Source organism: Cibotium barometz, chromosome 35 (assembly GCF_041138505.1).
Source record: "Cibotium barometz isolate CiBa-2024 chromosome 35, ASM4113850v1, whole genome shotgun sequence".
In the NCBI taxonomy this organism is placed as follows: Eukaryota; Viridiplantae; Streptophyta; class Polypodiopsida; order Cyatheales; family Cibotiaceae; genus Cibotium; species Cibotium barometz.
The window spans coordinates 35,433,654-35,505,742 of NC_141080.1; the positions used below are offsets into that span (position 1 = coordinate 35,433,654).

Genomic DNA, 72,089 nt, shown 5'->3' on the forward strand with positions numbered 1-72,089 from the left:
CAGATGCTGATTGGGCTGGTAGTATCTCAGACAGAAGATCTACCAGTGGCTTCATGTTTTCTTTGGGGAGTGCAGCTGTGACTTGGAGCAGCAAGAAGCAGCCTACGATTGCTCTATCCAGTACAGAGGCCGAGTACAGAGAGGAGCTGCTATGGCAGCATGTGAGGTAGCTTGGTTGAGAAAGCTACTTGCAGATTTGGGTCTATCAGTGGATAGACAAGTTGTCATTTTCTGTGACAACATTAGCAGTATACAGTTGGCCAGGAACCCAGTCTTTCATGCCCGTACTACGAAGCACATAGAGGTCCACTACCACTTCATCAGAGAGAAGGTCTTGGCAGGAGATCTTGACCTTGTTTATGTCACCATAGAGGATCAGGTAGCTGACATCTTCACCAAAGCATTGGGTACAGAGAAGCTCCGCAAATTCAGGGCTTCGCTTGGTTGGTGTACATGAGATGGAGTTGAGCTCGAGGGGGAGTGTTGAGATATTGAGCTCATCTAGTGAGGCGGTGGACACTAATGACCTGCCTGGGGAATAGGCCCCACTCTTACACCACTGGCATGGTTGGTGAGATCATGGGAGATATGCGGCCAGTGGGATGACAGGCTGTGTGACAGCCATTCTAGAGACTGGCATAGTTATAGCGCCAGCTCATTTAGTCGGGTTCACACTATAGAGAACCCGTGTATGTATTGGTTGAGTACCTTTCATATTATGTGTACTCTTATCTTGTATATGGTGTGTTGAGTGTTGAGTAGAGAAGAAGAAGATTTTCAGCCTCTCACCTTGTGTGTTCTCTATTAGGGTTTTGTGAGTGTGTGTGTGTGCTTGCAAGAGCTCAAGCTCTCTTCCCCCCTGCGTCTTTTCATTCTTGTATCTCCTTGGTTGCATGAGTATCTCATTGGCTTCATCCTTCTTCTTTGAACCCTCTACATCCACATCCCTTGGAGGCATGTTTGAAGTATCTTTAATCATGCTACTTAAACATTTTGGAGATGTTTGTGCAACAAGATTACTTTTGTGCTCTACCTCCACCATCTCCTCTTCATAATTCCTAGCATTGCTTGAACCATGAATCTTGGTCCCTCCTCCATCAAATAGCAACTATTGTTGTTCTTTTTGAGTTGTATTACTTTCATCTTCTCCTTTGTTGTCTTTGTATGTGAGATAGAAATAAAACCATTGTTACCTAACTTTGGAGTACTCTAGAAATTTCTAAACCATGAAATCCATTTCATTGTGACAACCATTCTAGGATTTGCATGCTAGATAGAATCTAACTTTAGAAAAATCCTCAATTGAGATAGCTTTTGTAAATGTGGCTTGAAATTTATTGGTAAGAAGTCATTCACAAGGATCCAACTATTGGATAGCATTGGAAAGATTGACTTGATCCTAAGCTCAACTTTCACTAACATGTTAACATGAAGCCCACTTAGCATCGTATTTAAAATGCATTTGAAGGTGAGTCTCAATTGAGACTAAGGGATTAAGACCTTAGTAGCTACAAGAAGTTTAGGACACTAGTATTAGATGGTAGCTACAAGAAGTTTAGAACACTAGTATTAGATGGTAGTGCTAACCAAAATATGGAGGTGAGGCTCAATTTGAGCATAAGGATTAAGTCTCAACCCCTTGAACTTAGGATCAAGTTAGTGAAACTTGATCCTAATATCAACTTTCACTAATGTGATAACATGAAGCTCGCCTAGCATCATACCTAAAATGCATTTGGAGGTGAGTCTACTACTTAATTTTGAGTCGGCGGGCTTGAGACTAAGCCCTTAGGTTAGCTAGAAGAAGTTCATGAGACTAGTATCACATGGTGGTTGGAGGTGAGGCTCAAAACTTAAGTTTGAGCCTAAAGATGAAGTCTCAACCCTTGCTAGCTACAAGGACCTCATGAGGCTACTAGTCTCACACATGGTAGTGCTACATTAGCATATGTAGCACTAAGTCCTTATTCTAACTAGAAATGTTTGATATCAAAAAATCTACATTTATCAATGTGTATCTAATGGAAGACTTTGACATTGCTACCAAAACTTATGCTTTGTGATCACTTTGCTCTATTTGTGAGGATCAAATCGATCTTTGATCCTCCAACAAGTTGATGATAATAATTTGCATAGATGCCACTTAATGGTAAAATAACTTATGCAAAAAAACCACTAAGCATTAGAGAATTAAATCCATCCACAAAGCTCTAAAAAAGACACATGATAATGTTACTTAGAAATTTTTTCAAAGATTTGTGATTGTTTCAAAGACCCCTAATTTACATTTAACCACATCAATGAGCTTTTTTACTTTTTTAGCTTGGGAGTTTGATGGTACATGAGAATGGCATGCATCATTGAACCCAGTACCCTCAACATTCTCGGGATGACCTTAGCAACAATCTCAACATTCCGAGCTTTTGGAGGCTCCATAGCTTCTATAGCCTCATCCCCATTTCGATCATTTTGAGTAGTTCCATCATGCTTCTCTACATCCTCATCATTTGCAGTATGATCCTCAGTAGCTCCAACATTGTCTTGTCCTCCCTCAACATCCACATCTTGACTAATGTCTCTAGTATCACCTCCAGTCCTTACAAGATCCACAACATTTGCAACATCTTTAGCTTCTCTATCATCATCTATGTTGTATTCATTATCATTATCTTCACTTTCATCATCCTCATCCTCTCCGCTTAGTTGCTCATCGATGTCAAGGTTATTGAGATCTTATTTTTCTTCATCATTCAACTCTACTGTTTGCTTTGTCAGGGCACCACTTGTACCACACCACTCTTGCAAGGCAAGGTCACCATCCAAAATAATAGAGCATCTTGATTATAATGCCATTGCTTCTTCAGAGACACCTTTACATAAAGCAGTAAACCTTATTCTTTTTAGCAAAAGCTCTGCTCCAACACAATTCCACCACAAAACATCTCTTGAACATAGTTATATTCAGGGAAAAATCTTGTAATGAAGCCATCAATGAATCTCCTATCAAAAATGAATTCTTGATTTTGACCACTAGAGCCTAAGATAGAGACCTTTTCTATAAGAATCTCATCAATGATCTTGCAACCAAGCACTCACACACACATGCTAGCAAAAAGCAGTAAATGCAAAACAAGCATGCAATTAACAAACTTAAAACAATTGATAAGATTGAGGGCCGGGATTCTTCAGGCCGACCCCCCCTCATCAAAAGGCTTTGTATTAATTCTTTGCTCTTGAACTCTTACAAAGAGAAAGCTTAAATTAATACATCTCTTGGACCATGCAGGCTAGGAACTCCATAACCCTTGAGCTTATGAGCTTGCTTGGGACCTTAAGCTACGTTGTCGTGTTCTGAAAGTCTCAATGGCTACTTGAGCCAAGATTTCTTACGGAAAAAAGGAGAGACATGATGAGGATTGGGCTAGGAACATGGGCTGGAAGTGCTCCATAGACTATGTACATAGCTACCAAGGGTATTACATAAACATAAGCTTATAGCTAGCGTAGGAGTGCTTGAGCTTAAAGAGCTTGTTGAGATATGCATCCTCAAGCAGAAACAATGAGGATAATGAAAGGTTGTTTGTTATGCAGCGTGTCGTGAATGCCATGTCTGAAAATGTTGAAGCAGCACAAAAGGATGATGTATGGTATGTGGATTCAGGTGCTTTGAACCACATGACAAGTCATGGGGAGTGGTTCAAGGAGATGAAAAACCTTGAAAGACCAGGTTTTGTGGAAACAGGGGATGACACTGCTCATCCAATTTCCCATGTTGAAGATGTGCCATTGTCTATGCAGGATGGCAAAGTGAAGTACCTTGCAGATGAACTTCACGTTCCGAACATAACAAAGAATCTGGTTTCAGTTGGCTAGATGATTGAGCAGGGTTTGCAGGTTCGGTTTAACCCTGATGGTTGTTATGTTGAAGATTTTAAAGACAAGTGCAGGTTGGTTGCAAAAGACAATAGAGTGTGGGCAGAATGTTTACGTTGAATGTAGACATGCCTGAAACGAGTGCTGCGATGTTTGCAAATGGTTCAAGAATTGTTGCAGACACAGACATTTGGCATAAAAGAATTGGACATGTGAATATGCAGAGAATGAAGTCTATGCAGACTAAAGGAATTGTGACAGGGCTGCCAAAGTTTAAAGTGGAAGGTATGCAGAGAATATGTGAAGCATGCCAATTTGGAAAGCAAACAAGGCATGTATTTCCACGTAACAGATATGTGAGCAAAAATGCACTAGATATTGTGCATTCAGATGTATGGGGTCCTACGAAGACCATGTCTATGGGAGGCTGTAACAGGTATTATGTGACATTCATTGATGATGACCACACAAGGAAAGTGTGGGTATATTTCATGAAGGAGAAGAGTGAGGTGTTCACTCACTTTCAGAATTTTAGAGTTTTGGTTGAAAAGCAAACAGAGAAATATGTAAAGTGCCTAAGGTCAGATGGAGGGGGAGAGTACTTCTCCAATGAGTTCTCTGAATTTTTGAAGAAGAATGGTATTCGGAGACAGTTTACATGCAGATACACTCCGCAGCAAAATGGAGTTGCTAAGCGGAAAAACAAGCACATTGCTGAGATTGCGCGAGCATTGATGGAAGAGACAAATATGCCACAGTGGCTATTGGGCTGAGGCTGTTTCTACAGCAGTATACATCATGAATAGGACTCCAACTGTAGCCATACATGATGTAACTCCAGAGGAGAGGTTTATTGGCAAAAAACTTGATTTGTCTCATCTGAAAGTCTTTGGATGCATTGCATATGTGCATGTGCCAGATGAGCTGAGAACTAATAAGCAGGATCCAAAAGCTGAAAAATGTGTGTTTATTGGATATTCCCTTGAGCAAAAGGGATACATGTGTTATAACCCTGCTACACGTGAGTTGAGGGTAAGCAGGGATATTGTTTTTGATGAGATGAGCAGCTGCTACACGTGAGTTGAGGGTAAGCAGGGATGTTGTCTTTGATGAGATGAGCAGCTGGTATGCTGCTGAAAAAGAAGCTGTTGGGGCTGATGTGAGTGGAAGTGTGGTTGCACAGAATGCAGGTCAGCAATCATAGTCTTTGAGTGAACCAAGAGAGTCCTCATCTAGTGGGTCTATTGATAGACCATGGAGTGGCAGGCTGCATCATAATACCAGTCCTACAAATGTGATTAGTACATCACGTAAAGGAAAAGAGAAAATGGTTGAGCCCCTTGGTATGCCTGACATTTCTGCAGGGCATTCTCATGTTGATGGAGAGTCTAGTGGCTCAGATATGAGCCTTGATGAGAGGAGCTTGGGATCCCAGCTATGAGAACACCTAGTGTAAAGAAGGCTATGGAAGCCATGAATGAAAAGCTGCAAAGATCCATTAGGACTTGTTTGGGGTCTTCTTGGGCCCTTTTATTTGGACACTTAGTGAAATGCTTAAAATGCTAATCAAGCTTTGTGGCCTAGGCCTGAAAATGCATTTTTCCTTTTCTACAAAAAAGAAAATAGGCCAAAAGGTGATCTAATCATTAGATCTTCTGTCCTTGGGAAGGAATATGGACCTAACTGCCTTTTTGTCTTGTAGTGAAGTACCTTTCACAAAGAATGTTTGAAAATTTTTGTCACTTTGTTCCCTCCCTTTTTGGAGGTGCTGCAGATCCCACTCTCTCTCTACACTCTCTCTCTCTAAAACACGTTTAGGGTGTTTTACTTAGGTAAGGGCTTCTTTTTCTCTCTCTAGGAGCCATGGCCTGCAGATCTGGACCTCCTACTCCATCATCCTCTCCACCAGCTCTCATGGAAGAGCTCACCATCCCCTCTTGTGAAGGTACAGATCTACACATCCTTGCAAGCTGAAGCTCTCCATCTCCATCACTAGCAAGCTCTCCATATCTATCATCCTCTCCACCAGCTCTCATGGAAGAGCTCACCATCCCCTCCTGTGAAGGTACAGATCTACACATCCTTGCAAGCTGAAGCTCTCCATCTCCATCACTAGCAAGCTCTCCATATCTATCTCCTCAAGGCCTCCATTTCCATCTCTGTATCCATCTGCATCTCCTCCACCTCCATCTCCATCACCATCTCCATCTTCATCTCCTCCATCACCATCCACATTTCCATCCTCCACCTCCATCCTCCATCTCCATCATCTCCATCACCATCCACATTTCCATCTCTGTATCCATCTACATCTCCATCTCCATTTGCTAGGTACAATGGCTCTACGGGACATCACCAACAAGCAATCAAAGTTTCGCTTGCACGTGGACTTAGACGAGGAGTATGCCACAATGCAAAGTAATCGAACGAAGGGATGTATTCTTGCTGAGGTGCTACGACTTCAAGGTGCAAAAGCCATTGATCTTTGGACTGATGGAAGCATTTATCCCCTTGATCCACGGACTGGTGCACCTCCCCCTTTTCGTAATATCACGTAGGTCGTACGCTTCTTGGGTGATGGTTATAATGGTTTCTTAGGGTACTGTCAGAGGCTCTATTCTTTGTACTTGCAGGAACTCTCAAATCAAAATCACCTCAGGAAGCTTCTAAAATTATGCAAGGTAGAAAAGGAAGAATGTGCGTGAACTTTCATGGCCACAAAGAAACATATGCTGGCTCGAGTCAAGGATCTAGAGAAGGAGGATGCAGAGCAGAAGATGAAGCTTGATGAAGGTGTGGAAAGCAGGGATCAAGCTATAGAGAACTATCTCCGTCTTCGAAACTCAACTCGGAACCTTCGTCGACGTGTCGACCATTTCACTCACCTCCCCGTGGGATATAATGCAAGGCAGCGAAAGCGCAAGCCTCTGAGTCTTCTTTCCAAAGATGGGGGGGCTCGCAAGCGACATGTGCGTCAAACAAGGTAATCACAGCTTCAAAACTAGCATTACATTCCTTTTTCATATAGTTATGTCATTGACTCTGAACTATGTGATGTCCAGGGAATGTGCTAAAGCAATATTAGGTTATTCCAATACTGAGGAGTCTATCCTTGAGCACATTATTCCAGAGTAGAAAGTAATCAATATGATAACCAATCCAGTAAATGGTGCATTGTGTGATAGGATTCAAAAGTATTTTCTCAAGGAATTCGAGCAGATTGTCAGTCCCGTTGACATGCTCACTGTGTGCGACACAGCAGGTATCAGTGATAAGGGATACAGGGCTTTGTATACTTGCATCACAGCACGTCTACGAGGCAAAGGAATGACACGATCTATACTTCCAACACCATACAGTATAGTTATGGCAAGGAAGTCAGCAAACAACAATATTGCCGACTTGCTAGGCGGCTACAGATGGGTGGATGGTAGCATGCCAATGTCAAATTCAAAAGATTTTGCTTACAACAAGTTTAACAATGTTTACGTTGAGGTGGAGGCGCTTCAATGAGCTATGATTCAGTTTTATGATATGACATTAGAGGAGACGGATGGAAAGGCTATATTTGTCCTCAAATTGGATGAATGTCAGGTTGTAAAGAGCCAAAGGGTGGAACGTACAAGTCTGACACTCATGAGCAGGGCATTGAAGCGAAAGAGCTTAGACGGTGAAGATGAAACAGGTGATGCGGAGAATAACTTGCACACAAAGCGACGCAAGCAAGATTACTTTGGAGTGTAGTCTAAGAAGAACATATGGTGGCAGGCGGCATGGACCCTTCCGCACGAGGACCATGACAGTCTGAGGTGGTACTTCACCCGTACAGGTATTCAAAGAGTGATACACAAGCAATCAAATGGTGAAGTCTTGCATGTGCCTGGCAACTGGTCACTTTGAAATAGAGTGGCACCTTGGTGGTGATCTCAAGACCCTCCAAATGCATGTTGGGAACTAAAAGCGGTGCTAACACTTTGTTTCCATGCATCTTTTGTTGTCATCCAAGGATGCCAAGTCTTGCATGTGCATGGTCACTTTGAAATAGAGTGGCACCTTGGTGGTGATCTCAAGACCCTCAAATGCATGTTGGGAACTAAAAGCGGTGCTAACACTTTGTTTCCATGCATCTTTTGTTGTCATCCAAGGATGCCAAGTGTCGTAGTGGGGAAGGCCAAACAAGCAACCAAGGTGAAAGGTCGTAAGCAGGCAAGTGCAAAGGGCTCAAATCAATTACAAAAAGGGAAGGGTATGCACGTCTGGCTCAATGGAATTATGAGCTGCAATCAAAGCAAGGCACCATCTCGCGCAGAGGAGGACGCTACTTGGAACCCTATTCTTTCAATTCCACTGTCGCGAGTACATGTGTGTACCTTGCACGCAAGACTTAGAATTATGGACAAATTGTTGATGCTCCACATCAATTATGCTTGGAACATGGAGCCAGAGTCACGGCGAGAATAGGGCATCCAAGAGCTTGAAGTTGTTTTATCATCCGTGGGGCTTCACGCAGGTGCTGTCACCCTCTCTAAGGATCGCAAAAACCCATCAAGTACCCAAGATAACCCTAATAAGATATGTATGGGTGGTGCAAAAGCAAGACACCTGCTCTCAAACTATGGTGAGGCTCAAAGCCATACACATTTTGAATTATGGAAGCAGATTTGTGATGTAACAACCTATCGAGGCAATGAGACGACACTAGGATTGAAGCGTGCACATGTGTGGGAAGCTTGTGATGAGATGATGAGGCTGCTTGAGCACCCGTATCTTGATGAAGCAGAGATAGCTACATTCAAGACTTCGATTGACAGATTCACAGAAGAAATGATCGATGCTTGGGGGGAAACTCATATAACACACTACATGCATATTCTCTATGCGCACAGTTCCTTCTTTCTAGATGAATATGGGTCTCTTGCACTCTGGAGCAACCAAGGCATGGAACGATCACATTACCAAGCCAAGGCGGCCTATTTTAAGAACACGGGTCATGGCGGTGGCAAGGTTCGCAGCAATGCGTTTCAGGAAATGTTCAATTGGTTTTACCATGCACTTACTGGGAGAAAGGCCCAAAAGCGAGCCGAAAATTTATCTTTGAGGCGCAAAATCATGAAGGTGGTAGGTGCAAGGCGAAAGAGAAGGGTGCAATGCGTCAATGGCACGTGAAAGAGCGAGGCAATGGCACAGTGGTCGACTAAGAAATGGCCGCGTGTGGTTACCCACCCAATAATTCTTGTTCGCCACTTTTTGGCACGTTCATTGTAAATTGACTTTTTTGTAATTTTGGCCCCCTATAAATATCAGTGAGTTTTATAGTCATTTTTAAAAGTCTTGACTTGTGAGCTCTCTCTCTTCCTCTCCCCTTGACTCTCTCGCACTCTCTCTCTCTCTCTCTCTCTCTCTCTCTCTCTCTCTCTCTCTCTCTCTCTCGCTCGTGCACTAATATCTCATGCACATGGAGCCCCCAAATGATCCTCCCTCCAATACGCAGGATGACATTTTCAAAGACCTTGGGCCCTTACCGGTGGCACATAGAACTGAAATCCCAAACATTTACCCACAAGCCCAAATGGATCTGGAAGCTGAAGCGTGTGAGGCTTAAGCGAGAGGCCCAAGAAGCCCAAGAATGCCAAGAAGCGGAGAGATTATAGAAAGAAGCAGAGGACATGGAGGCAGCTGAGAGAGCAAGAAAAGAAGCCGAAGAGACCGTCAGAACACAGGAGGAGGACGAGGCAGCAAAGAAAGCACAGGACGATGAGGCTGCCAAGAAGGCGGAAGAAGACGAGGCAGTTAGGAAGGCGGAGGCAGATAAGAAGGCTATAGAAGAAGCTCAGGCCGCCGCAAGCAACGAGAGAAGATTAGCATTCTTTGCTGCAGAGGAGGATTGGCTTAACAAAAAAGTTCACGGATTTGTTGCTGACCTGCGACGAATGGCCGGATACGAAGATGACACAATTTTGGAAGCGGCTATACAAAGTCTTCGAGCAGAATATACAAAGAGGAGAAATGAAGACACAGTAGAAAGCCGAGTAATAGGATTCTCAATGCAATGCTAGACAGAGTCTTGGCTCGTGCACTTGGTAAAGGAAAGAGAAGACTCTCAGCTGAGGAAGTAGAAAATAAGAGACAGAAGCTTGAACGAGAAGCCAGGGCAGCAAATACACGGAGGCTTCGTGAGGAAAAAGAAAGGAAAGATGAAGACGAGCGAGTAAGGAAGGAGGCAGAGCAGAGAGCAGCTCAGAAGACTCCATCTGCAAAGGCAAAGAAAACTCCAACACCTGCAAAGGCTAAGAAGGGGAAAACCATTCCTAAACGCACAGAACCCCCTTCTGATAACTTCCAAGAGCAGCGATAAAAGTTCAAAAATGACACGCCAGCTTGGACTCGCCACGCGCAAGCACCACCGCCCCCAACAACGCAGAAGAAGCAAAGGTGGAGACCAGGGACAGTTGCCCTTAGAGAAATTCGCAAATATCAGAAGACCTGCACACCAATTATTCTGAAGGCACCTTTTGGGCGTCTCATCAAAGAGATTATCCACGACCAGCGCCGAGATGTCAATCATGTGCAAGCGGTGGCACTAGGCGCTCTGCAACAAGGTGCCGAGGATATTTTGGTTTTGCTTTTCCAAGACGCGGTTTTGTGCATGGTGCATGCAAAACGTGTCACTTTGAAGCCATCTGATCTTCGTCTAGCTAGGCGTATCCGTGGAGAGGACGCTCTCTTTCACTAGATAGGGGAAGCCTTTGTAATGCAACAAATCCGTGTTTTGTAATCTCAATTTGATTAATGAAAAACCATGTCTATTTTCAAAAAAGTTATTTTCTATTGCAAGTGATTGTCATCTTGTCAAGGTAATTGTAGTCTTTTGCATGTAATTGTTGTCGCTACGTACATTCGACCTCATGTGAACGCTCGTCTGCCACCACCCGTCCGACTTTGGCTCGTCAACTCGACGGGCCGATTTCTCCTGCGTATGGCCCCAAAAGGGTAGATCAGATGTGCGGGGTGCGCCGGGGCTGACGGGGGGGGGGGGGGGGGGCCGATGGTCGCGCCGTGGAACCTGTGTGCCACGGAGCGACTTTTGAAACAGGCAAAAGTCGCTCCGTGGCACACAGGTTCCACGGCGCGACCACCGGCCCCCCTCGTCGGCCCCGGCGCACCCCGCACATCTGATCCAGGGTCAAACAGGCAAAAGTCGCTCCGTGGCACACAGGTTCCACGGCGCGACCACCGGCCCTCCCCCGTCGGCCCCGGCGCACCCCGCACATCTGATCTACCCTTTTGGGGCCATACGCAGGAGAAATCGGCCCCTCGAGTCGAGCCAAAGTCGGACGGGTGGTGGCAGACGAGCGTTCACAAAAATTGATTGAAACATCATGATAGGACACGACAACAACATATAAACACATCAAGAAGATAAAACTTAAAATCAGCTCGAAAAACATCTTGATGTCATTAATTGTTTGATTTTCACAAAAGGCAAATGAGTACATTGGATCTAGCCAACTCGCTTGATGAGCTTGGTGAAAGCCTCGTGGGTGAGAGTCTTTACTGATGGTTTGTCACCAATCCGTTCGTCTATCTCTTTGGCATCAGTGATGCCTTGTCCAAGGCTAAGGCCACAAAATCCTAGGAAAGACCCTGCACTTTTATCACCAAAGCTATAGATAGCTGCTTCCCTATTTACAAGAATACATTTATGGGCATTTTGGGCTATAGGGGCTTCAGACAGGATGGCGCTTAGGGCTTTGCACTTCAAAAATTCAGCTTGCGCATCATTTGAAAAGTCGTTGTGAATCACGCGAAGCATCTCGACATTGAAGCTCGGGATGTAGTGCCATAGCGCAGCATCTTTCCCCTCCACCTCCTTTCGTGCTCCACCCTTTCGGCTTGCGAACCAGTCCATTTCTCTTGCGGTCTACAAAGTAGATAGAAGAATGAGTTGACTTCAAAAAATTACAAATTAAGAAGGGAAGAAATTGGGTGTACTACCTCAGTGGCATCATCATGATCCGCAAGGTCTGCATCACTAATATTGATGCTCCCGAGGCTGACGGAATCCGAAATGGCAAGCGGCTTGTGAGGGGCAAAGCTAGTTTCTGGCACACTCTCGTAGAAATCCTTGCACTGGGATATTTGTACAAGTCTCTGCCACAAGGGACTCTATTGAGGTATGATTTTCCGGGAGTGCAAGCACCTTTGTGACATCTGCGGAACTGAAGTCGGATGTCATCATCTTTGGACGGCTGTTGTGTGTCTCGCATGCCCGCGTACATAGCAATGACTGAGAGAGTTTCATCCTGGTGCAGCCCAAGGACATGGGCGATGTCATCCAAAAATAAGAACTCTACACCTTCTACTATGATGGGGTGTAGAGTTCGCACTTCGAGCTCTGGAACTTCATCCATGACATAGTCCCCTTCGATGTCCCGTGTCACAGCCTCAGCTTGCGGCTCTTCCGCCAGAGTCACAAGTGCAAGAGATGCTTCTTGCACTGGGGTGACAATCTCCTCCTTTGGGTCAGCTTCCTTGATCAAGAGATAAGGTGTGGCTTTCTTTGGAGGAGTGGCCTTCCTCTTTCCCTTGCTTTTCTCTGTTCCCTCCAAGATCAGGAGGGCAAGAGTCATGTCCCACCTCAAAAAACTTGTGCCGATGTTGCCCATTCCAAGACCTACCAGGTTATCTTCTTCCTCCTCCCTTAGATATGTGCTACTAAGGCCTTTGAGGAATCTTGCAAGCCTAAACCTAAAATTTTTGTCCGCTTTGTAGATATGCTTGATAAGATCCACAGGCACCCAACTCCCCTCCTCGTCTTCAAAGTTGACACAATATTCAGCCATGTATGTGTCCATGTAGCTAGTGAACGCCCCAAACACGTCATTATGGAGTTCGGCGGTGCCTTCCATGTCAATAGATGTCTGAAAGATGGGTGCAAGCTTCTCGATCAAGTGACCGAGGTCAAGCTTGTGCAATTGAGATAGGAGAGCTTGGGCGGGGGTGGCCATGCTTGAGTAGCGAAGAAGGCGAGGGGACCGCAAAGATGCCGAGAGTGAGGAGATGAACTCAAAGTGGCCAAAAGTGACTTATAAAGAGGTCTTTAAAACTTTTTTTATGTTTAAAAATTCACTTAAAACCTCCAAAAAAAAAACACGCGACATAACTTAAAAGTGCACAAAATTGAACGCAAATTGCGAGTAGCCAAAATTGTTTTGAATTAATCTCTCAAAATCTGTTACATAGCTTGCTTGATATGGATACATCTAGGGAAGGGAATGCTTTTACAAAAGTAAGATGCCTCTTTCCTCTTACGTAGAGGTGTGTTATCAATTCTAAATGAAAAGTCACCTTTCAGTGCAAACCTAAGGCCTAAGTACTCCCTTAGGTTCGCCATATTCCAATCAGCATTTACTACGATATCCCACACATCAGCTTGCGTGCTAACATGTACATCAAGCTGTTCTACATCGTTGATGTCCGAATCAAGTGCTTGCCATTCGCCTCCAGTCAGCTTCCAACGTCTGTAAGGAAAGATAATAGAGAGTTGTTGCTTTCCAAGCTGGTACCGAACGACCATCTTCTCCGACACCACCATGCACTTTATCTTGTCACCGTGATGTTGAATAACCTTCAAATTTCACGAAGGTGGCAAAAAGACACTCATTACTGTGCCTTCCTTTGCAATCCACATTGTAGGAGTCCAGTGAACATCAGCCTCCTTGAACAAAAACACAAACAAATGTAAAGGCATGAAGAACGTGAGAGTCGCACAATGTGACCCATAGGTGCACTTCATTGCATTGCACACATCAATCTCAATCCGACGTCTGGTTAGTGCAACCAAAGTATTGTCGGGCTTTGGCCAATCATGGTCCGTGAGACTTGGTGTAGGGAGCCTCCGTAGAGTCCCAGAACCATCTCTTGACGTGGGTACAATTATACTCTGCATAAAAGAAGAAAACTGAGTGCTCTAAAAGCTCTGATGCCGAACAACCAGTATATAGTAGCTTGCCGATTTCAAAGTGGTGCACCTCAAAGGTTCCAGAAAGGGCCTCTAAAGGCTCCCATTCCACAAATGTCGACGGAAAGATGTCTGCACAGAACATTACAAGAACACACTTGAAAAAATCAAGCTTCCGTAGTAACATGAAATGATATTAGCATGTCTCAGTGCAGCCCATAAAACAAGAAGTACAAATAAAACTTACAATTTGCAGGAAAGCGTTTGTGATTGGCATTGTCAACACGGAGTTGCGATGCCTTGTACACGTGTTGGATCATCACCTGCTTGCTTCCGTCAGCCCCCTGCTTGAGATCCACTATGCGACCCTTCCAATGGTGTGACTTTAACCCTATGTATCTGCAAGAGACTTTGTGGGCTCCCCTTGTGCTTGGACGCATCGTCACCCACATTCCTTTTGCAAAGGTGCTTGTAACCCACAAGCCAGTGTCGTCTTGTTCGTTGCTGTTGCTAAAGGACTCCACCCTTGAATGAGGTCGGCGACTCATTGTGCTTGGCTAACCGATTAAGCTAAATGCTATGAAGTTGTAGGTGTGTGAGAAGATCTCTGCAACCTAATGCTAGCAGAGCATATAAGCTGGCAAGAGGAGTCAAGAATGTGTATAAGCTAGCAAGAGGAGAGTGAAGAATGTGTGCAAGCAAGAGAGGATGGACTTGATGGGAAAAAAAGTGGACTGTTTTCCAAGCTTTCCATAGCCAAGAAGATCTCTGCAACCTAATGCTAGCAGAGCATATAAGCTGGCAAGAGGAGTCAAGAATGTGTATAAGCTAGCAAGAGGAGAGTGAAGAATGTGTGCAAGCAAGAGAGGATGGACTTGATGGGGGGAAAAGTGGACTGTTTTCCAAGCTTTCCATAGCCAAGAGGAGAGTGAAGAATGGGGGAAAAGTGGACTGTTTTCCAAGCTTTCCATAGCCAAGAAGGCACAGAAAGATAGATCTAACTTTAGGAGGGAAGGGGAAGGCAGAATGGGGAGGGAGGAGGCCAAAAAAAGACTCTTTTAGTTAGAGAGAGACTCAAAACCGAATTGCTAGTTTTAGAGAGAGGAAGAGGGAGTGGGGAGAGGGAAAAGTAGCTTTAAATGAGGGATAATGATGGGGGGGCGTTTTTGGCCCTAGCCCACTTTTTGAGGTGGGGTCATTTATGCCAGTTTGAGCTGTCTTTATTAAAAAAAGGTGGGAAATTTGATTTTATTGAAAGATTTTGCATTTTTCAGCCCAATTTCTTTAAAAACAATGGTATGATTCAAGTTTGACCCCTACATATTAGGGGCAGGGAAACCCAACATTTTTCTCCACATGGCCTTCTCCCATTGCACCACTCCTTAATGACTGTCATTAGGCTTGGGGCAAAGTAAAGGGCCCAAGAAGACCCCAAACAAGTCCTAATGTGGAAGAGTGAAAAACCCTGTGTAGAGGTTTACCTAATGATGGTTATGTGGCACATCATTATGCATATATGGCAAAGGTTGTGTAGGTTGTCGAGCCCACATGCATTGATGAGGCTATTGGAAATGTGTGTTGGGAGAAATCTATGGATGAGGAGATGGATGCACTAATGGAAATGAGACTTGGAATTTAGTACAATTGCCTGAAGGCAAGAAAACCATTGGATGCAAGTGGGTGTACAAAGTAAAACATAACAGTGATGGAAGCATAAACAGGTATAAGGCTAGATTGGTAGCCAAAGGGTATGCACAGACATATGGCATTGATTATGAGGAAACTTTCAGCCCAGTTGCCAAGATGGCAACAGTGAGAGTTGTGATAGCAGTGGCTACGTCAAAGCAATGTTCTTTACATCAGATGGATGTAAAGAATGCATTCTTGCATGGGGATTTGCAAGAAGAGGTGTATATGTTGCAACCACCTGGTTATGAGGATGTGAGTCACCCCGAGCATATTTGCAGGTTGAAGAAAGCCTTGTATGGCTAATTAAAACAAGCACCAAGAGCATGGTCTGACAAGATTTCTGAATATCTTGTCACTATTGGCTTTCATGTAGCCAATGCAGATTTCTCGCTGTATGTGACATGGTGATAGAGGGGTTGTGCTTGTTGTCATCTATGTAGATGACTTGATCATTACGGGGGATCATGATGCAGAGATCTTTGATGTAAAGATCTTGCTTAGACAGAAGTTTGAGATGAAGGATCTGGGTGAGCTCAGATATTTCTTGGGCATTGAGGTGATTAGGTCACCACATGGTATTGGATTACTGCAGAGACAATATGGCTTGGACATGTTGTCCAAGTATGGTATGACAGGCTGTAAGCCTATTTCCGTGCCATTGGATCAGAATGGCAAGTTGAGTGCAGATTCAGGAGATATCTTGGAGGATCCTACTATGTATAGGCGCATAGTAGGAAGCTTGATCTTCACCAGACCAGATTTGAGCTATGCTGTTGGGTTGGTGAGTCACTTTATGCAGGTTCCACGAAAATCGCATTTGGATGCATTGAGATGCATACTCAGGTATGTGAGGTCTACTTTGCATTGTGGACTATTCTATGAGACTGGGACAGAGATATGTGTACATGGGTACACAGATGCTGATTGGGCTGGTAGTATCTCAGATAGAAGATCTACTAGTGGCTTCATGTTTTCTTTGGGGAGTGCTGCTGTGACTTGGAGCAGCAAGAAGCAGCCTATGGTTGCTCTATCCAGTACAAAGGACGAGTACAGAGGAGCTGCTATGGCAACATGTGAGAGGTAGCTTGGTTGAGAAAGCTACTTGCAGATTTGGGTCTATCAGTGTGGATAGACAAGTTATTATTTTCTGTGATAACATTAGCAGTATACAGTTGGCCAGGAACCCAGTTTTTCATGCTCGCACGAAGCATATAGAGGTCCACTACCATTTTGTCAGCACACAAGATCAAGTAGCTGACATCTTCACCAAAGCATTGGGTACAGAGAAGCTCCGCAGATTCAGAGCTTCACTTGGTGTACATGAGATGGAGTTGAGCTCGAGGGGGAGTGTTGAGATATCGAGCTCGTCTAGTGAGGCAGTGGACACTGATGACCCGCCTAGGGGATAGGCCCCACACTTACACCACTGGCATGGTTGGTGAGATCTTGGGTGATATGCGGCCAGTGGGATGACAGGATGTGTGACAGCCATTCTAGAGACTGGCATAGTTATAGCGCTAGCTCATTTAGTTGGGTTCACAATATAGAGAACCCTAGTATGTATTTGGTTGAGTACCTTTCATATTGTGAGTTCTCTATTAGGGTTTTGTGAGTGTGTGTGTGCTTGCAAGAGCTCAAGCTCTCTTCCCCCCTGCATCTTTTAACCCATTTCCAGCCTTCTGATTGGTAGAAATGAGTCCTAATTGGACTAATTGAAGCCCTCTTTCCCCTTTTATCATTTCCTTGCCCATGCGCCCACTCTGGACACCTCCTGGTGGTAAGCCGTAATTTAGCCGTTTTAGGTCCTTCGAAGCCTCGTTTTTGCTCCGTAAAATTCTAGCGAGATCCTAGGAAAATCTTCCATGCACTTTTGAAGTGGAATTCCCCTTTTGGCACACACTTCTCTTGCCTTGAATCCACTTTAATACATGCCTCTTTGTCCTTTCATATGTGCTTTCATGTGCTTTTTCCTATCTCAAATGGCCACTTCTAGAGAGACAAAAGCCTTAATAAAGCACGACATTCATCAAAATTTAATTTTGATGACATTACCTCTCCCTTGAAATCATAGTCATCCTTGACTATGCTTGTATTAGGTGAAAGGTAGCCCATTTATACTCTGGATCCACATTTGAGTATAACTCGCTTTCCTGCACTAGATGGCTAGTCTAGCAGGTGCTTAGGAGATGAAGTCATCGCTAAGCTGAAATTTTAGTTACACTCTGCATGCACATTTGAGTGATATTAACATTCCTGAACTAGATGGTAAGTCTAGCAGGTGTTTAGGAGATAAGTCTCACTAAACCATTTCTTAAAAACATTAGTGTACACTCATTAAGACATTTTAATGCATATTTAGAAAGAAAAAGAATCTTTGCATTAAACCTTTGTCCCTTTTTATACATCGATGTCTTGACTATCATCCAAAGTGTGAAGGAGCTTATAGTCTTGCAATAAGGCATGAGAATTCTTCAGTTGGGGTTCCTGCATCCATCTCGGGGGGGTCACTTAGTATAAAAAATGAATATCACGTGCGTTCAACAGAAGGAATTTAAAAAAAATTGACTTACAGATATTTATTCACAGAAGGATTTATTTCAGAGCATATGTATGTATTTACAGAAGGTACTTTTTTATTGATAAATTTGACCAAAGGTTGTAAAGATAAGAAAGGTATAGGTGTAGTGGTTTAAGCTGCAAGAGCATAATTTTCCACACAATGGATCCAGGTTCAAATCTTGGGAAGATTTTTTCCTGGATATAAAATTTGATTTTTATTTGGGTTGCAACGTGATGATTCTGAAATAAAAAGACATTTGATAATATTTGAATTTGCTTTTACTACACACGATTTATAGGTGCGCATTCAAAATAGGCGGGTAGTGTTGGCAGACGGGTCCCAAACTCAGGTACGCAGCTCTCTCTCTCTCTCTCTCTCTCTCTCTTCTCTCTCTCTCAAGCACAAGAAAACTCAGGTACGTAGCTCTCTCTCTCTCTCTCTCTCTCTCTCTCTCTCTCTCAAGCACAAGTAAACTCAGGTTTGATTTTAACGATCAAACCTTCTCTTTTTCTTTAAAAAAATGGCCAGGCACGTAGGTGATGCGGCCCACCATGAGCACCGCGTAGTTTGATGGTCGGGTGAGGTGCTTGAGGCTGTTGCGTGGTTGATTAGGAGCTACCGACAGGGTCACAACAGGCCAAATAAGGCGGCCGTTGGCAGGCATCGCAGAACTACACACTAGCTGAGGAGCCAGCGAGGAGCAGCAGGTCTGTAAGTACGGCTTATGCTCTCTCTCTCTCTCTCTCTCTCTCTCTCTCTCTTGGCACATAGCCTAGCTATGTATCAATCAGACATATGCCTTATTGCAACTTCCCAGTTCACCTTCTATTTCTTTGGTGTTATACCTCTTGGGAAGAACTCAATGCATCTCCTACTATAAATTGTGCAACATTGTAGTTTCTTGGTCTCATGAGTCATTTTGGCCTCAAGTAGACGTTAAATGTAACAGGCGGAAGCTTACAAACAGGATTATACTTTGATAATGAATATTCAGTGCCTTAGTTCCTGACGATTGCACAATGTAGCGGAGATAAGAGTGCGAGAGAGAGAGAGAGAGAGAGAGAGAGAGAGAGAGAGAGAGAGAGAGAGAGAGAGAGAGAGAGAGAGAGAAGAGAAGAACAATAAAGACAAGATACACCCGATGGGGTCCCAAATACCCCCTAAATGGCCCCCACCAAGGATTGGTGTATTTGCTTTATTGAATGATGAGAAAAAGACCGACTTCTTGATGATCTTTCTTGGCTATAAACATGCAGCCTAGCCTGAAGATGATCTGGTTCTGACCTTCAAGTTCCCTTGACTGGAGTTTTCCCTCTGGCTGTCCTGGCCCTTGGATCTCAGCACTATGTGAAATATGAGATGAGTCAGGCCTTTTGCCAATCTATGCTTTTATAGGCACAAAAGGGCTGGTTGGTTTGCTCATATAACCCTGTCAGCTTGTTTATTTATCCTCCACGACCTGTTTTTCTCGGCGCTTTAATAGGCACCTTTTCCAATATGCTGGCCGCCTATGTGCTGGCCCTCCATGGCCTGGCTAACTGGCTGTGAGGGCCTCATCAGCTGGCCAACTGGCCGCCCAGGCCGACCGCCAGTCCATGCCTACTAGGGGCTGGCCGACTGGGCCCTTGCCTGAGGCTGGCCATCAAGGCCTACGCCCTCTAAGGGATGGCCACAATGCTTAGAGCTTCTTGTGGGCCAATGTCATGGCCCATGGGCTGTCCTAGGTAGCCCAAGTGTGGGGCAGAATGGGTAACCCTTGCCCCCACGCTCTATGCAATTCTACATGCAACTACATATCAATGCCCATAACACCTGTCATCATTCCAGAGGGTGACTCACAATACAGATTGGCACTGCTTCATGTGCGGGACTTGCATAACTAACCCTGGACTAGCAGTACAGACTGGCATTGCTATTTCTGCCAATCTTCCGAGGTGTTTTGACCTTTCCAAGGTGCCTTTGCAGAACCACACATTGATGCTTGCCAAATCCAACTTGGCATTCCAACCTTATGAAGCTGAGGAAGATATCTTGCACTGCATTTTGAATGAAGCAAGCAGGTTGGATAAGCTCTTCTAATATGAGAGAGAGAGAGAGAGAGAGAGAGAGAGAGAGAGAGAGAGAGAGAGAGAGAAATGAAATGAAATGAAATGTTGTATTAAATGTCTTTAGAAGGCCAAAATGACCTATGAGACCAAAAAGATTACATCCCAATAGAATCTGATTCTCTGTCTGGAAAATAAATGAAATGAACAATATAAATTCTAAAATCTAGGCCTGCCATACATCAAGACCGGACCTTGATGAGGGTAAGAAGTTGCATGATGAGGCCCGGAGGAAAGGCTTCACTACCAACGTCTTTGTCTGTACTGCCCTTGTGAGCATGTATGGCAAATGCGGGGTGATTGTGGAAGCAGAGAATGCATTCAGTGAGCTGTCACACAGCACAACATGGATGCCATCCCATGGAACGCAATGCTGTCAGCATATGTTGAGCAGGGTGAAGGAGAGAAGGCTTTACAGGCTTATCGACAAATGCAAGAGGAAGGTGTAAGTGCAAACCAACAGACATTTGTGGCTGCCCTTCAAGCATGTGGTATACTCGCAGAGGAAGAAAGCACTGTGGAGGGCGAATTAACCATAGTAATGGCCTTGGAAATTGGCCAGGCATTACATGCTGAGGCCCAAAGGAAGGGCTTCAGTTCAAATGTCTTTGTTGGTACCACCCTTGTGAGTATGTATGGCAAGTGTGGGACCATTGTGGAAGCAGAGCATGTGTTCAATGGGCTATCACAGAGCAATATTGTGTCGTGGAATGCACTGCTCTCAGCATATGTTGAGCACGATCAAGGAAAGAAAGCTCTTCTTTCCTATATACAAATGCAAGAGGCAGGCATGAACCCGAATCAAAAGACATTCGTGGTTGCCCTTCAAGCATGTGGCAGTCTTGTAGAGGACTGTATTGTCATGGAGAGGCAATGCTCCAAACTCATGCTTCTGGAAATTGTTCAAGCCGTACATTCTGAGGTTCTGAGGAAGGGCTTCACTTTAGATACCTTTGTTGGTACCACTCTTGTGAGTATATATGGGAAGTATGGAACCATTGTGGAAGCAGAGACGGTGTTTATTGGGTTGTCCCAGCGGGACACTGTATCATGGAATGCAATGCTTGCAGCATATGTTGAGCAGGGTCATGGACAGAGGGCTTTGAAATTGTACAGACAAATGCAAGAGGAAGGTGTGACTTCTGACCGGCAAACACTTATAACTACCCTGCAAGCATGTGGCTCTCTTTCAGAGATGAAAGACACTACTGTAGTGCTGGGACCAGAGGGATTTGAAGCTCTTCAGAGGGCTTCAGAGCCCTTCAAAAAGCCTCTTACAACATAGGGTTGCAACCACAGAAAGCTTGAAAATTTCTCTAAACTTTAGACATAAACACATATTTTTTTCAAGATCAACCTAGTTTTAATGGCCTTCAAATTGAAGGTTAGGGTTGGGTTAGGGTAGCCCTCCTAGTACATTGTCAATGAAGACTTGTATGTTCTTGAGAGAGGAGCCCTCCTTGTGGGATGCGGCCCTTACAGCAGCCTCCCTCCACTCCCTAGCTCTAGCTTTGAGGGCTTTCCCCTTTTGACCTTGCATCAGCTCGATCACCTTCTTTTCAACCTCCTTTTGGTGAACGAACCCTTCAGCTCCTCTCTCCAGGCTCAGCCCCACCTTCCAACTCTCCACTGCACATCTGCAATTCATAGCCTGGTCAGACATGGACGACCAGCCAAGCAATGGCACACCTGCGCTGATGCCTTCCAAGGTCGAGTTCCAGCCACAGTGCGTGAAGAAACCACCCACGGCTTCATGGAGGAGGACTTTGAGCTGGGGCGCCCATGGGATGATCAGGCCGCGTGCTTTTGTTCTCTCTAGCCGGCAGCTCTGCTGATTTACCTCCTGTCATCAGCCCCAAGCGGACAACCCACAAGAAGGGCTGTTGGCTGGCCTCCAAGCCAAGGGCGATCTCTGCAATCTGCTCTGCAGTCATCATAGCGAGGCTACCGAAAGAAACATAGATCACAGACCCCGCCTCCTGCTTGTCCAGCCAGCCCAAGCAGCTCTCATCCTCGGCCACCCACACCGCAGTCGCCACATTGCTCTCCGTCTCCTTGAAAAACGAAGCGGGCAGCAACGGGCCGACTGCCAACACGCGATGCTCCTTCTTCAAAGCAGCCATGGTCTCTTCCTCCAGCTCGTCGAAGGTGTTCATCAGTATGCAGTCCGCCTCTCCTATGCTCTCAAAAGGGCGTATAAATAGCTTAAACATGAAATCCTCAGGGTCATAGCACTGCACAAAACCATTCATCTCTTCGAACTTCAAGGGCGGCACACCAGGCAGGCTGCAAGTAATCACGTCGGAAGGCTGAGAACCTAAGTGACACCTTAATCAGATAAGTATCACACCTCAATTAGATCTAAAAATTGAGCTACGCGTAATAATTAACCCTATCCATACCTTTTGGGGGCCTGTACCCTTTGGCCACCATCAACAATGAGGCATAGCTCGCTGCAGATTGTGTCCAAAACGACACAAACGGCAACCCAAGCTTCTTCGTAGTCTTGTGCACATTGCTTAAAAACGTGTTGGCGATGATGCACGTGACGGGAGGGTCTTGGAGCAGGAGGCCTTGCATCAACTCCTCAAAGGAGCGTGCATAGCCAGAATCGAGAGCAACCAGCAGGTCAACCACGTCAGTGGTGCGGCCATGCTTGGGGGGCAAACCATCGGGAATGTAAACGAAGCTTATGTTGTTAATCTGATCACTCATGCGGGATCTATTGTACTCAGTGGATTTGAAGCCTCTGTTATATAAAACAGTACAAGGAGTAGTAGGTGGTCTGCACACCCATAAATCTCAAAAAGAAAATAAAACTATGCCCTAGCTAGTCTTGGGTTGTGGAGCTGCAAGGAACTCACGCTTCACATCCATCTCCAGCATTCTGTATGAAGCAAACAATGACATGAAGTTATCCAATTGACATGAAGCAAACAATGATGTCTCCCACAGCATACATGCTTCACTGTAGCAGCAACCACAAGGATGTAAAGAGGTTTTGTAACAATATAGTAGAAGCCCATAGACTAGGTAAGTTTGGTGGAAAACCTGCTCTATGGGACTTCTTACAGGATGTGGCTACAAACATGTCGAGGCCAAAGGCAGGCAAGAGATATAGTGCAAATACTAAGGCTTTGTTTGAGGTTGCAAGGATGTGGGGTGGACCAAGGTTGCATGATTTTCTTGCTGCCAACCTCAATGGCCCTTCACTCTCAACGACAAAAAGAGGCCAAAGACTTGCCACACAATTTTTACCGGGCATACATGGCTATATCTTTGATGCCATTGCTGAAATATATCAAAACAAGAAAGAAAAACATGGAATCAAATCACAAATTCCTTTCATCTTGGTGGAGGATGAGACCGCCATAAAGAAACGGATAAGGTAAACATAGTATAATGCAAAAGTAGTTCTGATGAGACATGTTGAATCGTAGTGGCTCTTACGTATTTTATGTTTTCAATCTTAATATTGTAGGTGGAACCCAAAAGATGACACGCTTGTTGGATTTGATGGATACAAGGTGGAGAGCCATGAGTGTGGAACGTCAAGCTTAATCAAAGTTGGAGCGGGAAAAATAGGCTATGACATAATTGTTAAAGCATTTGAGAATCATGTGATTGGTGGTTATGCAAGAGTTTTTGTGGCAAACCCACTTCATGAAGCACTTCCACGCTTAGTTTTGGTTGCTCATTGCACTTGTAATCGATTTGATGCATGTTTTGTTCGAAGACAATGGGCTGAGATTTTGAGCTTATGGGATGAGAAGCTCAAGTCTAAAGTAGGTCCGATTATTGGACACGCCTCAGATGGAGATAGTCGCCGAAGAATGTTGATGCTGGCTGATTATGTTGATAAACATGCTACTAGATTCAAAGATTGGATGGGATGGATGGCCTCTTTCCGCCAAATTGTCAAACGGAGATGTTTTAGGCATGCATGATCAGGACTTTGTACACAATGGAAAGAAGCTCGTCAATGTTCTTGATAAACCAAAGCGTCAGTTGGCTCTTGGTGATGTATGGGTTACCTTGAACCATGTTACCATTGTATATGATTCCTTTGTTGTTGACAAGCATATGCTCAGGGAAGGCGATATGAGGCGAGACGATCGTCAAAATTGGGCAGTAGCTCAAAGGATATGTAGCAGACAAGTGCAATGGTGTTTGGGAGAGTTGGCAAACAATGGGCAGCACAGAAAAGAGCGGAGTATGGTAGGGACACAAGCCTACCTTGAAATTTGTGGAGACTATATTGACATTTTCTTGTCTCCACACTTGAGCTTGGCAGGGAGAGTTCATTTAGCAGCCAAAGTGACTTTTTTCTTTCAGATTTGGAGATCTTGGATATTACAACATCCAACATATACACTATCAGCAAACTTCATTAGCAAGGAGACATTCTTGGATGTGCAAATCTCTTGCCATTTTGTGGTGTTGCTAATAAAGTATTTCAGAGACTTTCACCCAAGCTTGAAGTGCCCTCTATATCTCACCAGCACAGATGCGGCTGAAATCTTCTTCAGCAAAGTCGGAAGTATGGTTGGGCAAGAGCGTACTTATGACTTGATGGACATGCTTCACAGCATAGGCATTTTGAATAGGCTTGCCCATTTTGAATGCAAGGAGGATGGTGTGGCATTCATAAGAGCTCACAAGAAGCAGGAACATATATGGAGAGAGTTAAATCTTAACGAGGACTTGCAAGAAGCCAATTTAGGTGACTATGATTGTGTTTCAACTGATGAGAAGGTCATTGCTACCTTGCAAAAAGGATTGCAAAGTGCCCAAGAATTATGTGAACGCTTACACATGAGACCAAAAGGTAAAGAGGACAAGAAATGGTGGGTGCAGCCTTGGTCCATTAGAGTGTTTGACACATATGCAAATTCAAATCTACAAGACTCTGATACAGATGAGGAATATCCTACTGAGGTGGGCCATGCATTAGATTCAGATGAGGATGCTTCTACAAGTGAAATAAGGCATGTAGTAGATTCCATTTTGGATGAGAAAGAAGAGGTGAACCCGGTTGTTGAAGTTGAAGACAATAAGTTTCTCTTCAAGTCTACATTGGTCAGCCAACTCAATGGCAATCCAACTTTGTCAAAGGATAGACTTACCAAGGTCCGACAAGGTGTGTACTATGCCAAAGAAGAAAAAAAGTATATGGAGACAAACGAGAATTTATTTGGCATTGGTTCAGATTGTGCTGTGTTCTTTCATGAACAAATAGTACAAGGGAAGATCACAAGGTCATGTAAGCCAAGCTCTTCAGGAGGCAAGAAGAAAGCCAAAAGTGTATGGTATCTGGGACGAGTTCAAAAGATGAGAAGAATGGTTAGTGGTGCATGTGTGGAATATAAGCGAGGATTTAGCCTTTCAGATAGGCCATCAGGGGTGGAGGTTCAACTTGGTTGGTATCAAAAAGCAAAAGGAACTAGGTGCTTTACGTATGACCTAACCGACCTTGATATGATAAGCATTGATAGCGTCATCGCTCTCGCAAACCTTACATATGATTGTGGCAGCAACAAGTATGAACTTGATGAGAATGATTGGAAGGTCTTTAATGATTTTGTGAGGGATCACTAGGTACGCAGAAAGGATGCATTTGTTTTTTTTTTCTTTGTTTGATGAGACATACTTTGTATGAGTTTGAAAAATAATTCAAAATATGAAAATCTCATTGACTCAACATCTTCTTTGTCTCATGCAGGAATTTGAATTGGAGAATGAAATCTTCAGATTTTGAGAAGGTGACCATCGACAATGTGTATTTATCTTTTTGTACATCTATAAAAATCGGTACAGATTATACAAAATGTATAGCTATTAGATGTATTAGTTTTGCTAGATGTGTCCACAAGATTCTATCTTATTTTTTGCAAAAATAATTCTAGAGTGTATGAGATGTATAGGTCCCATATGTATGATTTGAGCAAGGATTTGAGCAAGATGTATCGACATGGTAATTTTGTTATAACCATGCTGCAAGTGGATGTTTCAGATAATATTTAAGAAAGTATTGTGGTTGTTTCAATGGATTTAGCATGAGGCTAACGGAGTCACTTTTGTTTGCATCTCGAAAGCTTATGAGTTGTTTGTCTCGAGATCTCTCCCTATACTTGATCAGAGGCTTTGAGTTTGCACAAGGGCTTTTTAGTGGCCAAGGATTTTCATGCCTTGATGTGGGACATTGCAGCCAGCAATGAGCAGCAAATCAGCCCCACACTTTCTGGCCAAGGATTTTCATGCCTTGATGTGGGACATTGCAGCCAGCAATGAGCAGCAAATCAGCCCCACACTTTCTGACACATTTTACGAAGGCAACAGTTGGGTCATTTCATCTCTAGCTTGTGGTTGCCATTCAAGCCACTTTTGGGCTGCATTTGGACATGGGCTGGGGTCATTTTGATGTGGCCATTAGTGTTGGTCTTGAGAAGTTGGAATGAAAGTGTACATTTGATAATTTTCAGCCATTTACAGGTCATGAACATCATGGTTTCTCAACCAATTTGTTGTCCACAATTTATGTTTGATGCATGTTGACGCAATGTGCTCTGTAATCACTGTGATTTGTTAGTAGTAAATGGTTGATGTTGGAGTGGGAGATTGGTATAATCTCAGCTTGGAAATCTCAAGTCATTGTTGTCTTGGACCAGTGTTTGAGCAGTGTTGATACTTAATGTTTGAGCAGGTGTTGATGCTGAGTGTTGGAGCATTGTGAATGTATTTTTGGTTGCATCTTATATGGGACTTGCATGGTCTCATTGAGTAGTGGACATTGGGGCTATGTATTGTAAATGCTTATGGCCCTTGATGACTCCTAAATGTTTGGCAAGCTGTGCTTATTGATTAGGAGTGATACTTCTTTGGTCATCTGTATGTAACATTTTGGATTCAAATGCTTTGAGGATCGTGTTGGTCATGTATGTTATGGTATGCTCCATGGATTGAGTAATCTTTTGGAGTTTTGAGACTTCAATTGGAGCTATAGTCAAAAGTTTTTGTCTTGAGCTTATGCATTGTTTATGCTTGGCATTGTTTGCCAAGCATAAACAATGCATAAGAGTAATAGTAGTTTATGCTTATGCATTGTTTACTCTTAGCATTTGTTTTGCCTAGAGCTTGCTTGAGCTTTTGTTTTGGACATTGGGAAAGTACTTGGTGGATACTTTTGGATCCACTGGGGAGAGCTCTAGATTGAGCTAGTTGATTGAGAATATGCATTGAGAGTTTATGCAAGACAGGTCATGGGATTTGACTTGTGGTTCTAAACAACTCATGGTTAGTTGATCTATTGATATGCATAGAGCTACTCTCTTGCTATGCAATTTGGTATCATGGAGCTAGATACTGTGGGTTGTACTCTCATTCGTGGACATTAGAGCTATGACTTATACTCTTAGTAGCTTGTTCAAAATATCACAAATGAAGAGCTTACAATGTAGCGACTTTCATAGTTCAAAACAGTTGCATTTGTCACTTTCAAAACCCCCCAATACTTCTAGAGTGACTTAAAATGAATTACATATCTCTTACACAAGGGATTTTAAAATTATTCTATAAAAAAAATTTTATTGACAGAAAGGGAATTATATATTTTATCAAAAGTTACAGAAAGGGTTAAAAAAATGGCCAGTGTAGGTTACATAGGGATTTATAAAATAGGCCATGAACGCACGTGATATAGGCAATTTTGCTAAGTGACCCCCCCCCGAGGCATCCATTTAGCATCTTCTAGAGGATAATTCTTAAATTTAATTAAATACTTATGTATTACCTTACCACTTCAAAGAATATTGTCCTCGTGCTGACCTGAGGTTGTAGGATCTCCTCTTGGTCCTCAATTTCAAGAGGATCCTCTTCTATTGGGTCCATTGAAGGTGTGCCTTTAAACGGCTTTAATAGACTCACATGGAAGGCATTATGTATATGCCAATGCTCTGGTAGCTTGAGTCTAAAAGACGTTTCATTGATTCTCTCAAAGAATCTCAAATGGACCATAATACCTCTTGGAGAGCTTAGGATATATCTTTTGATGACCTGTGGGTTTTCCTTGCTAATCCTTGCCTGTCTTTTGACATAAACGGGCCTTGGGGAACTTGAGCAAAACCCATTCATCCTCTTTTAGCTCTAAAGGTTTTCGATGCTTATCCACAGCTCTTTTTTGCTTTTCTTGTGACACTTGAATAGCTTCTTTTATCTTTTGAAAAGCTATCTTGATGTCATGCACATATTCATTAGCTGCAAATATGTTTGAATGCATTCTTAAGATTGGTGGAAGCTTTGGACGACCTTCCACAATCTCAAATGGAGACTTCCCTGTAGAAGAACGCACCATGTTATTGTATGCAAATTCTACTAGGGGCAAGTATTTCTCCGATAGTTTGCTTTGATCTCTCTCTCCAACATAGCTTTTGAGAAGATCAAGAATGATAGAGTTCACAATTTTTGTTTGCCCATCCGTTTGAGGGTGATAGGCTGAAGAGAAATTCAGCTTGGTACCTAGATTTTCAAATAGTCCTCTCCAAAAGAGACTTGTCATTCGTGGGTCTCTATCGGAGACTATTGAACTTGGCATTCCATGGTACTTGAAAATTTGGGATATAAATATGGTAGCCATGTGGTGTGACCTAATAGACTTTTTAACAGGTATAAAATGAGCCTGTTTACTAAATCGGTCTACCACAATCCATAACCCATATTTCCATGTATGGACTTTGGTAATCCAAAGATGAAGTCCATTGAAATACTCTCCCATGGAGCTTCTGGGAATTGGCAATGGTTGCAACAATCCATGGGTTTTTCCTCTATCATATTTGGTCTTTTGACATACCATGCATTGCTCCACATAGTCATGGATGTCCTTGCGCATGGAGGGCCAATAGAAATAAGTTTCTATTGCTTGGGTAGTGGCTTGAATACCACGGTGCCCTGCATATGGAGGAGCATGAGATTCATACATTAATTTCACGAAGTTCCTTGGTTACGCATAATCTTGAACCATACAAAAGGAATCCTTCCTTTAGTGAGAAAGGTTCATGGACTTTATCACTCTCTAAATTCGCCATAATAAAGGTATAGTCTTCATCTTGTGCATACTTGTTAATCATGCTTTCAAGGTCATGATTATATGCTATGGAGACTGCATTTACTCTAGGCCTTCGCGAGAGTGCATCTGCAACCACATTTTGCTTTCCAGGAACATGGGTTATGTGAAAATGGAATTGTGAGAGAAAATCAGCCCATCCCATTTGCTTATCAAAAAGCTTGGTTTGCGTAAGGAAATACTTAATGCTTTGGTGATCTGTATGGATTATGAAGGGTGTTCCTAACAAGTAATGCTTCCAAGAATCTAGAGCTTGGATAACTGCTGCAAGCAGTTCTTTCTCATAGATTCCTAGTACTTGTTCTTGTGGATTCAACCTTCTACTTTCATAAGCAATGGGATGTCCTTCTTGAGATAGAACAGTGCCAATACTATCACCACAAGCATCACGATGAACTTTGAAAGGCTTATTAAAATCAGGAAGTATCAAAAGGGTTTTCTTCATAAGCCTTTCCTTGAGCTCTTTAAAGGCATTGTCTTCTTTTATGGTCCATTGGAATTTAACCTTTTTCTTTTAAATCATGGAGTGGACCCGCTATTATAGAGAACTTTGATATAAAGTGTCTATAATAGGAACACACTAGAAATTGATTTTTAATTGTGTTCTTATTTAGTGCACGGTAGTCCACACACATGCGATAGGACTTATCTTTCTTTTGCACTAATAACACAGGTGAGCAAAAGGGAGACGAACTTGGCCATACCATCCCCTCCTCAACAAGAAGCTCATTGACTTGAGAAAGTATCTCTTCTTGCTGAGCATGAGAGACACGATATGGAGGCCTATTAGGAGGTGCACTACCAGGCACTAACTCAATCCTATGGTCATCTCCTCACCTCTTGAAGGTGGTAACTCATTAGGGATAGAATCTAAAAAACAATCACTATATGCTTGAAGAAAAGACATATAGTGCATTTCCTCACTTGAATTCACATTATTATTAGCTTCTTGAGAAAGTGTATTAAAGAGTATTTAACAAAAATCATGTACACAAAAAGAGAAGACTTTATTGATTTTTGTATAGCATCACTAGATACAAGTGGTATGGTGCTTCCCTTTTTCTCAGTTCTAATGCTAACAACTTTACCCTTAGATTAAAGGTAATATCCCTACTAGGATAGGTGAGTTGGATAGCCATGCGATGAAGCCATGGTGCCCCCAAAATGACATCTTCATGCAGTAAAGGAGAGACATAAAACTCCTCTTGGTCCGCATATCCTTGGACACGTATCTTGAGCTTCCCAATCAACGGCGTGACAGGGACTTGTAGCCCTTTGAAGGCTCTGTCAGCATCAAGTGCAGGTCCCATCTCTTCAATCTTGATGCCCAGCTTTTGGGCTAACTCAACTGAAATCAAATTATGGGATGAGCCAGGATCAAACAATATAAAAGCATCTTAATCCTTAACTTTTCCCCACGCATAGCATAATTGATTAGCATCTTTTTGCGTATTAGATGGGAAACTTACTTGTGTGGCTTGAGGAGGACCCTTCTTGATGACTTTTGTGGGGCAAGCGCGGTAGGAGTGCCCTTGTTCCCCACACTTGAAGCATCAATTCTCCTTCTTGTACCTTTCAACCTCCTCGGAGAGCTTGTTTTGTCCCTTGTACACTCCCTTCTCCTTCTTCTTCATTTGACTTTTGAAGTCTTGAGAAGGCCGCTCATTGTGGGTAGTCTTTTCTCCCTTATCATATAACTTAATCGTCATCTTGTTGAAAGGGAAGATCTTGCTGTCCACCAAAGAGTGATGGATGACTTCAAAAATGCTTGCAGGCTTTTGTGCATGGATGTATCCACCACGCACATCTTCATAGAGTCTAGCCAGAAACTGCTGCTTTTGCTCCAAAAAATTGATCTTTTTAAAGACAATAGCTTTGAGATGTAGATCCCAAAACTTGTCTATGTAGTGTTGCATATTCTCTCCCCTTTCGAGCTTGAGAGCATGCCAAGATGTAAGCACATCATCTTGAGCTTGGTCACTTAGAAATTGCTTTATAATAGCATTTCTACATTCCCACTAGGTTTTGGGCCGTAGACCTTGAGCTCGTAGGCTCGCCCACCATTGACGAGCAGATCTCTACATATACATGGCAATATGACAAAGCTTAGACTGTTCGGTGAAGTGCTCTCCACCAAAAGCCGCATCAAATTGTTGGATAAAGTTAAGGACTTTATCCGTGTTGCCATATGTGCCGTCAAACATGACAAAAGTCACATTCTTTCCCCCCTCCTTAAATGTGTAAGCTTGCGAGCTCTCTTGCTAACATAATGAGTCCTTTTGCGCCTTTTTGGTATGCGAGTGCATGCGCTTGACCATTCTTGAAGAGAGCTTCCTTCATCACCTTTTGAGAGTGAAGGACTTGATAAGGGTGAAGGGAACCTTCTCCTCCTTTGATGAAAGCGGCTTCTCTTACTTCTTCCACTTTTGGATGAGGAAGACCCATCACTTGAAGAAGACCTTTGCCGCTTACGTCATTCTTGAGGAGCACTTGATGGAGATTGCCCCTCCCTTTCCATGGGCGCTCTTACATGCTCAGTCCCTTGTAGAGAATTGGCTTCTCTCGGAGGAGACTTGGTAGTAAGAACCATGTCATGTGCAAACATTAAGGCTTGAACCGTGGGGCTAAAGAAAGGATTATGCTGTGCATCATGCAAACTTCGAACTAGATTCCTTAATGCATGAGTTCCTTGAGCTGAAGCTTCATCTTCTTTGAAATTTACTTGGTGCCAATTAGGCTCATTGTGTGGGTTGAAAGACATGATTCCTTCACAATTCTTACTACCTTTTTGTGAAAGTGCTTGGATCGTAGCTTAATTAGAAATGCTAGTTTCAATTAAGCAATACCTACAATGCTCTGATACTGATGTAACTAGTCTTACTAAAGCTTCTTATTAGCAAATATTAAATATTTACTCAAGATCTTTTAGTAGTGATGTTCCTTTTAATTTCCACCCTTAGAAAATATGGCGTGTGAAAGAAACAACTTAGTAGCTAATGCATTCACTCATTTATCTCACATATGCATTCATTTAGCTACTCACACACACATGCTAGCAAGTAGTAAATGCAAAACAAGCATGCAATTAACAAACTTAAAACAATTGACAAGATTGAGGGCTGGAATTCTTGAGGCCGACCCCCCCTCAAAAGGCTTTTGTACTAATTCTTTGCTCTTGAACTCTTACAAAGAGAAAGCTTAAATTAATACATCTCTTGGACCATGGAGGCTAGGAACTCCATAACCCTTGAGCTTGTGAGCTTGCTTGGGACCTTAAGCTACGTTGTCCTCTTCTCAAAGCCTCAATGGCTACTTGAGCCAAGAGTGCTTATGGAGAAAAGGAGAGACATGATGAGGATTGGGCTTGGAACATGAGCTAGAAGTGCTCCATAGACTATGTACTTAGCTACCAAGGGTATTACATAAACATAAGCTTATAGCTAGCATAGGAGTGCTTGAGCTTGAAGAGCTTGTTGAGAGCTTTCACTTGTGCTTTTCCACACTCAATTAGCCTTTAAAATGAGCAAGATAGCCCCCTTTAAAGAACGCGAGTTGAGGAGGTTAATCAATTAGCCTTTTCCACACTCAATTAGCCTTTTCCACACTCAATTAGCCTTTAAAATGAGCAAGATAGCCCCCTTTAAAGAACACGAGTTGAGGAGGTTAATCTGGGATGCCAAATATAGCATCCACATGGCCTAGAGGGAGGTGGAGGCTGGGTAGCATGTGAGGAAGGTTGGGCACCCATTTCCAGCCTTCTGATTGGTGGAAATGAGTCCTAATTGGACTAATTGAAGCCCTCTTTCCCCTTTTATCATTTCCTTGCCCATGCGCCCACTCTAGACACCTCCCGCAAGCCGTAATTTAGTCGTTTTAGGTCCTTCGAAGCCCCGTTTTTGCTCTGTAAAATTTCTGGCGAGTTCCTAGGAAAATCTTCCATGCATTTTTGAAGTGGAATTCACCTTTTGGCACTGCCCTTGCCTTGAATCCACTTTAATACATGCCTCTTTGTCCTTTCATACGTGCTTTCATGTGCTTTTTCCTATCTCAAATGGCCACTTCTAGAGAGAGAAAAGCTTTAATAAATCACGACGTTCATCAAACTTTAATTTTGATGATAGCTGCTCTTTGGCACCATGAACATCCAAGACTGCCGATTGAAATGGTACATGCTCTTCATTGCAAAATTATTTGATCTTTTCCATATCAAAGTCCACCCCCTTGATCTTCCAAACAAATAAACTCATGTCGAGACATTATGCCCATAGTAGCTCTATATAGGTGATTAAGAAGAGTGACAACACTTTTTGGAAGTGAGGGAGTCTTCTTTGATCTGTTTAGGGAGTCCTTGACATAGCACTGAGTATAGGTTCTCATTTGATTATACTCATAAGATCCTATCTTGTATTTTTCACAAACTTGTTCCCAAGTTAGCTTTTCCCTTGTCAGATCAAAGAAGAATGAGAGTATTGCTTCTTTTAGCACTCATTTTATCTTTAGATTCCAAGTCATCTATTCCAAGTCATCTCTTCCATGTCCATTCTATGTGAGAGGTATGCTTGCCCTTCTTTAGCAAGATGGTTTTGGTTAGGATTCCTTTTTGTAGTTCAAGAACTTCACTTCTCTAAAGGCTTGAAATGCACCTAAATAATGTGGGCCCTGCAAAATTGCAAAGACCAACATTAGTTAGAACAAGGTATGCATTATCAAATGCTAAGCTTAAGATTCAAACATTATTTTCCTAAGGGGAAACTTCTTAGTGCTATGTTATCTTATGGGCATGATGTAAACAAACTTGTTCAAATTTGACTTGATACTATGACAGTATGCTCACATGCATCTATGCAAATTCCAAAATACAATGGCCTATGTAGGTGAGGCTTAATTTTTCGAGCTTGGCTTGGGGATCACTAGAATAATCTTAAGTTTGAGCCTCACTTGCACATGCTAAATGAAGTGATGGAGGTGAGGATCAATGTTAGAGTCCTATTTGTTGCAAGTATAGATGAGTTGATATAAAAGGTTCACATTCATACTTGAAAAGAATTAGATGAGTACATTCCAAGAATCGAATTCCCTCTTTGTCTGATGCTTGGAGGGAGGACCATTTGCATTCCATTGTCCTCATACTTGCATTGATCAAGAAAGGGATCCTTCTGCATTGACTTTTCAATAGACAAACTTGCATCTTTGGAGATCTCACGAGAGATCTTTGGAGGGAAATTGAGAATTATCTTTGATCTTCTATATTTGAACTACTGACACAATTGAGGGGTCACCTTTCAAACTTTTACACCTTGCAAACTTTTTGCAACACTAATGGAGTGTGACCAGAGATGATCCAGTAGTCAACATTATGCATATCCTCTTTGGTCACAAGAGACAATTTGGTAGCAGGATCAAAGGGTATCAAAATTGACAAAATCTCTTCTTGCTTTGGTTCCTCACAATGAATTCTATAGTTAGATTCCTTATCCAATCTACATTCAATCTTCTGTACACATAGTTTGATGGAGCAAGAAAACACCTCATCACATCAATGTAAGACTTCATTTATTCCAAAAGGATAGTATATCTTCTTAATTTCTAAGGAGGTCATTGCCATGTTATCTTCATTTGGAGCCTCAATTGGTAGTGGCTCCTCTTCAAACACCTCCACATCTTTTAAATCGCTTGCACTCTTTGCCCTTTGTCTTTTCGCTAATTTTTGTTGATCTTCTTTGATAGTAGAAACATCCTTTGATTTTCTTTTCCTTGCAAATTCTTGTGCCTATTGCTCTTGGGAATGTTTTCTCGTGCATTTATATCGGGGACATCTGATAAGCTAGTGGTGGCTAATATCTTCTCCCCATGCCTTGAAGAGCTTGCACAAATGCTTTTTGATGCTGCAAGTGCACTCTTCACTATGGCTTTCCCTGTCTTCTCCAAAACTTTCTTAGTTGTTGGATCCACTATTGTGACTTCTTTGTAGGTAGGACCTTCTTTTGTAAATTCAAGGCATGCTTTGCATTTTGCACTGCCTTCACTAGGTCTTCCACACAATCCACCCTTGACTCTTCTTGATTATCAAAGTTAGAGATCTTCAGTACTAACTTACTGATAGAATTCTCCTTTCCTTGTTTACTACCATTCGTCTATTGGTGGATGAAAATTATCCAAAGATAGATAAAATTTGTTTACCTTTGTGGTTTCTCCTATTTGGTAGTACATTACATGCAAAGCATATGGTTGTTGTTGCATCCACATCATCCTTGATAGCCACAACAATCCCCATATCTCCATATTTCATATCACCTTCTTGAGAGAGATACAGATGAACATCACCGTTGAAGTTTGCATATCGATATCATAGCTATCCAAAAACCACCTCACTCCTTCTTTTCTTGTTAACTCAAAGGTTTTATCCACCTTAATTCTAGGAGTAGCACCTTTAGCTTGGGTAATTGTTCCAAGAGCATCCAATGTGAAGACTTGTGAATGTTGTTCCGATGTAGTTGGTGTAATGGAAGAGTCCATTCTTATAAAAGAAAAAAAATTATTTATAGAATCTTATCAAGAATATCCATTCCTATAAGGAACAAAAAATGTTTATAAAATCTTAACAAGAAACACAAGTTTTAGGTCTTACAACACATTTTAAAGAAAAAAATATCGTTGCAACCCACACTTGCATGTGCTCAAGTCTTCAAAATGAAACCAAATGGATTTTCTTATAGGCTAGAGTGCAATGCTAGGATAGGGAGGTGAGGCTTGAACAGTTGAGCCTAGCTTACATGTGCACAAGTATCCATATTGAGCATAGGAATGTTCTGCTGAATACGGATCATGTACAAATATGGCACACTTGATAAAGGTGTACAAGAGAGCTTGGGAGTGACATTATAGCAGTTATGGCAAGGTGAAATGGGTCATATAATTTTTGGTAAATGTCGGCATTGTAAATGTCTTTCCATATGTAAATTAATGCTATTGGAAGTGCTAAACTGGCTTGTATGAGTTCTAATTTGTAATTACTTGAGCCAACTAGAGTATAGATTTACCTCTCCTTAGGAGCTGGCTGCCCAAGTGTGGGATGGACCATAACTTAGGGCACCCTAGTCATTTCTCTATAAAAGAAGCCCTTCCTAAAGAGAGGATGCCTTTTTGGCTATTCATGAGAATACACAAGAGAGCTCTCTAGTGAGAGTGCTTACCTTCTCTACTCAAGCTATGGAAGCTTCAAGCACTCTTGCTTAAGCTCCATTCTTGTAATCATCTTGATTAACTAAATGAGCTTATGCTTCTTCTTCTCTTTCTCTTGACTCTATCTAATCTAAGCTCTTAATCTTACTATCGGTGATTAGTAGTGATTAAGAAGAGCTTGCTTGCTTAACGAGTTGAGTTGCACTTGTTGCTTGAGTTATGTTGATCCTTGATTAATTAAGTGGTTAACTAATGAATGCATGAGTGTTATCTCTTTGTGGTGGCTTGATTAGAGTCATGTGAGTGAGATAAGATGCTTGGAATGCTTTAAATTGTTTCTCATATTGATTAGAGTGAGTCTTAGTGTGTCTTGATTAGTCAAAGGTCACCCAAAAATTAAGCTAGAGACATGCATTTCCTTGACACGGCATGTATCCTCCGTGAGCTAGTCGGGTTAAGGTTCCCCAAATCAACCACTTCATGAGAACAAGTGAAATTTGGAGCCACTACGCAATAGTGATGCTTCCAATGGCATCGTTTCTAGGGACAAAACCTTCAATTGAAAAAAAAAACAAAAGAAAAAGACGAAGGAAAAAAAATTTAAATTAGAAAAGAGGGAGGGGGCGGGAGAACCCCGGCCCCGGCCTCGATCTCGGTCTTGTGATATAGTATATAGAGAGGAGCATAGCTCCTCCATTATTTCCCCCTTGTGAGCTTATGAGGCCGGGGCGGGAGAACCCCGGCCCCGGCCTCGATCTCGGTCTTGTGATATAGTATATAGAGAGGGGGAAATAATAGAGGAGCATAGCTCCTCCATTATTTCCCCCTTGTGAGCTTATGAGTGCAATGGGGTGCTATATATACCCCTGAATCCTCAAGGGTGGAAAAAGCATATGGGATAAGAGAAGTGCTTTTCCCTCCACTAGTTCTTAAGCATTCAACTTTCACTTTGAAAGTGTAGGCCAAAGAAATAATCTTTTGACATAACACTCACATTGGGCACATGAAGGGTGAGAAGGGGGCATTGTCTTGACACTTGACTCGAGACAAGACCTAAGACCAAGGGTATCTCAAAAAAAAAAAACAAAACAAAACAAAGTGCCCTAGTTTACCCAGGCACACACATGACTACGTTAGTGCAAAGATCAAGGGCTCTTGCCCATTATAGGTGAAAAATAAAGGGCCAGAAACACACGTGATCGAGTTATTGTGCTTACTTAAGCCTTTGCTATAAACACCCAAGAGCTCATGCCACACAAGCACAAGCTCTATAGTGCTAGTGCACTAATACCCAGGAACCCACGTTGCATATCATGCGAGTGCACACTAGCATTACACACTCTCTTACTTGCACTCTTATGCAATACACATCAAGTACACTTCAGTTTTGCCAATAGATTAGATACACTGTCCATATCTCACCATGCAAGTGAAGAAATCCCTTCATGCACTTGAGATCGGGCACCACAATCTTGTCAGGCTCTAGTGTGGCTTCTAGGGTATCAACTCAAGATAGTAATACATAACCTACTAGACCTTTAAGTGTCATTAGTGAAACCTACTCTTCAGAGTGGGAGTCTTCATCAATGGAAACAAGCGGAAGTGAAGTCCCTAACTTAATGGATGCTCCAATCACTTCGGGTATGCTCACCAATAGTCTTAATGAAGATGTGGGCCGCTAGAGTGCACATCTCTTCAATATAAGACTTGTCTTTGTTGTGCGAGAAAAATCTCAAGGTGCAAAATTCTATTGCGATCCACAAAACCAATTGGTAGTGATGCTTGAGGAGTTTCTAACACCCATCAAGCAGCCTGAAATTTGGGTCACCTACCAAGGCAACTGCTATATAAGTAGGATGGGCATTTGTTATAAGTAGGATGGGCATTTGTTATCTCTTGGAATGAACATTGTCTTATACACACTGCCCTCAACTCTTGTGTAGTAAAGGGATAAACTCTTCGAATGACCCAACTGCTATATAACGAGCCTTTCTTGATGCTCACGTATCTGCAATAGGAAGATCCACTCCAATCACTCTAGCTACCACTGCAAGACCTGTAGACATATCTTATCAATTTCCCACACCAAGATGCGAGAAACCTATGCAAAGTGCTTTTAACCAAATGTATGTGAGTAGTATGGTACAACAGAACAACCCACCGTACCTGAGATAAGGCTCAAAACTAGCCCGGATACATGACTAGAGGTGGGAGCAGCTGTTGTTGGACTAGTGTGATTAGTCCAACAACTACAGCAGAACAACCCACCATACCTGAGATAAGGCTCAAAACTAGCCTGGATACATGACTAGAGGTGGGAGCAGCTGAATTTTCTTTTATAAACTTTGGAAGACCGCACCTGGGAGAGATAGGCAGCTATCCAATTGCCAAAGGAGGGCCAATACCGCCTCATGCCTTGAGGATGCCAGCAACTCCTCTAGAACCATGAGCTAGGGTAGAAGAAAGAATTTGTGGTAGGCAAATAGAGGACTTTGCACCAAAGCAAATCCGACCTATGACTCTCCAAAAATTTTGCAAGAAGTTTGATGGAATAGGAAACCCCTATGAGCATGTAGCTCAATTCAATCAACTATGCTACGCCGAGGAAATTGTAGATGTGCACATCAAAGTGCAAGGGTTTAGATTGAATCTCTCCAGAACTGTCCTATCTTGGTTTCAAACACTGAAGCCCGATATCCTCTATGATTTTGAAATGGTCATAAAGAAGCTCATAGAGGCACACACAAAGATAGGAATCAAACATAACACAATCACTCAAATCTTGAATTTTAAGCAGTCCCGAGGGTAAGCCAATCAAGTGATGTATTGATAGAATGAAGCAATATATTGCTCATTGCCCTGATGCAAAGTTGCAAAGGAAGAGCGGTTGATTTCGTGCTTTCTTGAAGGATTACTTGATGATGATCTTTATCAAACGATATTTGTAGTGAATCATTACACTGATTTTGAGGTTTGAGGCTTTGAGGCTCAACACCTAGATGATATAACTATAAGAACAGGAACTCAAATGATGGGCATGGATCCACAACAACGAGTGACACAACACAAGGAGAGGATGTTGTGATTCAATCTGCAGTAGATAGGATAGTGCGCCTATTGAGGCAAGATGGAAGAGTTGGCCAACCATCAAGGATGTACAAACCAATAATACCTTTGAGGGAGTCTCCAAGAGAACCTCTCAAATGGTGTGAGCTATGCCATAGATGGGGAAAACATAGCACCAATGAATGCTATAGTAAAACAAGATACTTGAGAGAGATTGGAGGAGCCATGATAGGTGAGCACATGTCCTCTACAACACATCAAGGTGTAGTAATGAGTGAAAGAGCAAGACTGGTCTTAGGAACCCAACCCACCAATGAATGCTATAGTAAAACAAGATACTTGAGAGAGATTGGAGGAGCCATGTCCTCTACAACACATCAAGGTGTAGTAATGAGTGAAAGAGCAAGACTGGTCTTAGGAACCCAACCCACCCCACCAGGAACAACACCATTGAGGTATATTGAGATGGAGGAGGGAAGACCATCAGTGGGAAATTCATCCACTATCTTCCAATTTGAGGATGATCCTTCTTTACTTCAAATGGCACTTAATCAATTGACTGACTTTGATTCATTCAACCTGATGGTACAAGTGCCTGCATAGACTTTATACATATTTGTTGCAAATGGTGGCTCTCGATCTTCAGGAGGATACCCCAAGAGGTCAACAAGCCCGAGACTAGCAAGACCTTATTTTGAGTGTGGTGATAATCATAGGGTGAGAGATTGTCCAAGGAGAAAAGGGACAGCAGGATCAAGTGGGGGAGTAGCCTGGCCTAGAGTGCCAAGATATTGCACGGATGTGGCATTGAACATGTTTCCAAAGTCTGTCCCTACGCTCCAAATAAAACAGAAGAGCCAAACCTAAAGGGAAAAACCACTCTTGGATTGATAGAACTCATTCCATCCCCATCCCCCTGAGAAAACAAGGCTGAACTTGAGAGTGAGATTAGATCGCTGAGGATAGTGACTCAAACTAAAGGTGAAAAAAACCATTCAACAAAACAAGGAAGTGCGGTAATTAAGCATGTTAAACCCAAAGGATGGCATAAAAGCCGATTGAAACAAGACAAACTGAGAAGAAGCGAGGATCATTATTCTTCCAACAATTTTGATATTCAGGATCATGAGAGTCCATAATTCTTGAGCTACCGGATGGGGTTAGGACAGAATTCATTGTAAAACATCCTAAGACAACATCCTAAGACAATGGAAATTAAATAGATAGAAACAAACACACAAGGGATACCCAAAAGCAAGCTAATTTGGGTAGTCACTCGTACTCACATCAACCCCTCTAGACCAAAACGAAAGGAAAATCACATAGGGGAAGTGTTAAAACCTATAAAACAAAAAAAGAAATGAGGTAGACCACCTAAGAAATCAACTACAAGTGCACCTGAACTACTCCAGAGAGCAAGGAAATGGGAACAAAGGTAGAGACTCAAAGTTCTCAAACTGGAGCACTCGTGGGAGATGAGATTATATGGGAAACAACACAAACTTCTGTGAGTGAGAAACCACGAGCCCTTCCGGATCCAACCAATGCCCAATTAAGTAGTTCGGAGATAGGCTCTGGTGGTTCTGTTTTGGTTGACAAAGTAAATGAGGCCCTGGATAGTTTGCTGAATGTATATGAGGCATGTCTCAAGGGTGACACTGTAATACCACCAAAACTAAAAGAGTATCCAGATCCGATTCAGGAGAAGGTGAGTTTGGTCAAGCACCATGCCTTGATTCGAGACACTCAAACCATGTTTGAGAGTCATTCAATCACCTTACATGCGAAGGAAAATGACAATGCAAGTTCTATTAGAGACAATCCATGAAGCCTCTGAGGAAGGGCAATCAAGCATGAGGTGAGTAGGACCAAAACCAACACATGTGAGCCCTATTCCCATTACAGCCCTCCAACAGAAATAGTAGATTAACTATGGGATGATGTTAGAATCTTCAAGGGGAGGGAGGTCATGTATGAAGCATCAACATCTTTCTCTATTATTCAGCTCTCAGACTCTGGAAGAGACTTGATGGTGGAGACCCATGCTATAGACTTTGTGGTTGCTCATGAAGATGCTCAAAGCCAAGTACACACACTAGCAATGCTACCCTCTTATCTAGGTAAGATGGAGATAGGCACTGAAATCCTGCCTTCTCCTTCCTCTTAGCAAATGGAACCAGATACAAAAGATATGCTAAGCTTACAAGCCAGTCTTTTGTGCTTGTGACCATGACCTTTCCCCTGATGGATTTCTTGAAACTTAAACCAAAGATGTGGGGTCAAGTGTCTAGGGTGCTAAATAAGGAGTGAAGGCTACACAGTTGATGAGGATGTGAGGCTAGCTACACAGTTGATGAGGACTTGAGGCTAGCTACACACCTTTCATCAACCTCAAGCTCGAGCATAGTGCAGAAAGTTCCCTTGAATAAGGTGAACAAGTATTAAAGCAAAGTAAGGACAAGGGGAATGCCATGCTATTCGTAAAGATGAATGGTGTGATAACCTATGCAATTCTCAACACGAGAGTGAGCATTAGTATTGCAACAAAAGAAATGTGGATCAAGTGGGGTAAAAGAGCTTTAGGAAAACCACGAATGGAACTACAGCTCATTGATGGAAATCTTGAGAATCCACTTGGCCCGGTTACTTGAAGATGTGGTTGTGGAATCCTGCAGTGTAAAGTATGAGCATACTTTTGTTGTAGTAGATTTTGTCAAGACCCCAGCTACGAAATTATACTAGGAAGGCCCTTCATGTGGCAATTGAAGGTTATTCAAGATTGGGGATATGATTTTCTATATCTTCACCACATAAGGATGTTACAAAGGTCAACCTCATTGACTTCACTTATCGGGATGTGGCAAGGACCCTAGTTGACTAGTTTGACTCATTTTCATCTAGATTGTCCTCACCTTTAACCTCAATTAGTGGTTTCATTCATGAGAAGGCCTGGCTCTTACAGAAACACAACGATGAAGCTCTTGAGTCAGATGCTAGGGCAACAGATAGAGCAGCGATCGATGAGGCGTATACTCCAGCTCCATTCCCCAGAGCATGTAATTGATGACCATGAGTGGATGTAGATTCTCACAACCATTGACACTTGTACCCTCCCTCAAGGAATTTAGTTTCTTGATGAGGATGGAAATGACATAATCTCTCTACAAATGATCAATTTGAGGCACCATAAGCTATACATTAAGGATATGTGTCTTATCACAAAAATGTTGTGACAATCAGCGATGTGAGTTCCACTAACAAAAGCTATCTCATGTATGAGCAAGGTGAGCTCAGTTACTCAAATGAAAATTGTACAGATTTAGAGGATGATGACATTGTCTCTAAATCTGATTTAAAAAAAGTTCGCCTTTTGCTTAAAGCAAGAGCACCAGTAGGGCTTGGAATCACGAAGAGGGACCTGGAGCATTTACGTAGAACACAGCATGCAGATAGGAAGAAAAAGCAAGCTTGGTCCAAAGGGAGAAAAAGACAACTAGAAATCAAGGGCACAATAGAATATCTACTCCATGTGGGAGCGACGGACTATCTCAAAGTGCATAAGAAATGGACAGTCTCCTTACAATCCATTAATACCCAAGAATAGGTAAGTGCAAATTGAACAAGTCTTGGAGAGGGAAAATATAGTCAGCTACATCCATAGCTGAGTCTATCACCTCAAGAGAGTCTTCAAAAACCAAGGAGGAAACTCCAATCAAAGTTAAAATGTCCAAAATAGAGAGAAAAGCAACGTACAAAAGTTGCAAGCGCATGCTCAAACAAAAAAAAATGTCATGGAGTGAGTCAAGTGGAGAGAGCAGTGAGGTGGAAGGAGAGGCACTTATTAGTGTCCCATCTCATTTTAAACATTTCACGGTGGAGGATAGAAAAATTGTGTTGCACAGCAACCACAACGGTTGAAATCCCCAAATGCCCAAACGATGGCCCCGAAGATGCAAAAAAAGTGGATTCGGCGAGCCAGGTGAAGACCCTCACGTGGTGTATATTGCAATCGATTTAACCCTAGAAGAAGAAGAAATTCTCATTGCTACTCTTAAAAAGTACAGGGATGTCTTTGCCTCGAGATCTAAAAGGGGTAGATCCTAAAATTTGTCAACACACTATTCCAATGAAAGATGATGTAAAACGTAGAATGCAGAGACCTTACACGTATAATGACATATTTGGGAAGAAAATTAAGGAAGAGATTGACAAGCTATTGGAAGCTGAGTTCATATATGAAATCAAACACACTGAACGGGTTTCCCCCATTGTGGTTGTTCCTAAGAAAAATGGGAAGCTTCGAGTATGTGTTAATTTGAAGCAAGTGAATGCTGCTGCCATCACGGACAACTTTCCTTTGCCAATAATGGATCATGTACTTGAGAAAGTAGAAGGGAAAACAACATATAGCTTCCTTGATGGTTTCTTTGGATATAATCAAGTGGCAATAACAATGAGAATGATAAACATAAGATAGTTTTTGCAATGGAATGGGGAATTTTTGCCTACAGAGTCATGCCATTTGGGCTAACTAATGCACCAGCCACATTCCAGCGATTGATGGCTCATGCTTTCAAGGCTTATTTTATGAGATTTTTTAGAAATCTTCATGGATGACTTATGTGTGCATTCCATAAAACGAGACGATCATATAGCACACCTTGAGAAAGTGTTCATAGCTTTATCGGATCTGTTTGAATCCGGAGAAGTGCAAATTCATGGTACGACAGGAAAAAATTCTAGGGCATATAGTATCCAGGAATGGTATCTTGACAGATTTGGAAAAGATCCACATAATCATGGATTTACCAAGACCTGTGAATGCTAAGGGAGTGCAGGTTTTCATGGGCCATTGTGGCTACTATAGGCACTTCATTTACATGTACGCTCTAGTTGCACATCCCTTATATGCTTTGTTAGTGGATTTTGAATGGAAACCAGAATGTGATAAGGCCTTTGAAAGGCTAAAGAGAGCTTTAGTCCATCAGTGCCCCAATTTTGAAAGCGTAACCATGGATTTACCACCCAAGACCTGTGAATGCTAAGGGAGTGCAGGTTTTCATGGGCCATTGTGGCTACTACATGCGCTTCATTTACATGTACGCTCTAGTTGCACGTCCCTTATATGCTTTGTTAGTGGATTTTGAATGGACACCAGAATGTGATGAGGCCTTTGAAAGGCTAAACAGAGCTTTAGTCAGTGCCCCAATTTCGAAAGCATCAAATTGAGCTAAACTGTTTCATGTACACATTGATGCTTCAAACTATGTGATAGGGTGTATACTTGCCCAGCCTAGTGAGCTCAGAATGGACTTCCCTATCTCATATGCTAGTAGACAATTGAACTCAGTTGAGAAGAATTATACCACGATGGAGCAAGAGGGATTGACTATGATTTATGCAGTAAAAAAGTTTTGCCATTAGCTTTTGGGAAACCATTTTATCTTTGTTGATCATCAAGCTCTCCTCTACTTGGTGAACAAGCCCTGCACAACAGGAAGGATTGTACACGGTGGTTTGTAATTTTACTAGAATTTGACTTCATTTCACCATAAGGAAAGGCTCAACACATCAAAGAGTAGATCACATGAGCCGACTAACAAATGGAGAGGATCCTATAGGAGTGGATGATGAGCTTCTAGATGCGAGTCTCTCTTCAAGATAGAGAGATTTCCAAAATGGAGTGAAGCCATCTCAAGATTTTTGTCCATGGCTTCATTTTCCAATCCTATTGAGGGACTACATGGCAAAACCAATATCTTGGAGGCCTGTCATTGATTTTAGCTTATCTTTGGAAGATTGTACCACATAGGAGATGATAGTATCCTCATAATAGTGCCCAATCCCCACCAAGAATATCAGATTATTTTGCATAACGTACACAAAAGCTTAACAGGCCAACACTTCTCAAAGAAGGAACAATTCAACGAGTGCTATGCGAGGGTTATTGGTGGCCAACCTTACACCATGATGTGGCAATTTTCATTTATGAGTCATTGCACCAAGTGTAGCGCACACACCCCAATTATTCACACTCCACTCTCTACCAAATCACATTTTCATTATGAGTCATTGCACCAAGTGTAGCGCACACCCCAATTATTCACACTCCACTCTCTACCAAATCACATCTTTTCCTAAGTGGAGTGAGGACATTGTTAAATTTATCACCACATGAAAAATGAGCAAAGACATTCCGCTACACAGGAAGCAAATTCTAGAGTTGGAAGCTCAAGATTATACCATCATTGGTGAATAGCTCTATCATAAGGGCCCAAACCACCAGCTGCATTTGTGCATCAAGGAGAATGAATACATCCCAATCCTTCACCAAGCACACTCGAGACTCGGGAGTGAGCATTTGAGTGCTAAAACAACAATGAAAAACATTATATGGTCAGGCCTGTGTGGTGGCCAACTTTACACCTTGACTCTGAACAATTTGTCAAGCATTGTGATCAATGTCAAAGATCAAAGTCTCCTACCATGTATGATCTCATGCACCTTTTTCCTCTCATGAGTACAAGAGCTTTTGCAAAGTGGGGGATAGACTTTGTTGGACCAATCAAGCCACTGACAAGAGCTACTCATGCTAAATACATTCTTGTAGCAACCGACTACTTGACCAAATGGGTAGAAGCAAAACAATTAAATACGATACACAGACCACTACAAAGTTCTTATATGAGTATATCTTCATAAGATATGGTTTTCCTATTGAACTCGTGAGTGATCAAGGCTCACATTTCTTAAATGAAGTCATTGAACATCTGCTTAGAGAATTCATGGTTATCCATCGCAAATCTGTGCCTTATCATGCTCAAGCAAATGGATAGGCTGAAAGCACAAATAAGGTGCTATGTACTGCATTGGCATGCAGTGATTGGGACTAGAAGCTTCATAGTGTTATTTGGGTATTGCATACCATGTACAAGACATCAATTGGAACCGCTCCATATGATCCGGTCTTCGGACAAAATGCAATTCTTGATTTCTTGATTCCCACCTTGCAGGTCACTTCAAGCCTAGAGTGGATAGGGCATGAGTTTTCTGAATGCATTGATGAATTAGAAGCCCTAGATGAACAAATAAGACTTGCAGTCATCGGGATGTATGTAGAAATGTGCCAACAAAAACAATGGTACGACAATAACATGCGCACAAAAGAGTTCAAAAAAGGAGACCTAGTTCTAGTGTTCACACTCAAGAAGCAAAAGAGGAAACTAAAAATGCGGGGTTTAGGCCCATTTGTCATTCATGACATCACCACTGGAGGAGCGGTAAAACTTGAGATGCTAGATGGTGAACCAATGGAAAACTTTATCAATAAGAGTTTCTTGAAGCGCTTTCATGAACTGCTCACTCTTGAAATGTTGGAGAGAATGCATGTATCTAGAACAAGGAGGGAGGCTTAGCTGCAATTGAAAGAACAAGCACAAGTGGAAGCAAGGGAACGTACTGCAAAAGCAAAAGCAAGAAAGAGGCAAATCTCTGTACTATCAGTAAAATAAGCAAAATGTCCATCGATGATGACTATGTGAAACCGATACTACTTTCAGTAGGATTAGCATCATCATAGGCCACCTGCATAGCTATTTTAGATTCAGGAGCCAACATGAATGTCATGGCGGATGAAGTGTACCAATGTTTGATTTCAACTCCATTAGTTGACACTACAATCACCTTCAACAGCTTTAGCAACCAAGAAACACAATGCAAAGGAATGGTGACCATCATGCTACATGTGGATGAGCACGCAGAACTTTGTACATTTTATGTAGCTGATGCCAAGGAATGTGCTCATGACCTCATTTTAGGATGCCTGGATGCACCACCATAAGTTCTCATTTGATTGGGATGAATGCATAATCATGTCACATTAGAGAACACAACCCCATCCCTAGCTTCAACAAGATGCTCCACAAGTATGCACTATATGCACCTTTCAAAGAAAGTAGCAGCCACAGCAACAGGGCATCCAAAGGAGGCACTAATTAGCCAAGACAACATCCTAAGCACCTTCCCTATCAACCCAAGTGCAAACTTGTGCACCAACGATGGATACCAAAGTTGACACTTCAAGCTCAAGCCTTCTATGAGGGGGAAAAGTAGATTTGGTTACCAAACAAACCCCAACTACATCCTTGAATGGTACGCTCTACACATCTTTCCTGCCTCCCTACCTGATCAAATATTGATTCTTCCATGCACTTCAATGCTATTTCTCCAGGGCGAGTAGTGGCTTCCAAAGTCACCAGAGCCATAGGGGAGCAAGTAGCCTACCATGACAACAAGACACATGGTATTACCTTTACCAAGCAGGCCACTCCGCAACAACAACTGAAAAGATCACCAAAGGGAAAGTGGATTCCAAAAATTTCCACCACACACGAGCAGGAGCCATCCATATGGCAAGCCTCCACCTCAACCACCATCATTGGTAGCACACCTTCATCCATGGTTGCATCTGCAACTCTTAAAGAAGATAACACTCTGATACGTAGATTCAATGGGATGATCGAGAAAAAGTACCTTTACCTAGGCCAAGCAATTGGCAAAAACTTAGAAAAGGCTTATCAGTATCGAAAGTAGAAAACGATACTAAAAGTGGATGCGATAAGATGTGAATGTGATGTGATAAGATGTGAATGTGATGTGATGAGATGTGAGCGGATGTGATGAGATGTGGTGAGATGTGATGTGATGTAAATGGATGTGGATGTGGTGTGATGTGATGTAAATGGATGTGGATGTGAATGTGAGGAGATGTGAAGGGATGTGGATGTGAATGTGATGAGATGTGATGATATGTGAAAGGATGTGATGTGATGTAAATGGATGTGAATGAGATGTGATGATATGTGAAAGGATGTGATGTGATGTAAATAGATAAGAATGAGATGTAATGTGATAGATGTGCATGTGAATGAATGGATGGATGTGAATGTAAATGAATGAATGGATGTGGATGAATGTACGTGTTGTGAATGGATGTGGTGTGATATGGATAGATCTGGATGTGATGTAATATGGATGGAATAAATGTGATGTGTTGTGGATGGATGTGAACGAGATGTGATCATATGAGGATGGATAAGATGAGATGTGAATGAATGTGGGATGTGAATGGGTGTGATGGATGTGAATGGATGTGATGAGATGTGAGTAGATGTGGTGAGATGTGAATGTGATGTAATGAGATGTGATGTGGATCTGGTGAGACATGAATGGATTAGATATGATGTGATGTAATGTGGACTTGGGTAGATGTGAATGGATGTGAAGTGATGTGATGATATGTGGATGTGATGTGGATATGAATGAATGTAGATGGATGTGATGTGATATGAATGGATGAGATGTGATGTGGATATGTTGTGACGTGATGTGATGAGATGTAATATGATGTGATTGGATGAGAATGGATGAAGATGATGGGAATACATATGACTAGATGTGGAACAAGCAATGTGAATTGATGTAGAAGAATGTGGAATAACGATAAATGATGTGGAACAATGTGGAAAGATGAGAGTTCGTTTTAGAAACTGTATTTATGAAACCTATTTTTAAATGATTGTTTTATGTCAAGAATGCTGGGGAAGCATTTTGACCATCTTGTGAATGAGGTTGTGGAGACCTAAGTGGTAAAGTTGCAACAAGCAGCTAATGGAGAGTCAATGGAGGATGTCTTCCGTAGCAAGGTCTCGGCCGACCAGCCTTGGTTTGATTTAAATGGTGAGCTTCCGGTACGGTGGATGAGGGACTAAGGAAGCGGCCTATGAGTCAAGCGTTAGGTGACCTGCGAAGGTGCTGACCATATGGTGATCGGGCTCTGGGTCGCCGAAGATACCCACGTGTGCATCGGGGAAGAAATAGAACAAGGAGTTAGAATTGTTTTCTGAACTCGGGCATGGATCTGGTTGATTGGCCTTGCTGGTCCTCAACTAATGAGTCCATGGCTCTTTTATATGGATATGTTGGTTGATATTGTGTTGATCTTCAACAATGGAGAGTCCATGTGGATTTTCTTATGTGATTATATTTTCAAGTACTATGAGCTAGGAACTATTGAAAAGGCCCCTGAGTGAATAGGTGGTGAGCGTTCTAGTTTTGCCAATGATGCCATAGGTACACCGATGAAGGAATTATTGGAAATTAGAATTCAAGCTAGATATTTTGGAGGATTATGATCAGTGATGCTATGGTTTCCTTAAAAGATTATTTTAAAGACAACTGAATTTGTGAAACAAGAAATTTCATATTGGGAGTGTAAGTGGTGTGACTATCTTGAAGTTTGCTTGAAGCGCCGGCTAGGGGGCCTGGGAACTCTTTTCCCTAGTACCAGGGGCAAAACATAACCAAATTTCTAAATGGATCCTATCACTATAGCGGTTGGGTGGTTGGCTAACCTATGGGATTGGATGCAGGCTAGACTGATGGATCCCTAAAATGAGACTGTGTTGGTCTCTATGATCCAAGTACAAGTCTCTTCCTTGATCTGACCATGTGACTTACGGCTTTGGTCGGATCAGTTTGGTTAGTTAAGGTTCTTGACTACGTTAGTATAGATTTTCTTGGAGGAATCGCCCGTGCTTTCTAGGCGAGGAAATTTTTTCTGGGTTCGATTTTGGAAGAATCGAGGGGTTAGTCTCTTGTCCGGATTTCGATGGGTGAGGCCCCGAGTTAGAGGCTCTTCTTGCGTAAGAAGTGCTACTTCCGCTGCTAGCACCCCCGAATTCGTTAGGCGGAGGGGGCAGGGATCTTTCAGCTGGTATCAGAGCGAATTGGCTAGAGTTGATCAACCAAGAAACAAGAAATGTCAAAAATTTATGAAGTATCAATAAAAGATTTTACTTGTCTGATGAAATTTATACAATTTCACATTCACAATGAAGATTCATAAATTGGAAATGGGGTCTTCAGATGGAAGTACCACAATTATGTGGAATCCTTGACTTGCTTGAGGCCTAGATATAATGGTATTTACCTTATAGCTCCAAGGACCGTGACTACCCGTATATACCGTGGGTATATCTACAGCTCTTTACTGATAATATATATGAGTAAGTCTAAGACCTTGAAATTATAAGCAAAAATACTATCCAGATAGCGAATTCGAATGCTGGTTGATATGATTTTAGAATTCTGGTTGAGAATTGATAAATCGATTTGGATTTTGATTGAAAGATGATAATGATTTTTGAATTCTAGTTGGAAAAAAGATAAATTGAACAAAGCGAATCCCAATGATAATGTTAGTAACTGGAAGATGATTATGACTTCAACAGATCACTATGAGATTAGTGGATTGTGCTGAGAGATTGTTGTTGTTTAACCTTTGACCCAGTGGATCTAATTAAGGAATGACAAATTGAGAACTTGCATAACTAAAATTCTCGTGTGGAGGAATGTTCAGATGGAATTTTCGGTCTAATGGACCATTATTGTGTTAAGAATATGAATTAATTATTCTCTGGTAATGAGTTCTGTATGTTCTTCTTGTAGAAGGGATCTTTATCCCAGGATTCTGTGGGGGACTGACCAATCTATAAAGAACCCCAGAATCAGTTGGATCTAAAGTCGGATTTGAATTATTAATAAAGTGGTCTTTTCACTTGAATGTCTTGGTTAATTTAGCAATCCATACTGCGATGTGTATAAGGTTTTTAACTGATAAACCTTACCCTATAAAATACCCAAAAAATGAGTAAATGCTCACATAAGATGAAGAGTTGACTGATATGTATAAGGTTTATTAGTTAAAAATTAAGAGATATTACTAAAAAAATGAGATATTTTGGAGAAATGATGCATTTTTGACACCTTGGTAAGGAAAGGGGGACCTTTGAGGTAGGCGCCTTTTTCACATGTGTGGAAGGGTTTTTTTAATTCAAAAAATTGTGATATTTTTATATCTCCTCTCTCTTGGATCAAACCAAATAAAAAAGGGAGCCAAACTATACCAAATCTTGTCCAAATTGAGTCAAATTGAACCTGGAAATTTCTAGAACCCAATTGGACTTAGTTAGTGGCCTCCCTCACCTATATAAATAGACCCTCATTCCTTTGTATTTTTATATTGGAGCTATACCATGCCAGTATTATATTAAAATAATCATATTTACTATTATCCCTTAAATTTTTCTCTCTCTTGGGAGCTTGGAGCGTCTCTCTCTCTACAACAACTCTTGGAGTTGCTCTCCTCCTCTTGGTGGGCCAATTGCTTGGTCGGGGGCTTCATTGCTAACAAAGAATCAAGCCAAACTTGGAGGTAAATTTGATTTATATGTTTTTTTCAAATTATCTCAATAACTTTCTTCTTCTCAACCCCTCTCAAGCTTGAGAAGCTTTCAAAATGATTGTTTTAATTCAAATCAAGCTTTGCCTAAAAATCCTAATGTTTAATTAAGAGAAAGTTAATCTTTATGCTTATTTGTAATGCTTTCTTTAAGTAAATCTCTCTCTCTAAAAGAATAGCCATCTTTATGGCTAAATCCCTTGGAAAAGGATGCTTCTCAATGATAGTCTCTTAATTCAAAGCTAAACTCTAGGCTTGATAAGCTAGAGATTAAGAAAATGATATTTTCATGATTTTGTGCTATTAAAATAAATGTAAATTCTTTTAGATTGTTTATGAGTAGTTAAAAACTACTTTAATTCATTCTAAATGAGAAATGGATTATCCTAACAATTTGGAAAAAGAGGAATGTTGAAATTAGCTTAATCTAGTGGGATAATCATAGTTATGTTTATAATTATGGTTAAAATTATGATTTAAAATCATAGTTTGAATTTAAGTATAAAAGAGGAACTATTATCATATTTTCATTAACAAGCTTTTACACTTTTAGGAAAAATTGAGAATTATTGGTCATAGTAGTGAAGCTATTTACATCACTTCACATCCATTCACATCTACCCAAGTCCACATCTCATCTATCCACATCATATCTCATCCATTCATATCTAACCAGATCCACATCACATCACATCCATTCACATCTCATTACATCACATTCACATATCACCACATCTCACCACATCTCACCACATCCACTCACATATCATCACATCCATTCACATGCATCACACCCATTCACATCCCACATTCATTCACATCTCGTCACATCCATCCTCATCTTATCACATCTCGTTCTTCACATCCATCCACATCAAATCACATTCATTTCATCCACATTACATCACATCCACATCTATCCATATCACACCACATCCATTTACATCTCATCACATTCATCCACATTCATTCATTCATTTACATTCACATCTCCACATCCATCCATTCATTCACATGCACATCTATCCGATCACATCTCATTCTCATCCATTTAAATCACATCACATACTTTCACATATCATCACATCTCATTCACATCCATTTACATCACAACATCACATCCTTTCACATATCATCACATCTCATCACATTCACATCCATTTACATCTCATCACATCCACATCCATTTACATCATCCACATCCATTTCCATCACATCACATCTCATCACATCCACTCACATCTCATCACATCCACTCACATCTCATCACATCACATTCACATCTTATCACATCACATTCACATCTTATCACATCCACTTTTAGTATCATTTTCTACTTTCGATACTGATAGGATTTTTCTAAGTTTTTGCCAATTGTTTGACCTAGTTAAAGGTACTTTTTCTCAATCCCATTGAATCTACGTATCAGAGTGTTGTTGAAGGTTTAAAAAGGGAGAATAAACCTTATCAAAATTGAATAATAAAAACTCAGAAAGAGCATTTACGTATTGTATTTTCATTCCTTAAGCTTCATTAATGAGAATTAATTCTAAACTTCTGTTTACTCATTGGATCCTCGATCCTCCTAGGAATTCTAGATTCTCTTTTCAGAATAAGAATTATCCAAGTGTTCTCGATGGATATTTTCACATTCCTTCTCAAATTTCTCAAATAAGATATATTCAATATTCTTCTTTTTGAATAAAAGATTCATGGGATTTACAAAAATTAATTCTACCCATATTTCCTAATAAAATTAATAATACTCAAAATTTCACTTTTGATAAGTACTCATAATTTGAATTATGCCAAAAATTTCTCTTTTACCATTTAATTACTTGGATCTCAAATATCATTCGAATTTCTCTTTTTGCATAAAAATAAATTTACCAAAAATTTCTCTTTTCTTTTAATTAAATATTTATGCATAAATACAAAAAATTTATTTCCCATGAATATGATGAAAATCATTCTTTTTGCATAGGATGTCCAATCCTAGAATATGGTAGGAAGTTCTCTTTTAGCATTATGCATAAAAATAAGATATGTACGCTGTTATTACTGATAATTCTCAATTTTTCCTAAAAGTGTAAAAGCTTGTAATGAAAATATGATAGTAGTTCCTCTTTTATACTTAAATTCAAACTATGAATTTAAATCATAATTTTAACCATAATTATAAACATAACTATGATTATTCCACCAGATTAAGCTAATTTCAACATTCCTCTTTTTCCAAATTGTTAGGATAATCCATTTCTCATTTAGAATGAATTAAAGTAGTTTTTAACTACACATAGACAATCTAAAAGAACTTACCATTATTTTAATAGCACAAAATCATGAAAATATCATTTTATTAATCTCTAGCTTATCAAGCCTAGAATTTAGCTTTGAATTAAGAGACTATTATTAAGAAGCATCCTTTTCCAAAGGATTTAGTCATAAAGATGGCTATTCTTTTAGAGAGAGAGAGATTTACTTAAAGAAAGCATTACAAATAAGCATAAAGATTAACTTTCTCTTAATTAAACATTAAGATTTTTAGGAAAAGCTTGATTTGAATTAAAACAATAATTTTGAAAGCTTCTCAAGCTTGAGAGGGGTTGAGAAGAAGAAAGTTATTGAGATAATTTGAGAAAAATATATAAATCAATTTTACCTCCAAGTTTAGAAGTTGCAATAGCTGACAGAGAGTCAATGGAGGACAACTTGCATATAGCAAGGTCAACCAAGGTCTTGACTAGCGTCTGCTCAATTTAAATGGTGAGCTTCCAATACGGTGGATGAGGGACCAAGGAAACAGCCTATGAGTGAAGCGCTATGTGACCTACGAAAAGGAGCCTAGAGGGTGCTGACCATACGGTGCTCAGGCTCTAGGTCACCAAAGATACCCGCGCGTGCGTCAAGGAAGAAAATAGAACAAGAAGTTAGAGTTGTTTTCTAAACTCGGACATGGATCTGGTTGATTGGCCTTGCTGGTCCTCAACGGATGAGTCCATGGTTTTTTTTTATGGATATGTTAGTTGATCTTGCTAATCTTCAACGGAGAGTCCATGTGGATTTTCTTATGTGAGTATATTTTTGGGTACTATGAGCTAGGAACTATTGAAAAGGCCCTTGAGTGAACAAGTGGTGAAGAGCATTCTGGTTGCCAATGATGCCATAGGTACATCGATGAAGGAATAATTAGAAATTAGAATTCAAGCTAGATATTTGCTAGATATTTTGGAGGATTATGATCAGTGATACTATGGTTTCATTAAAAGATTGTTTTAAAGACAACTGAATTTGTGAAACAGGCAATTTCATATTGGGTGTGTAAGTGGTGTGTAAGTGGTGTGACTATCTTGAAGTTTGCTTGAAGTGCCAGCTAGGGGGCTTGGGAATTCTTTTCCTTGGTACCCGAGGCAAAACATAACCAAATTTCTAAATGGATCCTATCACTACAGCGGTTGGCTAACCCATGGGATTACATGGGGTTAGGCTAGACTGATGGACCCCTAAAATGAGACTCAATTCTATTAAGTTACGATAGTTGAAGTAAATCCTGGATAGTCCTTGTTCAATGGAAAGGAATCAACGGCTATGCCTCTGATGAGGAAAAAAATATTGGTCTCTATGATCCAAGTACAAGTCTCTTCCTTGATCCGCCGACCATGTGACTTATGGGTTCGGTCAGATCAGTTTGGTTAGTTAAGGTTCTTGACTACGTTAGTATAGATTTTCCCTGGAGGAATCGCCTGTGCTTTCTGGGTGAGGGAAGTTTTTTCGGGTTCGGTTTTGGAAGAATCAATGGATTAGTCTCTTGTCCAAATACTCATGGGTGAGGCCCCGAGTTGGAGGCTCTGCCTTGTGCAAGAAGTGCTACTTCCCGGATCTACTAGTGTCCCCAAATTCGTTGCGCGGAGGGGGGGCAGGGATCTTTGGCAGGCTTGAAGAGCTTGACCTTTTTGTGCTTGCACTCACTTGCAGTAACCTCCCCCCTTGAGCTCTCTCATGGTTTGAATCCTTCTCCTCCTCCTGCTATGGTACTTGTGTATCAAGTTCCTCTTGGGTAGGTAGGGGACCCTGTCTTGGTAGTAGGGTCGTGCCACCGATGGTGGTGCGCAGTGTAGGAATGTTTTCACCAACCCAATCAAACTGCTCATCATTGGAGTCTCTGTCTTGATCTCTAGGGTGGCTACGTCATGGGGTCTCCTTCACGCGTTTGCTCCTACTAGAAGGGCCTGCATGTGTTTGCATTGGTGGTGTTGTGGGAGGAGGGTTGGACTTTGGTGATCCCATTGGGCGTGTCCTAGAATCCCAGGGGTCACTCTCTTCTTTATGGTGTCGCCAGTATGTGGTCGTTGGGTGCCTTGCATTGTGTTTTGTGAAGGCATGGTAACACGTGCGGTGTTCTTGGTGCATGCCATATCCATGTACAACTAGTGCTGGTGTCCCTACGTGGGTGCTTACATAGATCTTAAGCTCAAGCTCTCTAAAAACGTGAAATGAAAATGAAGTGAGTGAAGGAACTATTAATAGTTTTTTTAAAGGGAAAAAAAACCTAACTAAACTTATTTTTCTTAGCCTTATTACATCTAGATTTGTGCTGGTGCATGCACAACCCAATGCCTCCCTTGTCTCCTCATTCGTGCATGCCAAGCACCATGCCTATGGGGAGCATTGGTCTGCAACCATTCAAGCCGAGCAGCATGACTTTTTGTAGCCTTGCGTGCCTCTTCCGCAAGCTTTGATTATTGGGCCTGCTCCCTAACCAATACCCTTCCAAAGGTTATGCGATAAAACCAATTGAATATCTCTTGTAGATAGTTTGTATGTGTTCCTCCTCCACAAGATCCAGCTCCATGTCTTGTATTTTTTAAATAAACCTCTCTTGCTTTATAGTGTGATTTCTCCATCCCTTGGGTACTCCACATGTCAAACGATCTATACTTGTTCATGAAATACACACCATGCGCATAAACTATGTGCTGTATACATAACAATAAAATTTAATTAGAAAAAGTCCAGGTTAAAACATCAGTTTATTTTTTAATTGTACAACTTACCATATAGTGTGTTACTTTACTCTCTCCCCAAGCACCTAGCACACTTTTGGTTGATTCTATGATATGTTGTTGGAATGATGCTCATTCTTGGGTAGTTGTGCTACTTTGATTCATAATGTGAACCATGTTATTGAAATTTATCCAAAGCTATTTGCGTATATTTACAAGAGCTAGCATTAGACAATCTACATTTGTGATGATTGCACACAGGTCTCTCCGGAGTCCCCAAGTCTTCTTTGAATTCTCTATGTTTGCTAGCTTCTCCAAAAATCTCCTTGCCTTTGCTCCAATCATGGAGACCTTTTGAGCAACCTCGTATGACATAATAGAGGCTTGCTTATTCACTTCAATTTTCACGTTTCCACCATGGCAGCCCAGAGAATTCAAAAGATGCTCTAATTTACCAAGAGTTGCAACTTTCCTCTCTTGTGTAGGCATTGTGAATGCATAATCGATATGGCACTTAAGCAATTGATCAAAGATTCTCATGAATGTATGAAGTGTGTAAAAGTGAATATTCTTTAGTGGAAAATTAATGATGGAGCTCCAATTTGAGTTCGTGTTTGGTTCTCCTAGCATATCAGGAGACATAACACCTTCCATCCATCTTGCATTTGGTTGATTCTCATCTTCATCATCAGTTGACTCGGTTGAATCTCTACTGCATCTTCCTATTGCTTCTTCCCTTTCTTGGTGGGACCTTTCGAGGCATCCTTCCCAATAGAACCAACCTTTTGCATACCTTTTCCATTTGTCTTTTTTTGCCTAGGAATATCAATCTGAGCATTGTAGTATGGACAAGGCCTTGATGTCGTGCCTTGAGCACAACCCATCATGCATTTAATTGTCTTCAAATCTCCCCCCAGATGCCACCTTGAGCTTTCCTATGTTTTTAACATCTAAAAGTTGACCATCAATTTGCTTTTTGATTACATCTATTATCCAGGGAGTCCTTTCAAACATCCATGTCAGTACCTCACGTGTCTCCTTCGGTACCTTGAATGCACCAAGCCACCAGACCTCTTTCTCAGATTGCACACGAAAACTTGGTTTGGTAGTCTTTTCCCATGCACATATCATGGCCTCATTCATCTCATGAGCGTAATGCTCATATGTTCTAGCTTCCGACCTTTCATAATTTGGCACTCATCTAGCTTGAGCACAAATGAAAGTGTGCTCCCCAAAACTGCAAATAAACGGTAATTTACAATATTCAAAACAAAATAATCGTCTTCATTTTATACTGAAAAAACATGAATAGTAGCCAATTGCAAGTTCTCACCTTCTGGTGAAAGAACATAGAACTTCACAATAGCTTGTTGTAATCTCTCCATATGAATAAAGATGTTATTGTAAACATCATAGTGAAATTCTGTACTTGTTGTCTTGCTTTTCTTTCTGCTCGACCCTGTGTCTAATGTTAGTGTGCCCTCAACGTGATGTCCTATAGCTCGCTGCACATCATCAATATTGATATGCTTGACATTGTAAATCACCTTGAGTGTAGGAAATAAAGTGCCTGAAAGATCCCTGCCCCCTTCGCGCAACGAATTCCAGGGTGCTAGCAGCGGAAGTAGCACTTCTTGTGTAGGGCCGAACCTCTCACTCGGGGCCTCCCCACAGATATTAGGACAAGAGACTAATCCCTTGGTTCTTCCAAAATCGAACTCGGAAAAACTTTCCTCGCCCAGCAAACATAGCAAATTCCTCCAAGATATTTTATTCTAAGGTAGTCAAGGTCATCACTAACCAAACTGATCCGACCGAACCCGTAAGTCTCATGGTTAGATCAAGAGAGAGTCTTGCACTTAGATCATAGAGTCCAATGCTTTTTTCCTCATCAAGAGGCACATCCGTTGATTCTTTTCCATAGAACAAGGTTTATATGGGATTTAATTTAACTATCGTAACTTACAGAATTAAGTCTCATTTTAGGGATCCATTAATACAGTCAATCCCATGGGTTAGCCAACCTCCCAACCACTATAGTGATAGGCTTTATTTAGAAATTTGGTTATGTTTTACCCCGACTACCAGGGAAAAAGTTCCCAGGCCCCCTAGCTAGCGCTTCAAGCAAACTTCAAGATAGTCACACCACTTACACACCCAATATGAAATTGCATGTTTCATAGATTCAGCTGTGTGAAACAGGCAAGATAGTCACACCACTTACACACCCAATATAAAATTGCCCGTTTCACAGATTCAGCTATCTTTAAAACAATCTTTTAATGAAACCTGTCATCATGGGCTTCATTCAAAATTTATCCTTTGGTTCCCTCATCATTTTAGGAATGCATAGCCTGCGATTATAATACATAATGCCATCATCCAGGCTGTACCCTTAAACTCTGTTCAACTCCTGCGGAGTTTTGCTTTCCTGCATAAGTAGGGTAGCAATAGGGCCAAAGAATCTATCCTGTATGATCTTCTCACTTGCTTCAATTATCAAAGGATTTGACACTACTGAAATTGCAAGTAAGGAGGCTTTTCTGCTGAGGGCATCTACTACCACATTCTCATAGATGTGATGTGAATCAGATAAATGTGGATGAATGGATGGATAGATGTGATGTGAATCAGATAAATGTGAATGAATGGATGGATGGATGTGATGTGATGAGATGTCATGTGAATCAGGATGTAAATGAATGATATGGGATGTCATGTGAATCAGGATGTAAATGGATGATATGGGATGGATGTGGATGTATGTGAAAGGATGTATGTGGATGTATGTGAAGAATGGATGTGGATGTATGTGAAGAATGAAAGTGGATGTATGTGAAAGAATGGATGTGGATGTATGTATGTGAAAGGATGGATGTGGATGTATGTGAAAGGATAGATGTGTATGTGTATGTGATAAGTATGGATGTGGATGTATGTGAAAGGATAGATGTGGATGTGTATGTGATAAGTATGGATGTCGATGTATGTGGAAAAATATATGTGGATGTGAATGTGATGGATATGAACGAGAATAGAGGCGATGAGATGTGATGTAAATTGGATAGATATGAATGATAAAGGATGTGCATAAATGATATGGGATGTGAATGAATGTGTTAGCATGTGAATCAAGATGTGAATGAATGATAAGGGATGTGAATGAATGTGATAATCTATGAACCGGGATGTGAATGAATGAGATGTGATGTGAAATGGATGTGATAAGATGCGATGTAAGCTGGATAGATATTAATGAATGTGATGAGATGAGATGTATGGGTAAATAGTATGGGTAAATACAAGTGGATGAGATCTGATGAGGTTAATTGAGGAAAGAAGTGTTGAGATGGAAAATGATGTGATGAGAATGGGAATGCTTATGAAATGAATGTGGATTAAGTAATGTAGATTGATGTGGAAAAACGAGAGATTCGTTATAGAAATTGTATTTATGACCTGTTTTTAAATGACTGTTTTATGTCAAGAATGCTGGGGAAGCATTTTGACTATCTTGTGAATGAGGTCCTGCAGACCTAGCTGATAAAGTTGAAACAGCTGACGGAGAGTCAACGGAGGACGTCTCGCGTAGCAAGGTCAGCCGAGGTCTTGACCAACCTCGGTTCGATTTAAATGGTGAGTTTCCGGTATGGTGGATGAGGGACCAAGGAAGCGGCCTATGAGTGAAGCGCTAGATCACTTGCGAAGGATCCTAGAGGGTGCTGACCATACACTGCTCGGGCTTTGGGTCGCCGATGATACCCACACGTGCATCGTGGAAGATATTGGAACAAGGAGTAAGAGTTGTTTTCTAAATTCGGGCATGGATCTGGTTGAGTCCTCAACAACGGATGAGTCCATGGCTCTTTTATACAGATCCGTTGGTTGATCTTGCTGATCTTCAACAGAGATTCCATTTTGATATGTGAATATATTGCCGATTACTATGAGCTAGGAACTATCGAAAAGTCCCCTAATAAGTGGACAGGTGGTGAGCGTTCTGGTTGCCAATGATGCCATAGGTACACCGATGAAGGAATGATTGGAAATAAGGATTTAACCAGAGATTTTGAGGATTATGATCAGTGACACCATGGTTTCATTAAATGATTATTTTTAAAGATAGTTGATTCTGTGAAAAAGGCAATTTCATATTGAGTGTGTAAGTGGTGTGACTAGTTTAAAGTTTGCATGAATTTCCAGCTAGGGGTCCTGGGAACTCTTTTCCCTAGTACTTAGGACAAAACCTAACCAAATTCCTAATTGGATCCCATCACTACAGTGGTTGGGCGGTTGGCTAACCCATAGGCTAGACTGATGGATCCCTAAAATGAGACTAAATTTCTGTTGGTACAATAGATGAAGTAAATCCCGGATAAAAATTGTTCTATGGAAAAGAATCAACTGATTTGCCTCTCAATGAGGAAAAAAGCATTGGTCTCTATAATCCAAGTGCAATCTCTCCATTATGATCTGACTATGGGACTTATGGGTTCGGTCAGATCAGTTCAGTTAGTTAAGGCTTTTGACTACATTAAAGAAAAGTTATCCTGGAGGAATCGCCCTTTCCAGGCAAGGGAAGTTTTTTCGAGTTCGAGAACTGATGGATTAGTCTCTTGTCTGGATATCCGTGGGCGAGGCCCCGAGTGTGGGACCTTGCCCCATGCAAGAAGTGATACTTTCTCTCTGCTAGTACCCCAGAATTCGTTGCACAGTGGGGTCAGGGATCTTACAACAAGTATCAAAGCAATTTGGCTAAAGTGGATCAACCGAGAAGCCAAGAATGTCATAAATTTATGAAGTAGCAGTAAAAGGTTGGAATTATGTGATGAAACTCATACAAATTGATATTCAGAATGAAATTCCTAATTTGATAATTGGGTCTTCAGATGGAAGTACTGCAATTGTATGGAATCCCTGACTTGCTTGAGACCTAGACATGATGGTATTTACCTTATAATTCCAAGGACCGTGATGACTATCCGTATATACCGAGGGTATAACTGCAGCTCTTTACTGATAGTATATACGAGTAAATCTAAGATCTGGAAATTATGAGCTAAAATGCTATCCAAATGATGAATTCGAATGTGGTTGATATGATTTTAAAATTCTGGTTGAGAACTGATGAGTTGAATTGGATTCTGATTGAAAAATGATGATTCCTAGATTTTTGGTTGAAAAGCGATAAACTGAGCAAAACCACAATGAGGATAAATGGGATGAGTCCCTGTGTTGATGTTTGTAATTGGAATGATGATAATGACTTCAGCAAATCACTATGAGATTAGTGGATTGTGCTGACAGATTGCTACTGTTAACTCTTGACCCAGTGGATCAAGTTAAGGGATGACATTAAAAATCTATAAAATTGAAATCCCCCATGGAGGACTGTTTAGATAGAAATTTTGGTCTAATAGACCATTATTGTGTTAAGGATATGAATGATATGTTGTGAATGAATTGTTATATGATAATGCGAGTATCTTTTTTCCATGATTCTGTGGGGAGCCGACCTATCTAAAGAACCCCAGAATCAAATGAATCAAAAATCGGATTTGAATCATAAATAAAGAGAACTTAACAAGATTTTTCGTATTGATAGGAGTATGGATTGAGGTCGCCATGGTAGAAATGATAACCCCCAACTCGATGAGGAAGAGCTCAACGTGGATGTTCATAAAACTCTTCATAGCTCGTAGCCTGGACCTTTCAAGGGTGAAGGGGAAAACTTGGGAGAGGCCGTGGAGAAGTGAAACAAAGCAATGGAAAAATACTTTGATGTCACCGGGTACAATGAGGAGCAAAATGGCTCTTGCAAGGCTGAAGATTGTAGAAACAACCAGAGTGGCATGGAGAAACCACTGCGAGACAAACCCTCTAAATCGGAATACCTAAGAATTGAATTTATGCATAAATAGATGTATAAAAGGATTTTTATAAAAGTGTTATTCCCTGAGAAGTTGATTTTTATAAAAGAATGAATGGATGGATAGGTGTGATGTGGATCAGATAAATGTGAATGAATGGATCGATAGATGTGATGTGAATCAGATAAATGTGGATGAATGGATAGATAGATGTGATGTGAATCAGATAAATGTGGATGAATGGATGGATGGATGTGATGTAATGAGATATGATGAGATGTCATGTGAATCAGGATGTAAATGAATGATATGGGATGGATGTGGATGTATGTGAAAGAATGGATGTGGATGTATGTGAAAGGATGGATGTGGATGTATGTGAAGAATGGATGTGGATGTATGTGAAAGAATGGATGTGGATGTATGTATGTGAAATGATGGATGTGGATGTATGTGAAAGGATAGATGTGGATGTGTATGTGATAAGTATGGATGTGGATGTATGTGAAAGGATAGATGTGGATGTGTATGTGATAAGTATGGATGTGGATGTATGTGGAAGAATATATGTGGATGTGAATGTGATGGATATGAACGAGAATAGAGGCGATGAGATGTGATGTAAATTGGATAGATATGAATGATAAATGATGTGAATGAATGATATGGGATGTGAATGAATGTGTTAGCATGTGAATCAAGATGTGAATGAATGATAAGGGATGTGAATGAATGGGATAATCTGTGAATCCGGATGTGAATGAATGAGATGTGATGTGAAATGGATGTGATAAGATGTGGTGTAAGCTGGATAGATATTAATCAATGTGATGAGATGAGATGTATGGGTAAATGCGAGTGGATGAGATCTGATGAGGTTAATTGAGGAAAGAAGTGTTGAGATGGAAAATGATGTGATGAGAATGGGAATGCTTATGAAATGAATGTGGATTAAGTAATGTAGATTGATGTGGAAAGACGAGAGATTCATTATAGAAATTGTATTTATGACCTGTTTTGAAATGATTGTTTTATGTCAAGAATGCTGGGAAAGCATTTTGACCATCTTGTGAATGAGGTCGTGGAGATCTAGCTAATAAAGTTACAACAACTGACGGAGAGTCAACGGACAATGTCTTGCATAGCAAGGTCGGTAGAGATCTTGACCAGCCTTGGTTCGATTTAAATGATGAGTTTTTGGTACGGGGATGAGGGACCAAGGAAGCGTCCTCAAGGAAGCGGGCTATGAGTGAAGCACTAGGTCACTTGTGAAGAATCCTAGAGGATGCTGACCATACGGTGCTCGGGCTCTGGGTCACCGATGATACCCACACGTGCATCGTGGAAGATATTGGAACAAGGAGTAAGAGTTGTTTTCTGAATTCGGGCATGGATCTGGTTGATTGATCTTGCTGGTCCTCACCAGCAGATGAGTCCATGGCTCTTTTATATGGATCCATTGGTTGATCTTGCTGATCTTCAACGGAGATTCAATTTTGATATTTGAATATATTGCCGGTTACTATGAGCTAGGAACTATCGAAAAGGCCCATGAGTGGACAGGTGGTGTGAGCATTCTGGTTGCCAATGATGCCATAGGTACACCGATGAAGGAATGATTAGAAATAAGGATTTAACCAGACATTTTGAGGATTATGATCAGTGACACCATGGTTTCATTAAATGATTGTTTTTAAAGATAGTTGATTCTGTGGTGAAAAAGGCAATTTCATATTGGGTGTGTAAGTGGTGTGACTAGTTTTAAGTTTGCATGAATTTTTGGCTAGGGGGCATGGGAACTCTTTTCCCTGGTACCCAGGACAAAACCTAACCAAATTCCTAATTGGATCCCATCACTATAGTGGTTGGTGGGCGGTTGGCTAACCCATGGGACTGGATGGGGTTAGGCTGGACTGATGGATCCCTAAAATGAGACTAAATTTTTATTTTTGGTATGATAGATGAAGTAAATCCCGGATAAAAATTGTTCTATGGAAAAGAATCAACAGCTGTGCCTCTCAATGAGAAAAAAAGCGTTGGCCTCTTTGATCCAAATGCAATCTCTCCCTTGATCTGACTATGGGACTTACGGGTTCGGTCAGATCAGTTCAGTTAGTTAAGGCTTTTAACTATGCTAGAGAAAAGTTATCCTGGAGGAATCGCCCGTGCTTTCCGGGAAAGGGAAGTTTTTCCGAGTTCGGTTTTGGAAGAAACAATGGATTAGTCTCTTGTCTGGATATCTGTGGGTGAGGCCCGGAGTGTGGGACCCCACCTCGCGCAAGAAGTGCTACTTTCGCTGCTGCTAGCACCCCACAATTTATTGCGTAGTGGGGTCAGGGATCTTACACCATGATTCTTTTTGTTGCTGCTTCTTGTTGTTGCCATTTCACTTGCTACTTGATTGTTGTTATGTTCAAATCGCTTCCCGTTGTTTTCAAACCCGTCCCTCATGTCAACACGTGAAAGGTGCTACTTGGAGCACAACCAAGCTTGGAAATTCTTGTTCGCCAACCCTGAAGACCAACCTGCCAAATCTAAACCAAAACAACCCACATCCCACTCAAAAGAGGAACCACTCACCCCTACTACCCCAACCTCACCACCACTGTTCATACCACCACCACTCCTCCAACCTCGTTCCCTCTGCTACCATAACATGATGCAACGAGACGACTAGCTATCACTGTAAAGTATTCCAAAATTCTTAGGAAATCCTTGAAAAGATGCAGGGGGGAAGAGAGCTTGAGCTCTTGCAAGCACACACACACACTCACAAAACCCTAATAGAGAACACACAAGGTGAGAGGCTGAAAATCTTCTTCTTCACTACTCAACACTCAACACACCATATACAAAGATAAGAGTACACATAATATGAAAGGTACTCAACCAATACATATACGGGTTCTCTATAGTGTGAACCCGACTAAATGAGCTGGCGCTATAACTAGGCTAGTCTCTAGAATGGCTGTCACACAGCCTGTCATCCCACTGGCCGCATATCTCCCATGATCTCACCAACCATGCCAGTGGTGTAAGTGTGGGGCCTATCCCCCAGGCGGGTCATAAGTGGCCACCGCCTCACTAGACGAGCTCGATATCTCAACACTCCCTCTCGAGCTCAACTCCATCTCATGTACACCAAGCAAAGCCCTGAATCTGCGGAGCTTCTCTGTACCCAATGCTTTGGTGAAGATGTCAGCTACCTGATCCTCTGTGCTGAGATAAACAAGGTCAAGGTCTCTTGCTAAGACCTTCTCTCTGACGAAGTGGTAGTGGACCTCTATGTGCTTCGTACGAGCATGAAAGACTGGGTTCCTGGCCAACTGTATACTGCTAATATTGTCACAGAAAATGACAACTTGTCTATCCACTGATAGACCCAAATCTGCAAGTAGCTTTCTCAACCAAGCTACCTCACATGCTGCCATAGCAGCTCCTCTGTACTCGGCCTCTGTACTCGATAGAGCAATCGTAGGCTGCTTCTTGCTGCTCTAGGTCACAGCAGCACTCCCCAAAGAAAACATGAATCCACTGGTAGATCTTCTATCTGAGATACTACCAGCCCAATCAGCATCTGTGTACCCATGTACACATATCTCTGTCCCAGTCTCATAGAATAGTCCACAATGCAAAGTAGACTTCACATACCTGAGTATGCGTCTCACTGCATCCAAATAACACCATATTAGATAATTTGGGAAAAATCCTATTCCCATTTGAAAAATGGGAGCATGGTGAACTTGTCCAAAAGTTTGTCAAAACCCCCTCATGTGACATATCATTGGAAAGATCTTGAAGAGTAGAATCTAAATCTATGATCTCCGACAAATTTGGAGTTAGTATGTTTAAGAAATGTCTAGAACTATATGGAGTAATTGATTCCCAAAATGTGAGATTTTTCCCAAATTACCTAATATTGACTTAAATGCGGTTTCCGTGGAACCTGCATAAAGTGACTCACCAAGCCAACAGCATAGCTCAAATCTGGTCTGGTGATTGTCATGTAAATCAAACTTCCTACTATGCTCCTGTACATAGTAGGATCCTCCAAGATCTCTCCTGAATCTGCACTCAACTTGCCATTCTGATCTAATGGCACAGAAATAAGCTTACAACCTGTCATACCATACTTGGACAACATGTCCAAGCCATACTGTCTCTGCAGTATGGCTTACAGCCTGTCATACCATACTTGGACAACATGTCCAAGCCATACTGTCTCAACTTGCCATTCTGATCTAATGGCACAGAAATAGGCTTACAGCCTATCATACCATACTTGGACAACATGTCCAAGCCATACTGTCTCTGCAGTAATCCAATACCATGTGGTGACCTAATCACTTCAATGGCCAAGAAATATCTGAGCTCCCCCAGATCCTTCATCTCGAACTTCTGTCTAAGCAAGATCTTTACATCAAAGATCTCTGCACCCCGTAATGATCAAGTCATCTACATAGATGACAACAAGCACAACTCCTCTATCACCATGTCTCACATACAATGAGAAATCTGAATTGGCTACATGAAAGCCAATAGTGACAAGATATTCAGAAATCTTGTCAGACCATGCTCTTGGTGCTTGCTTTAAGCCATACAAGGCTTTCTTCAACCTGCAAACATGTTCGGGGTGACCCTCATCCTCATAACCAGGTGGCTGCAACATATACACCTCTTCTTGCAAATCCCCATGCAAGAATGCATTCTTTACATCCATCTGATGTAAAGACCATTGCTTTGATGCAGCCACTGCTATCACAACTCTCACCGTTGCCATCTTGGCAACTGGGCTGAAAGTTTCCTCATAATCAATTCCATATGTCTGCGCATATCCTTTGGCTACCAATCTAGCCTTGTACCTGTTTATGCTTCCATCACTGTTATGTTTAACTTTGTACACCCACTTGCATCCAATGGCTTTCTTGCCTTCAGGAAATTGCACTAAATCCCAAGTTTCATTTCCATATAGTGCATCCATCTCCTCATCCATGGCTTTCTCCCAACACACATTTTCAACAGCCTCATCAATGCATGTGGGCTCAACAACCTGCACAACCTTTGCCATATATGCATAGTGATGTGCCACATAACCGTCATATGTAAATCTCTGCACAAGGTTCTTCACTCTCCCTGATCTTCGCAGCTTTTCATTCATGGCTTCCATAGCCTTCTTTACACCAGGTGTTCTCATAGCTGGGATCCCAAGCTCCTGATCAAGGCTCATATCTGAGCCACTAGACTCTCCATCAACATGAGAATGCCCTGCAGAAATGTCAGGCATACCAAGGGGCTCAACCACTTTCTCTTTTCCTTTACGTGATGTAGTAATCACATTTGTAGGGCTAGTATTATGATGCAGCCTGCCACTCCATGGTCTATCAACAGACCCACTAGATGAGGACTCTCCTGGTCCACTCAAAGACTGTGATTGCTGACCTGCATTCTGTGCAACCACACTTCCACTCACATCAGCCCCAACAGCTTCTTTTTCAGCAGCATACCAGCTGCTCATCTCATCAAAGACAACATCCCTGCTTACCCTCAACTCGCGTGTAGCAGGGTTATAACACCTGTATCCCTTTTGCTCAAGGGAATATCCAATAAACACACATTTTTCAGCTTTCGGATCCAGCTTAGTTCTCAGCTCATCTGGCACATGCACATATGCAATGCATCCAAAGACTTTCAGATGAGACAAATCTGGTTTTCTACCAGTAAACCTCTCCTCTGGAGTTACATCATGTATGGCTGCAGTTGGAGTCCTGTTCATGATGTATACTGCTGTAGAAACAGCCTCAGCCCAATAGCAATGCGGCATAATCTTCTCTTCCATCAATGCTCGCGCAATCTCAACAATGTGCCTGTTTTTCCATTCAGCAACTCCATTTTGCTGCGGAGTGTATCTGCATGTAAACTGTCTCCGAATACCATTCTTCTTCAAAAATTCAGAGAACTCATTGGAGAAGTACTCTCCCCCTCCATCTGACCTTAGGCACTTTACATATTTCCCTGTTTGCTTTTCAACCAAAACTCTGAAATTCTGAAAGTGAGTGAACACCTCACTCTTCTCCTTCATGAAATATACCGACACTTTCCTTGTGTGGTCATCAATGAAAGTCACATAATACCTGCAGCCTCCCATAGATATGGTCTTCGTAGGACCCCATACATCTGAATGCACAACATCTAGTGCATTTCTGCTCACATATCTATTACGTGGAAACACATGCTTTGTTTGCTTCCCAAATTGGCATGCTTCACATATTTTCTGCATACCTTCCAATTTAAATTTTGGCAGCCCTGTCACAATTCCTTTTGTCTGCATAGACTTCAATCTCTGCACATTTACATGTTCAATCCTTTTGTGCCAAATGTCTGTGTCTGCAACAATTCCTGAACCATTTGCAAACATCGCAGCACTCATTTCAGGCATGTCTACATTCAACGTAAACATTCTGCCCACTCTGTTGCCTTTTGCAACCAACCTGCACTTGTCTTTGAAATCCTCAACATAACACCCATCAGGGTTAAACTGAACCTGCAAACCCTGCTCAATCATCTGGCCAACTGAAACCAGATTCTTTGTTATGTTCGGTACATGAAGTACATCTGCAAGGTACTTCACTTTGCCATCCTGCATAGACAATGGCACATCTCCAACATGGGCAATTGGATGAGCAGTGTCATCCCCTGTTTCCACAAAACCTGGTCTTTCCGGGTTTTTCATCTCCTTGAACCACTCCCCATGACTCGTCATGTGGTTGGAAGCGCCTGAATCCACATACCATACATTATCTTTTTGTGCTGCTTCAATATTTTCAGACATGGCATTCATGACATGCTGCATAACAAACAACCTTTCATTATCCTCATTATTTCTGCTTGAGGATGCATAGTTGTTTTGCTGCACTTTCCCATTTTGCATGTCAGCCTGCTTCTTATAACATTTTGCCTGCACATGTCCAGGCTTACCACAATAATAGCATTCACGTGCATCATTATATTGCCTTTGCCAATTTCCACGGCCTCTTTGACTCCCCCTGCCTCTGAATTTGCCTCTTCCACCTGCGTGTTGTTGTTGTTGTTGTTGATTCTGAGACTGTTGTTGTTGTTGCTGCTGCTGGCCATAATTCTGATTACCTGTTCGGCCACCTCCTTGACCGCATCCATGGCCTCCTCTACCTCGTCCTCTTCCTGAACTCGTGTAGAAGGCCTGTTGCTCTGAACTATTTTTGCTTTGTGAAGACTGTTGGTCTTCACCCAAGCTCTTCTCTTCGATAATCAGCATAGACACCAAATCTGTAAAGTTGGGAATGTTTTCCCGAGTCTGAATAGACGTCTTGAACGCCTTGTATTATGGCCCGAGACCACGTAGACAGACTTCCACCTTGTCATCATCATCTACTGACACACCAATAGATGCAAGGGATTCCACAATACCCTTTATCTTCAGCGCATAGTCATTCACAGACATGCTCTTTTTCTCCACAGTATGAAGTTCATTCTTCAACTGTATCTTACGTGCCTTGGTATTTGTTTCATAGAGCTTTACCAAGGTGTCCCACGCCTCCTTGGGGGACTTGGCATCGTGAATGTGCCCAATCATGGTGTCCTGTATACTAATGAAAAGCCAATACATAACCTTCCTGGCTCCTTGGTTCCAGTCTTTAAACTCTTTCACATCTGTAGCAGTCACCGGTATCTCCAGTGCCTCTTCATGCTCACCTTCTATGTAGTCCCAATAGCCTTTTCCCATAAGGAAATTCGTCAACCTGAACCTCCAAGCATGGAAGTTATTCTTATCCAGCTTCTCAGCCACAATCTGTGTTATGCCATCATTAGACATCTTGCCAAACACACAGTTTTACCAGAAACTGCACTCTAGTTTTTCCTGCACAAATGCTGTATTTTCTACAACGGTACTGTAGTACTCTCAAATGTCACAACCAGTGACTTCAATGTGCATACATACACCCAATGGCAACTGTAGACCTCTTTGCAGCACCCACAGTGTCTGCACAGTCAATCTGTCTTCCTGCAGTTCTTAAAACAGAGTTCTACAGAGAATCGATGACTTACCCGCAGTGCTCGAAATCGCCTGCTTTCTGAAAAACGGAGGTCCAGACGCGCCCGAAACGCGTTTTCGGCCCAAAAATGCAGGGGGGAAGAGAGCTTGAGCTCTTGCAAGCACACACACACACTCACAAAACCCTAATAGAGAACACACAAGGTGAGAGGCTGAAAATCTTCTTCTTCACTACTCAACACTCAACACACCATATACAAAGATAAGAGTACACATAATATGAAAGGTACTCAACCAATACATACACGGGTTCTCTATAGTGTGAACCCCACTAAATGAGTTGGCGCTATAACTATGCCAGTCTCTAGAATGGCTGTCACACAGCCTGTCATCCCACTGGCCGCATATCTCCCATGATCTCACCAACCATGCCAGTGGTGTAAGTGTGGGGCCTATCCCCTTGGCGGGTCATCATCAGTGGCCACCGCCTCACTAGACGAGCTCGATATCTCAACAATCCTTAGATGATGCAGATGCTCACATCCTAATGTTTGACACCGCTTGGCGTGTCAATGTACTCAGCTTGGTGGACCAGCATCTCAAAAAGGTTGCCTTTGTCCTCACACTCTAGAAGAGTGCCACTCTTTGGGTTGCTCAGTATATGAGTACGCCCATTTCCCCACTTATAATGCCTTCTGTAATGCATTCCTTCAATGCTTCAAAGAGGACAAGACATCCATGCATGTGTTAAATAAGCTGTGCTGCAGAATGAACCAGAAGAGAATGGCAGTGGAAGACTATGTTGTTGCAAAGTTTTGGAAACTTCTCCACATGCTAGATGTAGCTAATCGACCCTCGTAGAGGAAATTCTCAATTCTTATTCCATGAAGGGCCTCAGGAAGCAACTCAAATGCTCCATTTGACTACCATCACCATGGAGCAACTGTAGACCAGCTCTCAGAGTAGAGTGGGTGCCCTGTCAAAAGCAAGGAAAAGTCCAAGAGTAAAAGGAAGCCCAAGAAGTCCTCATCTCGATCTTCGGATGAGGAGGATGATTCCAATGACTCCATAGCCAGTTAGGAATCGGAAAAGGAGGAGGAAGATTGCAAGGCTAGGTCCAAGAGCAAGAAGGCATAGAAGATAGCTAAGAAACTTGCTATAGCCATGGCTTGATTGGCCAATGAAGGTGCGAATCCCACTCCTACCATCCGATCAAACACTTGGTATGTGAAGTGTCACAATTATGGACATGGAGTGAAAGAATTAGTTTGAATGAACTCTGGTGTGCCATCTACAAGATAACCACACATACAACTAAAGCCTGCTGTCTCA

The 72,089-nt window shown here is 41.7% G+C and overlaps 2 protein-coding genes across 2 annotated transcripts; one reads left to right on the forward strand and one right to left on the reverse strand.

Moving 5' to 3' along the window:
- Positions 1-20,534: 20,534 nt before the first annotated feature.
- Positions 20,535-21,473, forward strand: LOC147618386 (pentatricopeptide repeat-containing protein At2g33680-like). The gene has a single exon (XM_086775238.1). The coding sequence runs from the start codon at positions 20,535-20,537 to the stop codon at positions 21,471-21,473; it is 939 nt and encodes a 312-aa protein (XP_086631364.1).
- Positions 21,474-21,939: 466 nt separating this feature from the next.
- On the reverse strand, positions 21,940-22,919 carry LOC147618387 ((R)-mandelonitrile beta-glucosyltransferase-like). The gene is made up of 2 exons (XM_086775239.1): positions 22,591-22,919; positions 21,940-22,505 (listed from the first exon to the last, which is right to left on the reverse strand). Exons 1-2 carry the CDS (start codon positions 22,901-22,903, stop codon positions 21,940-21,942), a joined length of 879 nt encoding a protein of 292 aa, XP_086631365.1. The 5' UTR covers positions 22,904-22,919.
- Positions 22,920-72,089: the final 49,170 nt, after the last annotated feature.

Excerpts from the sequence above, each read along its gene's own strand:
- LOC147618386 (XM_086775238.1), top strand. The coding sequence starts at position 20,535 with ATGGATGCCATCCCATGGAACGCAATGCTGTCAGCATATGTTGAGCAG.
- LOC147618387 (XM_086775239.1), bottom strand. The coding sequence starts at position 22,903 with ATGAGTGATCAGATTAACAACATAAGCTTCGTTTACATTCCCGATGGT. Across the intron at positions 22,506-22,590 it reads AGGGTACAGGCCCCCAAAAG|GTTCTCAGCCTTCCGACGTG; the intron begins GTATGGATAGGG and ends GGTGTCACTTAG.